Genomic DNA, 71060 nt, shown 5'->3' with positions numbered 1-71060 from the left:
GAGAGAAATAATTGCAGCGAGTGACCCAATCCTTTTTAGCACAAAGGACAAGCCGGTTTGTTTACTTATAATGACCAAACGTTCTTGAGGACACACGGGGATTTAGTCTAGTGCTTTCACTTCATGTAGCTGATTAATCTTCATTGTTTTGATAAGTGTTGTGTGGGTGAACCTATGCTAATGCACCGCCCTTCCTAGGACTAATACATACTTGTGATTATACCCCTTGCAAGCATCCGCAACTACAAGAAAGTAATTAAGATAAATCTAACCACAGCCTTAAACTAGGAGATCCTGTTATCCGTCCTGCATCGATATACCAACGGGGGTTTAGGTTTCTGTCAATCCGGCAACCCCGCAATTAGCAAAAGAGTACAAGATGTATTCCCCTAGGCCCATAAAGGTGAAGTATCATGTAGTCGACGTTCACATGACACCACTAGAAGAATAACACCACAACTTAAATATCATAACATTGAATATTACTCAACCATAATTCACTACTAACATTTAGACTTCACCCATGTCCTCAAGAACTAAACGAACTACTCACGAGACATCATATGGAACATGATCAGAGGTGATATGATGATGAATAACAATCTGAACATAAACCTTGGTTCAATGGTTTCACTCAATAGCATCAATGACAAGTAGAGATCAATACCGGAAGAGTTTCCCCTATCAAACAATCAAGATTCAACCCTAATTGTTACAGCGGTGACGAGGTGCAGCGGTGGAGATGGCGGTGATGACGATGGAGATGATGACGATGGTGATGGAGATGATGTCCAGCTCAATGGCGGTGACGATGGCGTCGATTTCCCCCTCCGGGAGGGAATTTCCCCGGCAGATTTCAGCCTGCCGGAGAGCTCTTTTCTCTCTGGTGTTTTCCGCCCCGCAGAGGCGGTTGTGACTCCTCGCGACTATCCTCCAGGTCTTAGGTTTTCGGGATGAAGATGTACGCGAAGAAGAGGGGGCCAGAGGGGGCTGTGGGCCCCCTCCTCACAGGGCGGCGCGGCCAGGCCTTGGGCCGCGCCAGCCTATGAGGTGGGCCCACGGCGGCCCTCCTCGGCTCCTCCTTCTGGCTCCCTTCGTCTTCTGGAAAAATAGGATTTTTCAGATAATTTCTGGCAATTGTTGATCCTCCGAAATATTGCCTTCTGACGACGCTTTTTCCAGCAGAATCCTGGCTCCGGTGCGCGATCCTCCAATAATCATGAAACATGCAAAATAGATGAAATAACATAAGTATCATCTCCAAATATGAAATATATCAATGAATAACAGCAAATTATGATATAAAATAGTGATGCAAAATGGACGTATCAGCTTTACACATTGCTAAGGCAATGGAGGAAACTCCGCGTGCTGAAGACTCCTGCCAGTCCCTGATCAAATCCGGCACCACCCGCATAAGCTTCGTCATCCGGTCGATGAGTGTGGTACGGGCTCTTTTCAACGACAAAGATTCGACAATGCCACGACAAGCCTCAAAGAGGTCATCGATGGAATCCTCGCTTCTTCATATGCTTTAGTCCTGGTGAGGGGAGATTCCTCGGGCCACTCGAATCCGAGACACGCTGTTTCATATGAACAAATCGCATAGTCAGTTTTCCGAGAAAGGGCAGGATGGATACAGTGAAGGAGTCGGAAAATGTGAAGTCCTTACAGAAGATCATCTTGTCAATGTTAGCAGCCTCCGCCTCATAAGCTTTTGCCTTTGACACCAGGGTTTTGATCCTCTGGTTGCTCCTTTTTAGCTTCTCGGAAAGTTCCGATACGGCCTTGGCATGCTTCTCCTCGCGTTCCTTATTCTCTTTGGTATCCTTCTCGGAAGATTATTTGAGGAAATTTTTGAGGGAGGCATGCTCGGTCTTCAGAACCTCGAGCTCGGCGGAAATATCATCAATGGATGGGCGCTTGGCAAGTTGCTCTGTAAGGCGGAAAGCAAAAGCAAAGTAACTATACAAAAATACTTGTTCAAATGAAAAATGTGTTGAGGAGCTTGAGGTAAGTCGGAATCCTTACCCTCGTGGTTTTTCAAACGAGTCTTCGGGATGGAAATTGCCTTCTGGCTCTCCGCATCCCTCTTGTGCAGTGCCTCAATCTCCACCTTCTGCTCCAGCACTAGCACACGCAGATCTTCATGCAGCTTGGGAGTGTTCTGTGAACCAAACAAAAAAGGTTGGCCGGAAATTTCAAATCGAGGGGGCTGGACATGAAGTTCAAAATTCTTGTGCTGGGAAAATTTTAAGTTTCCGCTAAGATATATCGAAGTTGATACAGTTAAAGCATCAGTTCACGCATATTACTCGGAAAAGTCTAAACCAATGCTTGGGGGCTGGTATTACCTGGCGCACATGCTTGTGCTTGGCGAAGAAGACGCGGAGGTTACCTTCAAGATCAGCGAGATCTTGCTGCTCCGTCTCCGGGTTCCCCCACACTTCGTTCATCAGATTTGTCATTTCCACGTGACGTTGTGATAGGGGAATCCTTTTGAGAACTGGAAAATGATGCGAGTGCGTCTGGGGAGTACCAGTCGCACCGCTCAGCAGCAACTTATTTTCGGCATCATTAGCCGGAGCTTCAGCCGAGGTGACATCAGGTTCTTCTAGCGGAGGTTGGGACGAGGAGGCGCCCTTGCCGGATACCACCGCTGGCTCCTCAGGGAGATCATCAACGTTGATGACACCCTTTGGATCTGGAACGGTGGAGGCAGTGGCTTTGGGCGGAACCTCCACCTCCGGGGTAATTGGCATCGCGGCAGGGGAAGGCTTGGCTTTGTTCTTCGGCTTCTTGGGGGGCTTGCTTCCGGAACTTTGTCTGCGCATCATGAGAAAGCATAACACTTCGCGTATGCAAATTTAAGCAGCAAAGGTTCATTAAGCCGGAAAGCAAGCACATACGCAGATGGAGCAAAAACTGTGCGATGTATGGTTGTGAATTTTTGCTGGTGTCAATAAGCTTGAGGCGTTGCTTCTCCTTCTCAACTTTACGGGTATCCGCGTCGCTTGGCACTTCGCGGGCATGCTTCAGGGCTGGGCTAGAGGGCACGGCTCTCTTACGCTTGGCGGGAGCCGGAGCCTAAGGAGCTTCCGCCTCTGACGCGGCCTCCGGATCAGTGGTTCCGGAATGAGGAACTCGGGTTAAAGTTCCGAGGTCCTTCTCCTGGAGGGCTTCGAGCTGAGCAGGCAAAGGTAAAAGCCCTTAGACAAAATAGTACAAGCAAATGAGGAATCGACTGGTGAGTAAAAATACTTATTGTGGTCCCGGATCCGTTGGTGTGGATGTCGATGTTGCACACGTGAACACGAAGATCATGCGGAACTTTGAGTAGCACCTGAATCCGCTTATCCAAGGCATCGGCGGAAAGATTGTCCTTCGAAGCGCGCATAATATTGTCACGCCCTGTATACTGGTACATCAAGCGGTCCCAATGTTGCAATGGTTGGATCTGTTTGGTAAACCATGACATGGTCAGGTCTTTCCCCGACAGGCCTTCTTCCGTTAGTTTGCAGATCCTCCAGACCGCCCTTGTCAGTTGAGGTGACTCGGAAAGATGAGGACATTAGGTCCAGGCGGGGGTCTCGCTGGCGGGGCCATCTTTGAATTCCGGTAGCATCTTTGGGCTAGCCGGATCGGAGATGTCCTTCAAGTAGAAGAAGCCTCCGGACTAGTATCGGACAGATTCATGGCGGTCTGTATGCGGGTAAACGCGGCCGGGGCGGAGTTTGAAGGTGATACTCCCACAATTAGCCAGCGAGGAGGTATGCGTGACTGTTTCTTTTTTGACGGAGAAATAATATTGGAATAAGGGAAAATCTGGGGTAACCCGGAGATGGCCCTCACAGAGGGTGACATGGTTGCTGATGGCAAGGATGATGTTGGGCGAGATGTTGTGGGGCTGTACCTTGTACGCCGTGAGGATTTCAGTGAAGAAATCACTTGGCGGAAGAGAAAACCCTTGCTCGATCAATGCCTTTGTCACCACCCATTCTCCGGCTTCGGGCGCAGGAGACAGGGCACCCGGAATCGTTCGCCAGGATCCGGGTTTTAAGAAACCTTCGGCCTCGAGGTTGTGGAGTTCATTTTCTGTAGTGGTGTAAGGCCACCATTTTCCTTTGACCTCGCCTTCGCGAGATCGGGCCTTCGATTTCTTGGCGGTGGCTTCCTCCACCTTCTTCTCCATTTGTTTGGCTCCGACCAAATCTTCTAGGTTGGCCGATGTCCCTTCTAAGTTCTTGCCGGAATCCTTGGAAGGATCCAGCTGAACGAGGATAAAGGGTGGATGGGCGGAGGAAATAAGGGTTGCCGCTATGGGCTCCGACTGCGAGGGAGGCGGAGTCGAGGAAGACATCTGAAAAGCTACGGAGGAACTAAAGCTTAGCCGGAGTCACTCAGTACACCCTAGTCATCCCTACCAACCTCGGTGAAAAAGCTCGAGACCGAAGGACTTACCAGAATGGATTCCGCGGTGGTCGGAGACGCCGGCGGTGAGGTTTCCGCAGCGGTGGCTCATCGGACTTAAGAACTCGATAAACTTGATGAACTCAGTGCGGCGGTGCTGGACTCCGGTGAACTTCCAGCAGACTCCGGTGCGGCGGAGGACGGGAGCTCCGAGGTGGCGCTGAGAGGAGAGGTGAAAAGGGGGAGAATGGGTGATTAGGGGGTGAGAGGTGAGATATTTATAGGCAGGAGATGAGATTCGTGCTCCGCATCCTGTGGTCGGAACGCAAGCGTCGTGCCGTTGGATTGCTGACATGTGTCTGAAACCCTAACAGTAAAAATGGCTAAGGATAATTTACCGCTCAAATTACCCGAAAATGGCACCAAGATTGGCGGAACCGTTCAAACAGCTTAAGGTTTCGGGAGGGAATTCGGAATCAAGTGACCATTATCTCTGCATGGGAGTAACCCGGAGATTCACTGTAATGTGAAGTCGATGGATGAAGTCCCGCGGGATGAGGGTTTTTCCGGCAAACAAGTTGGAAAGGAAAAAAAACTCATGAAGATTGGAGTTCTTCAAAATTCCCCGTGTTACCTAAATGATTATCAGAGATTAGGATGATTCCAAGCAAGGCGGAAACAAGAGGTGAATCTCGGAGAACTCTGGGGCTACTGTTGTGGGTATACTTCATAGGTGTACCATCAACAGTGCCTGGATCCGGCAAGTCCGGGTGGCCCATAGACGGTGATGGTGGCGTATGGCCCATCGGGCGGCCCAGTTGCTGAAGATCAAGAAGGATGAAGTCTGGCCCAGGAACAGGAAGCCGGTCCACCGACCAACTCAAGTAGTCGGATCGGGCCTGGCCCATCAGGGATAGCTGGATCCAATACGACATATAAGGAAGGGTGTATCCTTGACGTGCACGACAATGTAATATTCCGTAGTTAGGCCGGCATCTTGTATTTCGGCTAGGACTCTCCGTGTAAATCCTAGATCTGTGCGCCTTTATAAGCCGGATCCTGGGTGACCTAGAGGCACAACCACAACTCATGGTAACAACGTGAAAGCGCCCAGATAATTTCACACAAGCAGCAGTAGGCCCTATCATCGTGCAGGTGTTCTGAAGCTGGGTAAATCGCGTACCACCGTCCCGAGGACTCTTCACCCAATGACCCCTACTTCTTCTCCCCCTCGTGAGGATCCCTCCTCCGAGGTACCGTCGAATAGGCAACGACACCGTGGAAGATAAATGGTATCGATGAATTTAACCTAAAAATGCCCTGTGCCCTAGTATTTATGAAGACACATGTCAGCACGGGAAGTGAATCATCGCCTCAATAATTCCACCTCTACAAAAATCGAGGAGTCACTACGAGGCGTGCTTCGTTTTCTATGCATCTTATATGGTCAAATCAGCCTATTAATTGCGTCTGACGATCAGTATTCTGACAAAGTACCACCATCATCACATCCTACCAATGGCGTAGAGAAGCACTCGAGTGCACCATGATGTCATCCCTGATGTCACTTTGCAATCCCCTCCAACCTGTCGTATCAACCAAGAAAAGCTCAAATAGGGAAACCCCTAACTTGTATTTGATTCGAACAACGGGGTACCTAAGACCTAGCCTCCTTTATAAAGGCCAAGAGGGGCCTCCAAGCGACGAGGCCTAAGACAGAACACACGCCGTACGAAACACCAAACCCTAGCCTCGCTAGATCGACCTCACCATAGTCAATCTCGATGAATTCTTGTAATCTCATCATCAATACAAGCAACAAGCAACATGTAGGGTTTCTCTTTCGGAGGCCTAAAGCTGGGTAAAACTCGCTTTGCCCCCAATATCTTGTGCTTGTACACCGTCAAAACTACCACTATGCTTTTTCCCCAAAACCCAAGTCCATCTCATATGGGCATTGCCGCGGTTACCCCACGCCACGGCTCGGATCGTCTAATTTTAGCATGCCTGAAATGGACCATCATGTATACCATGTGATGGGATTTACGTTGGACGGGCCGACTAGTAAAATGGTAAAAGGTCGTCTGATGTGGGCATTACCCTTCGGGTAACCAACATTAGACTACCTCCTCCAGCCCAACTAGGGGCCCATGAAGATTGCCTAATATTTGAGGTGGACCTGCATGTTGGTTCTAGAGAAGGAGACTTATTCGAAGAAGGTTTCTTGACGAACATGGCAAGAAGGTGCTGAACAAGGAAGGACTAGAGTAGATCTATTTGTAACCTAGTCGAATCTGGACAGAACTCTCGAGACCTGGCCTGCTATATAAGGGCCAGGAGAGGGTCTGCTGGAACACAACTTAACACGTTGAACCACCGCAATACCAGATCTAGATCTTAGAACCCTTCCCTCTCGGTGAGTTCACCACCATAGCCTATCGGCTACCCCATTGTAACCTGATATACTTTCGATAATCAAGATCAGACAAGCAGGAAGTAAGGGTTTTACCTTATCGAGGACCCGGAACCTGGGTAAATCTCTCTCCCCGTTTGTTTGGTTACCAATGTCTCATGCTAGCCTGCAGGATTCTGTCAACCCTAAGCCCCTCATGGTGGGCATTGCCGGGGAGTACACCCCCGACAATTGGTGCCGTCTGTGGGAACCCTGTCGACACAAGACATGGCATCGGCTGCTCTAGTCACATCGGCTGCGTTCTTGATAACTTCACCAACGCCATCATCTCCAACACCTTCGGGATCAAGGGACCCAGTCCGCTGCGGGTCCTTCGAGTTTACACCGTGGAACAACACGTCGCGTCCAATTCCTTCGGAATTACGCGGCGACGCGGACGCAACGTTCAGCGGTGTTCACTTCGTCATCGATTCCGGAGGTTTCCTTCGACTTCCGAGCACAGGCGCAACAGGCGCGAAAAGGACTCCAATCTCAGCAGTCGCCACCGCATCACTGGATGTGGGGGATTCACCGCACTTGATCAACAACAACGACGCGAGTGTCAGGAGAAATACCAGTGTCGTCGGGAGTAGGCAGGAATGCCGGAAGAGGAGAAGGGATCTTCATTACGAGGCGATTGACCAAGCCGCAAGCCGACCTTATCAACATGGTGAAGGATGCCACCGCGCATAACTAGTCAGAAGTCGACATGATCGCCTCTCTCGAGCGCCTTACCTACCAGTAGCAGAGCAACTTGTTGCCCCGTGTTACTTGCACGCTTATATCTACCCGAAGGATAATATCGAGAAGTCATCGCATCTGCTTAAAGATTGTCGGCAGTTCCTCGATATTCAGAAGTTATGTGAGGAGTTAAGATCTAATGCGGAAGCAATGGCACGTCCGTATGTACCAGCTCACGATATCTATGTACCTACCGAAGTTTATCCAGTCTCTGACGATATCTACGTACCTGCCGATGTTTACCCTGTCACTCGAGGGCATGTGAATATGATTCATAAAGCTAGTTTTTCAAAAAGATAAGCCAAGAAGTTCTGGCGGGAGATAAAACTCGCATAAGTAGCCATGGCAACTGTGCCCGAATATATCGATTGGTTAGATCAAAGCATCCAACTTAGCAGAGCAGATCATCCGGCCACCGTGCCAAGGCCTGGTCACGCTGCCTTAGTACTCGAAGCATAGATCAGAGGATACAACATGAGCAAAGTGTTTATGGATGGAGGAAGTGGTAAAAACTATTGTTTGCAAGCACAATGAAGGCCATAGATTTAACTGCCGATATGTTGCAGGAGTCCGACACTGGTTTCCACGGCATCATCCCTACCGACCCGCATATCCTATTGGCAAAATATCATTGGACGTTTTCTTCGGTACACCTAGTAACTTCAGAAATGAAAGAATCGAGTTCGAGGTGGTAGATTGGGAATCGCAGTACCACGTTATCCTTGGCCGACCGACATTTGCCAAGTTTATGGCAATCCCTCATTACGCGTACTTGAAGCTCTATATGCCAGGCAACAACGGAACCACAATAACCGTTAATGGAAGTTTTTCGCGTTCTGATAACTGTGACAAGGATTTTCAGAAGATCGCCTCCAAATTCGGAGTCAGGGAAAAGCTCAATGCACTGGACGTACTCACCAATCATACACAACCACCTGTCGATAATCGGAACACAAAGTCCGACGAGTTTGATGCCACCAAAGAAGCAAAGAAGCATCAGATGCATCCCTCTGACCCGAAAAAAACGATCAATGCATCGACAGATCTTGCTGTCGCATAGGAAGGCACGCTCATCGAGTTCCTCCGTGAGCGCTGGAAAATATTTGAATGGGAACCATCCGACATGCCTGAGCACGCCATCAATGCTGACCCCAAGGCCAAGCCTGTACAGCAGACACTACGTCATTTTTCGAAACTGAAAAGAAAAGTCATTGGAGTAGAATTTAATCGGTTCCGCAAAGCCGGGTTTATTCGAGAGCTCAAGGAGGCCAGGTGGGTAGCTAACCCAGTCATGGTGTCGAAGAAAGATACGACAGCTCTTCGCATGTGCATCGACTTCACGAGTCTTAACAAACATTGCCCGAAGGATCATTTCCCTTTTCCTAGAATTGATCAGATAGTCGATTCCACGGCAGGCTATGATTGCCTCTCTTTTCTAGATGCTTATTCAGGATATAATAAAATCAAGCTCAAGGAAGAAGATCAGGATTTACAGCGTTCATCACACCACATGGTGTTTACTGTTAGGACGTCATGACTTTCGGATTAAAAAACGCAGGTGCAACCTATGAACGGTGTATGCAAGCCTGCCTCGGGGAGAAGATTTGCCGGAATATCAAGGTGTATATCGAGGACATCGTCGTCAAAACTCAAAACGCCGCCACACTAACCGATGAATTGTGCGAAACTTTCAACAACCTCGACCATTACAAGATCAAGTTGAACCCGAAGAAAAAAAAATTCGGAGTACCAGGAGGTCAGGTACTCGGGTACTTTATCTCAGCTAGAGTAATAGAGGCGAATCCTTTGAAGGTAAAAGTTGTCCTCGATATGGAATCGCCAAGGAATCTGCAGCAAGTGCAGCAGCTAGCAGGACGTGTAGCCGTTTAGCAGTTCTTAGCAGGTTCATTGCAAAGTTAGTAGAAAAGGCTTTGCCCTTCTATCAGTTAATGAAGAAATCAGAGAAGTTCGAATGGACTGCAGAAGCACATGAAGCTTTCGATAATCTAAAGAAAGTTCTCTCGACTTCTCCGGTTCTTGTTACTCCATGTGATAGGGAGCCGATGCTACTTTATATCGCCGCAACCAGCCAAGTTGTTAGCACTGTGCTCATAGTTGAGAGAGCGGAAGCAGGAAAAGTTCATGGTGTGCAACGCCCCGTTTACTACCTCAGTGAAGTACTTACACCAGCAAAGCATTGGTATCCGCACCACCAGAAGTTGGCATATGCTGTATGGAGGACATCACGGAAATTACGACACTACTTCGCTGAACATCCGATAGTCATTGTCACTGAAGCTCCATTGAAGAGTATACTTACCAATCCAGATGCCACAGGACGAGTATCTCAATGGGCCATCGAGCTAGCGCCATATGACATTTCCTATGTAAATCGAACAGCCATCAAATCTCAGATCCTCCCAGACTTCTTTGTTGACTGGATTCGATCACAAATGGCGGCACCTGATATGTCGGGCTATTGGACTATGTACTTCGACGGTTCAAAACGGAACACAGGTGCAGGTGCAGGAGTAGTGCTAGTTTCTCCAGAAGGTGACAAGATGACATACTTCCTGAGGATGAACTTCACGTTACCAACAAACAATGAAGCAGAATACGAGGCATTGTTGCATGGCATGTGTATGGCCAAGGCATGTGGCGCTACACGCTTGGATATTTACGGAGACTCAAACCTCGTGGTTCAGTAGTCTATGAATTTTTGTGATGCTATCAGCGATAACATGATTGCTTATCGGCAGATGTATCAGTCGATGGAAGCCAAGTTTGAAGGATGCAAGCTAAAACATATTGGCAGAGCCAGCAACGAAGAAGCAGATGCCTTGGCAAACATTGGTTCCACGTGCTCCGCAATTCCAGATGGAGTTTTCTCTGAAGTAATCAATCATCGGTCTATCAAGGTCAAAACATCGTCACCTCCGGAAGAATCGATCATTGATTCGGATGTTGCGCTTCAGGGCGCTGCCGAAAACATTACTGCTCGACTCGAACAGCAATTCCTCCTCCTTGAGCCGTTATGGACCAAGTATCTACTAGCATATTTAGTTCAGCAGGAATTACCGGATGATCCACCCAAAGCCAGACGCATCGTGCGTTGCTCCAATGCATTCAATGTAGTATCTGGTGAACTTTATAAACGAAGTATTTCTGACATCTTCCAACGGTGCATCGCCATCGACGATGGAAAGGCTCTGTTGCAAGAAATATATGAAGGTACGTGTGGACATCATGCGAGCAGCCGAGCACTTATGGCTAAAGCTTTCAGAGCTGGGTTTTATTGGCCGACCGCAGCAACCGATGCAAGAGACTTAGTCCGCAAGTGTGATCCTTGCCAGCGCTTCATGCCAAAACCATAGGCACCTGTTAAGGATCTTATGACAATACCTTTGGCATGGCCCTTTGCCCAGCGGGGACTCAATCAGGTTGGACTGTTGGAGATATGCCCAAGAGGCAATAATAAAATGGTTATTATAATATATCTTTATATTTATGATAATGTTTACATACCATGCTATAATTGTATTAATAGAAACATTGATACATGTGTGTTATGTGAACAACAAGGAGTCCCTAGTAAGCCTCTTGTATAACTAGCTTGTTGATTAATAGATGATCATGGTTTCGTGATCATGAACATTGGATGTTATTAATAACAAGGTTATGTCATTATATGAATGATGTAATGGACACACCCAATTAAGCGTAGCATAAGATCACGTCATTAAGTTATTTTCTATAAGCTTTCGATACATAGTTACCTAGTCCTTATGACCATGAGATCATATAAATCACTTATACCGGAAAGGTACTTTGATTACATCAAACTCCATTGCGTAAATGGGTGGTTATAAAGGTGGGATTAAGTATCCGGAAAGTATGAGTTGAGGCATATGGATCAACAGTGGGATTTGTCCATCCCAATGACGGATAGATATACTCTGGGCCCTCTCGGTGGAATGTCGTCTAATGTCTTGCAAGCATATGAATAAGTTCATAAGAGACCACATACCACGGTACGAGTAAAGAGTACTTGTCAGGAGACGAGGTTGAACAACGTATAGAGTGATACTGATGATCAAACCTCGGACAAGTAAAATATCGCGTGACAAAGGGAATTGGTATAGTATGTGAATGGTTCATTCGATCACAAAGTCATCGTTGAATATGTGGGAGCCATTATGGATCTCCAGATCCCGCTATTGGTTATTGGTCGGAGAGAGTACTCAACCATGTCCACATAGTTCGCGAACCGTAGGGTGACACACTTAAGGTTTGATGTTGAAATGGTAGAACTTGAATATGGAATGGAGTTCGAAGTATTGTTCGAAGTCCCGGATGAGATCCCGGACATCACGAGGAGTTCCAGAATGGTCCGGAGAATAAGATTCATATATAGGAAGTCATATTCCAAGTTTGGAAATGATCCGGTGCATTTATGGAAGGTTCTAGAAGGTTCTAGAAAAGTCCAGAAGAAATCACTAAGGAAGGAGGAGTCCCGGAGGGACTCCACCTCCCCATGGCCGGCCAACCCTAGAGGGTGGATTCCAAGGTGGACTCCACCAAGGGGGCCGGCCACCCCTCCCACATGGAAGGGGGAATCCCACTTGTGGTGGGAGTCCCACCTTGGGTAGGTTTCCCTACTACATGGAAGGTTCTTGTGTTGGGGTCTTATTCGAAGACTTGTAGTCCAACACTTGGGGATCCACCTATATAATGAGGGGCATAGGGGAGGGGGTCGGCCACCACAAGCCCTCAAGGAGGCCGCACCCCATAGTGGCCGGCCACCCCTGTCCCAAACCCTAGCCGCCCCCCTCTCCTCCACCTCTCCCGCATAGCTTAGCGAAGCTTCGCCGGAGTTCTCCATCGTCACCGCCACCACGCCGTCGTGCTGCCGGATTCAAGGAGGAGCTACTACTTCCGCTGCCCGCTGGAACGGGGAGAAGGACGTCGTCTTCATCAACACCGAACGTGTGACCGAGTACGGAGGTGCTGCCCGATTGTGGTACCGTGATCAAGATCTTCTACGCGCTTTTGCAAGCGGCAAGTGAACGTATACCGCAGCAACAAGAGCCTACTCTTGTAGACTTTGGAAATCTTCAAGGGTGAGACTCGATCATCCCCTTGTTGCTCCCGTCTTCTAGGTTGCATCTTGGCTTGGATTGCGTTCTCGCGGTAGGAAAATTTTTGTTTTCTATGCAACGAATCCCTACAGTGGTATCAGAGCCGTGTCTATGCATAGATGGTTGCACGAGTAGAACACAATGGTTTTGTGGGCGTTGATGCTCTTGTTGTCTTTAGTTTGAGTACTTTGCATCTTTGTGGCATAGTGGGATGAAGCGGCTCGGACTAACTTTACATGACCGCGTTCATGAGACTTGTTCCTCGTTCGACATGCAACTTGTATTGCATAAGAGGCTTTGCAGGTGTCTGTCTCTCCTACTATAGTGAAGATTGAATTTACTCTTCTATTGACAACACTAGTATCACCGTTGTGGTTCATGTTCGTAGGTAGATTAGATCTCTCTCGAAAACCCTAAACCACATAAAATATGCAAACCAAATTAGAGACGTCTAACTTGTTTTTGCAGGGTTTGGTGATGTGATATGGCCATAATGTGATGATGAATATGTATGATATGATCATTATTGTATTGTGGCAACCGGCAGGAGCCTTATGGTTGTCTTTAAATTTCATGTTGAGTAGTATTTCAAAGTAGTTGTAATAGTTGCTACATGAGGTGAACAACCATGAAGACGGCGCCATGGACCTTGACGCTACGCCGACGATGATGGAGATCATGCCCGAAGATGATGGAGATCATGTCCGTGCTTTGGAGATGAAGATCAAAGGCGCAAAGACAAAAGGGCCATATCATATCACATATGAATTGCATGTGATGTTAATCCTTTATGCATCTTATTTTGCTTAGAACGCGACGGTAGCATTATAAGATGATCCCTCACATTAATATCAAGATAATAAAGTGTTCTCCCCTCGTATGCACCGTTGCCAAAGTTCATCGTTTCAAAGCATCTCGTGATGATCGGATGTGATAGATTCAACGTTCATATACAACGGGTGTAAGCCATGTTGCACACGCGGAATACTTGGGTTTGCTTGACGAGCCTAGCATGTACAGACATGGCCTCGGGACAACGGAAACCGAAAGGTTAAACACGAGTCATATGGATGATATGATCAACATGTTGATGTTCACCATTGAAGCTACATCATCTCACGTGATGATCGGTTTTGGTGTAGTGGATGTGGATCGTATACCACTTAACAACTATGAGGGATGTTTTATTAAGTGGGAGTTCATTAGTAATTAGATTAAAACATGAACTAATTATCATGAACATAGTCTGAGTAGTATTTTGAATTAATTTTGTAGTATTGGCATCCGTTTTCTACCATGCGCTAGTCTTGTAATTGAGATAGAAATACTGTTAAAATCTGACAAGAAACTTTACGGATTGGTACCGTATTGTTAAAGAATCAAGAAATGATTAAGTCCTATTGCAAACTTTTAGTAAACCTCACATTGTTGATTCAAAGAACTATGGTTTCAATTAGTACCTAAACTTATCTTGTCTCCGTGAAACTTGAAGTTCAAATCTGATTGAAAAGTAAGGAGCTGAAAATTTAGTTTTCAGAAATAATCAAGGTATGAGATATATGTGATATCTAAAGACCTTATTGCAAGATGATAGAATATAATTTGGTGAGACTACATAAACTCATAAGTTTTATGGGAATGTACGAAGGTTGAAGACGCAAGGCGTCCCAATCCTCCAACTATTGGGGCACTAACAATATTCGCATATCCATGAAGTGATTGTCCTTAGTATGCACCGTTGCTAAGACTCGTTGTTTCGAAGCATCACGTGATGATTGGGTGTTATAGATTCTACGTGTGCTTACAACGGGTGCAAGCCAGATTTGCACATGCGAATACTAAGGTTAAACTTTATGAGCCTAGCATGTACAGACATGGTCTCAGAAAGTCATCATGAATTGATGGATAAAATTATGAGTGAAATTGTTCATCATATTACAAAGTTACTAATAGTGAAATCTAGAACACTTGTCATATGATGATCAACTTCAAAGTAAGAACCTCAAGGTTATTGGTATTTGACCAACAAACTTTGAAGTTATTAAAGATGAAGTGTTTTTCTGAATAACGAGGAAAGCTAAAAGAGAAACTACAAAAGATCATTGGCAGAAAGAAAGAAAAGACTAGAAAGTCTAGCTCAGGTGTATATAAATGATATACATGTTATGGTTGTATTCCTAGTTAGGTCACACTATGAAATTCTTGGGTATTAGTACTATATTGGTTGGTATGAAGTGTCATACAAAACAACGCAATACAAGATTACAATGGCCTAAGTGACTGACAAGGAATATGATAGGAATACACGTCTGGAACAAAAATAAAGTGTTATTATGTTCATCGTTGGCATTCTATCTAGCCCTTAGAATTTATAATAAAGAACTTAATAATTGTTATTTTGCTCTTGTCAAATAAAAACAATGAGTTGTTCAAATTATGACATTACTCCATGTACGATGGATAAGTTATTATAAATCTTAATGGTGAAACACACATACATAACACTGACGCTAAAATGCCATAAGGCAAATGATTTGAATTCCACTTATTTGTGGAAACCGCCATTTAGGTCATGTTGGAAAGGAACGTATGAAGAAACTCCATGCAAATGGATTATTGGAGTCATTTGATTTTTGAATCATTTGGCGCTTGCAAATCTCTTCTAAAAGAATGACTTAAGTACCGTTCATAGGCCAAGATTTGAACGGGCAACTAACTTAGTAGAAACATACATAATGATGTATATGGTTCACTGGGCATAGTTGTGTGCGGGACATTCATCTACTTCATGAAAACTTCCAACAATGAATTGAGTATATATATGTGGATATATTCGATAAGGAAGAAGTTTGAAACATTTGAATAGATTCAAATAAATTTCAGCATGAAGTGGAAATCATCGTAATAGAAAAGTCAAATATCTATGATTGGATCATGGTGGAAATATTTGAATTACGAGTTTTAGCGAACATCTAAGAGAGTTATGAAATTGTTCTACAACTCACGTTTCTTGGAGTATCATAGTAATGATGGAGTATCCGAGAGATGTATCCAAACCTTGTTGGATCAATGATGAGATAAAATATTGATGCCATTATATTTTTGTGGATTATGCTTTAGTGACTACCGCTTTTACATTAAATAGAGCATCATCATGATCCGTTGAAATGACACCATACAAGTTATGGCATGGGTATAAACCCTAATAGTCCTTTCTTTAAATTTTGGTCTAAGAGTTTACAACCAAAAACGGATAAATATCTTTGTTGGTTATCCTAAAGAATTGATTGGGAATTCTTTCCACTATGGATACAAAGACAAAAGTGTTTGTCGATGTTTCTTATTTATTTCCAAGAAATTGTTTTCTAGCGAAGTATTTGAGTGGGAGGACAATAGAACTTGATAAGGTTTATGAACCTAAGCATAATGATCAGAGTAGCGCAGCATCGGAAATTGACTCCTGAAGCGGCCACGACGATCATGGCTTACATGACTACAAAGTGTTTTATCCATGGAGATCGAAGTACTTATTGAACCTTGTAGGTATGGTTTACTTTGTGATCAAATAAATGATTTGTGGACAAAGGATTGATTTTGAACAATGATAAACCAACTACAAACAAAGAAGTTATGATGGGCCCTGACTCCGTTAAAATGGCTATACGCCATGAAATCCAAGATAGATGAATACTTATTGAAAGTAAATGGATCTATAAAATTGATGAAGCTTGACTTGTCGAAAAGTTGTTTACGACAAAGTTCAAAGAATTGACTACGATAAGATTAGATCTTCCGTCGCAATGATTATAGTCTATGTGGATTATTCTAGTAATCGCTACATATTTCTCTTATGAGATATGCTAGTAGGATGGTAAAATACATTACTTAACAGAAGTGTGTATTAAAAGGTGTATACAAGATACAACCAATTGTTTTTGCTAGTCCGTGGAATACTAAATAGGTATACAAACTTCAATTGGATGAAGTGAGTATCATGGAGTTGGAATCTTCACCAGATGAAATAGTCAAAGAGTTTTTGATTTCATCAGAAACGATGAAGAGACTTGCATTTGCAAAGTGGGAGCGCTGAGACATATTTATAATACTTTATGTAGATGACATATAGTTGGTTATAAATGATGTAATTATATACTTGATTAAAAAGTTTCATTGAGAAATTAACTTCAATGAAAGGATATGGACTGAAACAAATTTAGTGTCAAGATCTATGAAGATAGTTTGAAACACATAATAATTTTAAGTCAAAGTACATAGAATGGATATTGAAGTAGTTCAATATAGAAATATTAAAGAAAATGTTCTTGTCATGTGAAGTTTTAACAAGACTTGAGTGTATCTGACACTCAATGAGTAAAAACACATGAGTGATTATAGATCACAAATAATATGTACACAATCAGATGTCATGTGCTCTTAAAAATGTTATGAGCATGTACCAGAATGATTCATGTGATGATCATTGAAAAACAGTAAGAATATTCTTGAGTACTTAAGAAGAACCAAGGATATATATATATATATAGTTTTGTATGGACAATGACAAACAAATCGCTGTAAGGTGTTGCACCGATATTTGTTTTGTCACATATGAAAATAAAATTTCAATCTCAAATTAGACTAAGTGTTGTTTAAAAGGTAGCACAATGAGCTAGAAGTTGTCTATGCTAGATTTAGAAGAGTTCTAAATATTGTGACGGATTCTACAAAGAAGGCAGAGTATGTCATTGTTTTGACAATGACAAAGGATGTTAAAGTCAAGAGGTTCTTTGAGAACTTGGTGTAGTTCCGACGGAGTCAGAACTTTGAAGCTATATTGTGTGTGACAATATTAGTGACATATTTCAGACCGCGGAATTAAGGTTCCACCAGAAGACCAAACATATTTAATACCGACTCATTTGGAAATGAGTGATGCGTTGAGACGCAAATGAATTACAAAATACATACGTTTCTGAGCGTGTCAGATCCGTTGACTAAAACCTCTCCCGTGAGCAAAACAAGATAAAGCACCAGAAGGCCAAGGTGTTATATCTTTACAAATGTAAACTAGATTATTGACTCTAGTGCAAGTGGGAGACTGTTGGAGATATGCCCAAGAGGCAATAATAAAATGGTTATTATAATATATCTTTATGTTTATGATAATGTTTACATACCATGCTATAATTGTATTAACAGAAACATTGATACATGTGTGTTATGTGAACAACAAGGAGTCCCTAGTAAGCCTCTTGTATAACTAGCTTGTTGATTAATAGATGATCATGGTTTCGTGATCATGAACATTGGATGTTATTAATAACAAGGTTATGTCATTATATGAATGATGTAATGGACACACCCAATTAAGCGTAGCATAAGATCACGTCATTAAGTTATTTGCTATAAGCTTTCGATACATAGTTACCTAGTCCTTATGACCATGAGATCATATAAATCACTTATACCGGAAAGGTACTTTGATTACATCAAACGCCACTGCGTAAATGGGTGGTTATAAAGGTGGGATTAAGTATCCGGAAAGTATGAGTTGAGGCATATGGATCAACAGTGGGATTTGTCCATCCCGATGACGGATAGATATACTCTGAGCCCTCTCGGTGGAATGTCGTCTAATATCTTGCAAGCATATGAATAAGTTCATAAGAGACCACATACCAAGGTACGAGTAAAGAGTACTTGTCAGGAGACGAGGTTGAACAAGGTATAGAGTGATACCGATGATCAAACCTCGGACAAGTAAAATATCGCGTGACAAAGGGAATTGGTATAGTATGTGAATGGTTCATTCGATCACAAAGTCATCGTTGAATATGTGGGAGCCATTATGGATCTCTAGATCTCGCTATTGGTTATTGGTCGGAGAGAGTACTCAACCATGTCCACATAGTTCGCGAACCGTAGGGTGACACACTTAAGGTTTGATGTTGAAATGGTAGAACTTGAATATGGAATGGAGTTCGAAGTATTGTTCGAAGTCCCGGATGAGATCCCGGACATCACGAGGAGTTCCGGAATGGTCCGGAGAATAAGATTCATATATAGGAAGTCATATTCCAAGTTTGGAAATGATCCAGTGCATTTATGGAAGGTTCTAGAAGTTTCTAGAAAAGTCCGGAAGAAATCACTAAGGAAGGAGGAGTCCCGGAGGGACTCCACCTCCCCATGGCCGGCCAACCCTAGAGGGTGGAGTCCAAGGTGGACTCCACCAAGGGGGCCGGCCACCCCTCCCACATGGAAGGGGGGAATCCCACTTGTGGTGGGAGTTCCACCTTGGGTAGGTTTCCCTACTACATGGAAGGTTCTTGTGTTGGGGTCTTATTCGAAGACTTGTAGTCCAACACTTGGGGATCCACCTATATAATGAGGGGCATAGGGTAGGGGGCCGGCCACCACAAGCCCTCAAGGAGGCCGCACCCCATAGTGGCCGGCCACCCCTCTCCCAAACCCTAGCCGCCCCCCTCTCCTCCACCTCTCCCGCATAGCTTAGCGAAGCTCCGCCGGAGTTCTCCATCGTCACCGCCACCACGCCGTCGTGCTACCGGATTCAAGGAGGAGCTACTACTTCCGCTGCCCGCTGGAACGGGGAGAAGTACGTCGTGTTCATCAACACCGAACGTGTGACCGAGTACGGAGGTGCTGCCCGATTGTGGCACCGTGATCAAGATCTTCTACGCGCTTTTGCAAGCGGCAAGTGAACGTCTACCGCAGCAACAAGAGCCTACTCTTGTAGGCTTTGGAAATCTTCAAGGGTGAGACTCGATCATCCCCTCGTTGCTCCCGTCTTCTAGATTGCATCTTGGCTTGGATTGCGTTCTCGCGGTAGGAAAATTTTTGTTTTCTATGCAACGAATCCCTACATGGACCAATGCCGAAGTCATCACAAGGAGGCCATACTTATCTATTGGTGGCAGTGGACAAATTTACTAAATGGATTGAGGCTATACGAGTAACCAATCAAACAACTACAATGACACTCAAATTCTTTAAGGGGGTCACCTGCCGCTTCGGTGTACCACACAACATCATCACAGATAATGGAAGCAACTTCGCTTCCAGGGAATTTTATGAATTCTGTGAAGACAATGGCATCAAGTTCAACTTTGCTTCGGTTTTACACCCCCAAACCAATGGGCAGGTAGAGAGAATCAATGGTTTAATCTGTGATGGGATTAAGAAACGTCTCACAAGTGCAGCCGCAGCATGGGTCGAAGAACTACCGTCAGTAATTTGGAGCCTGAGGACTACGCCCTATAGGTCCACGCAGTACACTCCTTTCTTCCTCGTACATGGAGCCGAAGCCGTTCTACCTGCCGACGTTCGCTTTGAAGCACCGTGTGTCGTTGCATATAATGAGAAAGCCTCTGTCAGGGCGCTACAAGATGTTGTGGACCTTGTTGGTGAAGCTCGAGATCTCGCTCTAGCAAGAACAGTAGTTTATCAGCAGGCGATACGAAACTATCACACCCGACGGGCGCGCACTCGAAGCTTGACGTAGGCGATCTAGTACTACGCGTAAGGCAGAAGGGATATCTGAAGCTTTAATCTCCATGGGAAGGACCATACATTACTACTGAAGTCATTCCAGGAGGAGCCTATCGCATCAAGAATACTTCAACAGGACAAGTAGAAGTTAACCCATGGAACGTTGCACAATTGCGACGTTTTTATGTTTAAAGCCTCGACTGCTTACTTTTTCTTCTTCAATTTACAATAGGGCTTCATAGCCAAGTGTTGGAATAATGTATACCCCAGTTGCATATCATGAATAAAATCTTCTAGTTTAGTCTAAATATTTATTGTTACCTGGACAAAGTGTTCGGGAGATCTTCAGAATTATCGGCTACTATTACTCCCATCGGGAGCTCTGGTTATCAACACGTCAGGATCTACTCGGCAATACTCAGGGAAGACAAGGCTTATTACAATTTTCGTTGAAGAACCTCAGGGAATATGCGAGTGCTAAGTTCGATGAAAAACAACTATCGATTACTATTACTCCCATCGGGAGCTCTGGTTATCAACAAAGCACAGCCATCCGACAATACTCGGGGGCTGCAAGATACATTACGGTTCTTTGTCAAAAGCCTCAGGGAACATGCGAGTGCTGCAATTGACAAGAATCTTCATATAAAACTATTTCCATCAAACCTCATGGAACATGCGAGTGTTGCGATCGGTGGAAACAATACATCAAATGAAAGGCTCACGCCTGTGCACCGCGTTACAGAGCCGAAAAACCGCATGGTTCCCTCGTTTACTCGGGGATGTCGCCATTACAAACTTGCGTACGACTTAACAAATATATTTGCGATTACTACCGTCGAATGAGCTAACTGATCTGATCCCTCAGTTTCCTTCGATAAATAAAAAAAAACTTCGACTGGACTTACGGTCCATCGACTTGACATGATGTTATAAAAGAACATCGACATATCGCCACCAAGGCTGGCCGCGTGGGCCCAGATAGGCTGGCTCTAGTTTCTGCAAGTCCTCTAGATAACCTCCACTTTCTGCAATGCCTGGATCAAAAGATTGAAGCCCTCTTGGAGTTGTTTTAACCGCTCAGACATGACTTCCGCCCCGAACACACACCCATAATACAAATGTTTGGGAACTCCGCTGGCTCTAAGACGAAACAGCTCTGAACCTGCAACAACACAAAGCATCATATTCAATTAATGTGCTCAAGATAATAAGAAGGCTAATGTGGGACAGGCAGCGGTGATATGCTTACCCACACAGCGGCACCTTCTCAGGTCTCTTTCCTTTTGATACGCCTTGGTTGACAGAAAGCCATCGACACACAAGGAGACATGCTCCATAATCTGGTCTAGTATTATCACCTCACTAGGGGACGGTGCGCCAAGTGCATCTGATGTTCCAATGTCCTTCAGGACTTGGAAGATGGTTGCGAGAATCTTCACATTGTCTGTGTCACTATCTCCACACTTCACTCCATTGCCGCTCGACTCGGCGCCACTGTGGCAGTTCACAGGAGTCGCACCACATTGACGAGAAGTACTGCAATCTGAGTTCGGAGCTTCATGATCTTGCAGTCCGGCCATCATCTCTCCTGTGTTTCTAAATGCACCTGGTGGAAAAATAAGCATTGGCGGTCATTAACTAGTCTTGCAAAAAAATTTTTTTTGAAATGGTAGCATGGCCCCGGCCTCTGCCTCAATCGAGTCTTGCAATTAATTAACTGATTAATAACTATATTCAGTAAATATCTCGTCCAAGGTCACTCCCAAGCTGCAAAGTAGATCGGCCAATCTGGACAGGAAGGCATGCAAACTGCTTGTATAAAGTGTCTCATCAAGCGCTACTTATCCGTGGTGTTAAGCTAGAATGAACTTACTGGAATCTAAAAGCAGCAACACTAGAAGAGCCTGAGGTGCAAATTCATAGTAATGCTGCTGCCTTCGCAACATATCAGTCAACTCTGCACATGCACCTTCCACGCTAGAAGAGATTCCTTGAATAAGTGAAGCAGCATAGTGCGCAAGTAAAACAGAACGATGAACGTCATTTGCAGAATTTCTTGCTCTATTGAACTTCACTTGCTTCAACCATTCAAGCATAATATTATCGTCCACAGGAAATAAGTTCACAGGGTGACAGTAAGGTTCCAGTTTGTCCATAATGTGTAGCATCAAGACCAAGCAGGATCTCCTCAGCTGCGTCATATATTCTACCAATCTCCCATCAAAAAAGCCAGCTGTAAATATCAGTGGACCCATTGGGTAAAAATCATCGTCGCCATCGTCCATCAATATATCTGATAAAACACATTGCAGTTAGACAATATACTTTCTTCATGTAAAATACTGAATCAATTGTAACAATGTTTATTTGTGATGTCATCCAAAATGTATGAGAAACCCAGTTTGTAACACAATATATAACTCATTTAGAAAAAGCGAGATATAAGTTTGAAAATCAGTAAAGCATGGATAAAATGTACTCTCTCTGTCCAGATATAGTCGAACGCAGAGTAAAGCTAGCTAATTAAACATGTATGCATGTGCGCGCGTCGATTAAAAAAGAACGGAGGTAGTACCAGACAGCAATCCAATTTTAAAGTACCTGTTATTCCTCGCTTCCTTTTTTTTTGCGCAGATAAAGCCGATTTCATTAACCAAGCATCTTACAGATAAACCCAGAAACAAAGAAAAAATACAAATAAGTCCTTCTGAGCTCTGATGTCCTCCTGCTCGCACGGCACGCTCCGCCGGCGAATCCCGCGGCCACTCCTCCGACAAACGTTGGACTGGGAAGAGCCCTCAGGCAGCAAGGAAGTCGACGGTCCTCGGCGCTATGCCTCCATCCCGCACGATGAGCAACACCAACTTGGTCAACGCCATCACCTTCATCCAGATCTTCGAACTCCGGCGCCGCCATCACGAACGCCAGCAAGAGGGAAGATGCGTCGAAGCTCCGAAGAGCCGCAAGCACACCGTGGACGGAAGACCTGCCCCGAGCCTCCAGCAGAGGACCCAGAACAGAGAAGATGATCTCCATCCTCGCTTCCGAGTAGTAGCACCAACTGGTTTGCATACAGAGGAGTCACACACCTCATATTCTGCAAGAATACCACTTTAAAATGGGTAGAAAGTTCTCAGCAGCGTAATGGTTCAGGACAAGTTATTAGCACTCACCTTTCTTTACACGTAAATGGCTAGATGTCATATAATCCAGTAAAGTATTAATTGATTTCTTCTCATTGCTCTCAGGAGACAGACCTACCAGGCCTGAACATTTAAGATCATGCAGAACCAAAATCAACTTGCTGTAGTAGAACGCGTTGGTCCTTTCAACACTCCAATCTGGTTCTAGCAGAGATTTGAAATCCATCCTCACATGCATAGCAATAGCAGGTGCTAAAACTGAAACTGCAAGGAAAGAGTTTGCACAGAGGACTTGAGAACAATAGTAATAGGAACTACAATATAAAAGATACATGCCACTTGCACTGATGTCAGTGAGAGAAAATAAGAGGCATTCTATAAACTTCTTGGATCGGCCAAAATAGGGATTTAGGTACAGCGAATATCCCCAAGCAAAGTAATATTCAGACTGAACGAATATTATCATTACAGGAAAGAGGGAAAGATGTTTTTGTTAAGTAAAAGCCAGACAGTCAGAAAGCTGTGCAAGAGGAGGGGATAGAGTAAAATTCAACAATACTATATAAGTATGATGGCAAGTGTCGTAATGATGCCATAACAATTTGAACTGTACCGAGAGACCATCCCATCCGTTAACAAGTCAAGCATTACTATCCCTAACATGCAAACTGAAGAATAGTTGGCACCGGGTAAAACACGAACGTCACTTACCATTGTTCTGACTTAACTCCCGAAACTGCAGGTTTGCCTTTCTAAGGGAACCTGTCAACTCTATAAGCTCCTCGACAGCTGATATTGTTTGCGAGCATGACAAACTATGATAACCTGATGGATCCTTTGAATATTCCCAGTGGACATCTGTGAAGGAACAACGCCAAAATCCACAAAACATGTCAAAACAAAAGAAACAGAAACACCATCACAATACATCCTCAATAAGTTCACATGGCTTGCAACATTCAACAGTTAAAGATTGCATTGGATTACCTTCTGATCTCCCCTTCGCTTCATGGTATGCAATTACACATCTGATATGTCCCTTAAGTTCTCTATAGTACACAATTTCACTTTCAGGTGGTGGATTATAATGGCGCCGGCGTGACATGCAGAGCAGGAGTGTCAAGATTTTCTTTAGGAGGCATTCTCGATTGACAAGAGGCACTAGAGAATTGCATTCATCTAAGCCAATGTCGACTTCTATAGCCTTTTCACCGCTCCCTAATTTGGAGGTACACAAATAAATGTTAGGTACAAACGTGGTAGCATGTTTTCACAAGTGCAGTGTAATTTTGATGAGAAAATACATATTTAGCACATACCATCAGTGTGAGATGATACGATTGCATCAATCAGGTGGTCAAATACATTATGGAATAACCTTCCTTCAACTCCTGATACCAAACTGTTAGGGGACAACTTCATTCGATGTGCTATTGACATGATGTATGCATAGCGACTGTCCTTCCCATACTTGACCCGACGGCCTCTCCTCCCTGGCTTCTTCTGGCCATGCACCATTTTGCACCCTGCAAATTTATTTTATTCAGGCGGATTCCCCCTGGGCTGCTTGGCGCTGGACTGAGATTGGCGACGGATCCATCGTCGCTGGCCCGGCAACCTCCTCGGGTGGGCATTGGGCGGCGCTACGCAGGCTCATGCCCCTCTACCGCTGCCTCACTCGGGTAGAGATCGGGGACGGTGGCCGCACCTCCTTCTGGCACGATGACTGGCTTCCTGGTGGGCCGCTGTCGATCTCCGCTGCGGCGCTCTACTCGCATACTACTTCGCCCGAGGCGACAGTCGCTCAGGCTCTGGCTGGTGGGATTGACAGTATCCTGGCTCCGCGCCTCTCGCGGGTTGGAGCAAGGGAGCTGGACTCACTCCGGGCCGCTCTCGACGAGGTGGCGCTGGGCGATGGGGCTGATCGGCGCTCTCTCACCCGCTGCTCCGGGCCCCGGAACAAGCTGGTCACCGGCGCTCTCTACAGACTATGCAACTTTGGCGGGGTTAGCTCCGCCAACGCGGGGTTTATCTGGAGATGCCACGCGCCATCTCGAGTCAGGTTCTTCGGATGGCTGCTCACCTTGTCGCGTGTCCAGACTCGCGACACGCTTCTTCGGAAGACCATTGTGGACGCGGCCGGGGCTGGCTGCCCCCTGTGTGACGCCACCCTCGAGACCGCCAGCCACATGACACTCCACTGTCCTGTTGCTGCCCGCTTCTGGTCGACGATTGGCGTCGAGGTGCAGCGAGATTTCCACGTCAGGGACCTCCACCTCCTTCCCATGCCGTCGTCGATCTCCATGGAAACGGCGCCGGCCTTTGCCTTGCTCTGCTGCTGGCAACTTTGGAAGCAGCGGAACGCGGCGGTGTTCAGGGGCGAGGCGCCCTCCCTTCCCCTGCTCCTAAAGCTGTGCCGGGATGATGCGACCATGTGGCGTGGACGGTTTCCGGATTCACAGCGCCCTCATATCGATGCCTGGCATGTTTGCCTAGGCGGTACCTGATTTTGTTAGGCTACCCTCTTCCCCTTATGTAACTCCACCTCTCTACCCCTCTATCTCTCTGCTGTAAACCATCTGGGGTTTGCCCCTTTTTTTCAAATATATTCAGGTGGGGAACCTCTCCCCCCCGGTGACCATTCGAAAAAAAAAAATTTGATGTTGCCGCAGTGAGGAAAGAGAACCACGGAGTCATCTGCATCCCGACAATTCATCTGATAAATGAGCTAATATGCCTGCCATATTAGTACTGTGCTTGAATGACTACATCATGCGACCCAAGTTCAGCTAATAGATCTACCAACAACACACTCGTATGAATATACAGAATCATCCATTGAATAGGTACTTGCAACAGATAGGTTGATACTTACAATAGGGCTAGGGACTACTGGCAATAGCAAGCTTATATATATAGTGATAACTTTGATTGGGAACATCAGAAATATACATTGTTGGCATCCAGATATCCAACAAATATCGTGGTGGATGGAAACGTTGGTCAGGCAGATCTATATGCAAAGTCAAGGCAGAGAAGTAATGTACAAGGAGTGGGCTGCAGGTTAGGGAAGAGTGTGTTCACTCACCGTGCAAGTTAGGCTTCCTATGGTCATCATCGATCTCCAACTTTACCTTTACACCAGAGAGTGCATGCCGAACTGTACGCGATGCCACAAAATGTTCAGACATGGTAGCAGTATAGAATCATTTCATTGAACTAGGGACTACTGGCAATAGCAAATAGCAAGCTTATGGTAATGCATGTAAAATACATTTTCTTCTAGAGGAAAGGAAGGTTATAGATTATAACACTCGTCCATACCCTGCCGAACCAGATACCACACATTTCATGAAAGAAAAATTACAAATCAAGGGAATTACATATGTTTAGTACTCCCTCCGTCCCATAGAAGATGTCTTAGATTTGTCTAAATTTGGATGTATCTGCATACTAAGACATCCAAATTTAGACAAATTTAAGACATCCTTTTATGAGACGGAGGGAGTATTTTAAAATAACAAGAGCTCTATATGCAGAGTCAAGGCAGAGAAAGTAATGTATGAGGATAGGGAAGAGTGAGTTTACTCAATCACTCACCGTCCAAGTTAGGTTTTCTATTGTCATCATCGATCTCCAACTTTACCTTCGCATCAGAGAGTGCATGCCGAACTGTACGCGATGCCAAAAAAATAATGTTCAGACATGCCAAAAATAATTACGACTAGGTTGCAAACGAAGAGTGCACACAAGGTATGGACTCACGTCCAGAAACATCGGCAGGCTTTAGCTGGCCGTGATGTTAATCCTCCTCCTTCTTCACATTAAGCAGGGAGGCAGCGCGGATCTGTTGCGATTTGCGTTGACGCCGCACCATCCTATGAATCATACAAGGCTATCAGATACCCGTGTAGTTAACAGAATCTGCCAGAAAAATCGTAGCTTAGCAATTGTGATGGTGAGTGCCGAAAAGGGCTTCTTTTTTCTCACATGATGCTCAGGTAAGAGAACCTATGAAACCCAATGCATGTTCCAGCGAATCCGTCGAGTAAGGATGGGTGGTAAGACGGGACGAAAGCAGGCGAAGTGTGGGATTTACCGGCCCTAAGGCAACTGTATGTAAACTAGCAATTAGAAGGGTATCCTCGCAGAGAGACAGAGGGAGAAGCGGAGGGTAGTCTGGTGTTCCACATCTGGGAGGAAGACAAACCCACCTGGTTTCCCCAATTCGATTGAATCCCTTGGCGAGCACTTCCACTTTGAGACCGCCGGGGGACGATCGGGGTCACTGGAAACTCGCTTGTATATTGGGTCCAGCCCCCTCCTCGAGCCAAAGGACCGAACTTGAAACAAGTACGGAGTACAAACCCCTAAGTATTGGATTTAGGACGCCAAATCTCCCAAATTTAGATTGGGACACATATTTATGTACATGTAGTTCAAAACTTAAATTAGCCCGATAAATAGATACTAATACATTTCATTCATGGAAAGTACCATATGTTTTTTTTTACGTTGCAACGAGAATCTTTTCGCTAGAAATTCAAAACTTTATCAAAATATCTTGGTAAGTAGTAGAATTAAAAAAAGGATGTGCATTAACAAATGCCCTAATCAGCCTCTGAAGTCACCGACGGGATTATAAAATTAAATACACTCTCATTTTTTTTTTGAAATGCACATAAACTACAATGCTTACCGATACAACTTATAGATAAACCAGATATGAAGAAGATCTCAGTCGTTACATTATCAAATGTTTAAGTGATATATGTTGAGCACAAGGACAAAGACATCAAAGCATCAAGCTAATCAAGCCATGAAGGAGTGGGTGTGGAGTAAGAGAGCATGATGCAAATCTTGATTGTTCCATAGTCATATTTGTATGTATGATTCAGTGTGAGAGGTTAGAGGATCATAGTTTTCTAGCGGAGCAAGGATAGCGGCGTAGCAGATCATGTTGTCATCAAAGGAGGTAATGGTCACAACTATTGTATCAAATATATTGTTTGCTGCAAACACACAAATCATTGTGATGTTGTGAGAAAAATTGCATGATCGGTTAATGCGTCATCGTTCGTTACGAGAGGGAACCTTAACCAAAGTGAGGATCCTTCCAAATTTAAGAAAACGACATTCTAAAAATGGAACGGGTAGCTTTTAAAATTTTTAGAAAGGAGAAAGAAAATATCTTGCGGGGAGGATATAAGAAAGCAAGAATATGATGGGATTGTTCGTGGTAACTTGAGATTTATTTTATTCGGTAGTGATTCACCCCCACTAGTGGAAAAAGGGGCAACCGTTTTAGACATTAATACCGGTTGAGTTACGAACCGGTATTAAAGGTAACATTTGTACCGGTTCGAGCGCTCTGACGGGCGAGGAGCATCAGTACCGGTTCGTTTACGAGCTTTCGTACCGGTTCATGTTAGGAACCGGTACGAAAGGTCTTCAACCCGCACTTCAGACCCGTGTGGGGCCAGGCTACCCCCTCAAATCGCCCAGACCCTTCCCGAGCCCCCTGGCTCTCATTTTTCTCTTCTTCCTCACACTCTAAATTTTTCTCCACCTCTCACACTCCAATAATCTTCATTTTTCTCCACCATTTTAACAAGATTAACGGCACCCATCTATCTAAGGGTTAGCAATATCATCCTTCCTTCCGGCGTTCCTAATTTAGCTCATTTCTTTGGTAGTTTTAACTCGTACTATTTTTCTAGTGCTAGCAAGTTGTTCGATGAAATGCCTAAGTTAGGGATTTTATTTTTTTTATATGCAATTTGAGCTGAAATTATGGTATATTTTGTAGGTTTTAATTAGTATCATCCCCTTCCTCACCGCTGCTGATCGCCAACAATAGTCCCCTAGCCGGCACCATACAACCTCGGTGAGCCTCTTCTTTTTTATAAAAAAACTTAGTTTTATGTGATGAACTTGAATATTAATTAAGTTGTTCACTCATATATCCATGATGTTGTGTAATTAATGATTTTTGATATACATATAAAATGCAGATGAGTCGACAATGGATGTACGGTGACCGGTGCCATCCCGACTTCATTAATGGCATGCATTATTTTCTCAACGTGGCTGAGGCAAATAGGCAGTCGAATGGTTTCATCTATTGTCCATGTAGTTCCTGTAAGAATACGATGGATTACTCTACCTCCAAGACCATTCACGTCCACCTGCTGCAGAACAGTTTCATGCCCAGCTATAATTGTTGGACCAAGCACGGAGAAAGAGGGGTTATATTGGAAGACAACGAAGAAGAAGAGGATAGTGACAACTATCCTATGTTCACTGAAGACGGTGATAGTAGAATGGGGGAAGACGAAGCTGAAGAAGAGCCCATTTTTGATGAGCCGATTTTTGATGACCCCGATGACGATTTGGGTCGGGCCATTCTTGATGCGAAGATAAGCTGCGGAAGTGAAAAGGAGAGATTGAAGTTGGAGAAAATGTTAGAGGATCACAAGACACTGTTGTACCCAAATTGCAAAGATGGCCAGAAAAAGCTGGGTACCACGCTGGAATTGCTGCAATGGAAGGCAGAGAATGGTACTTCTGACAAGGGGTTTGAAAAGTTGCTGAAAATAATAAAGAAGATGCTTCCAGGAGAGAACGTATTGCCCTCTAGTACGTACGAAGCAAAGAAGGTTGTCTGCCCTCTAGGATTAGAGGTGCAGAAGATACATGCATGCATCAATGACTGCATCCTCTACCGCGGGGAGTACGAGAATTTGAATGCATGCCCGGTATGTAGTGCATTGAGGTATAAGATCAGGCGAGATGACCCTGGCGATGTTGAGGGCGAGTCCAACCCCAGGAAGAGGGTTCCAGCGAAGGTGATGTGGTATGCTCCTATAATACCACGGTTGAAATGTTTGTTCCAAAACAAAGAGCATGCCAAGTTGTTGCGATGGCACAAAGATGACCGTAAGAAAGATGTGATGCTGAGGCACCCCGCTGACGGGTCGCAGTGGAGAAAAATCGACAGAGAGTTCAAGTCATTTTCAGATGACGCAAGGAACTTAAGATTTGGTCTAAGTACAGATGGCTTTAATCCTTTCGGTGAGCAGAGCTCCAGTCATAGCACCTGGCCAGTGACTCTATGTATCTATAACCTTCCTCCTTGGTTGTGCATGAAGCGGAAGTTCATTATGATGCCAGTGCTCATCCAGGGCCCGAGGCAACCCGGCAACGATATTGATGTGTACCTGAGGCCATTGGTTGAAGAACTCTTACAGTTGTGGCGTGACGAAGGTGTACCTGTGTGGGATGAGCACGAACAAAAGGAATTTAACCTACGGGCGTTGTTGTTTGTAACCATCAATGATTGGCCTGCTCTTAGTAACATTTCAGGGCAGACAAACAAGGGATACAATGCATGCACACACTGTTTAGATGAGACTGACACTATATATTTGGGAAACAAGAATGTGTACCTGGGGCATCGTCGATTTCTTCCAAAACAACATCACGTAAGAAAGAGAGGAAAGCATTTCGGAGGTGAGGCAGATAACCGAACGAAGCCTACCCGCCCTACTGGGGAAGTTATATATGATATGGTCAAGGATTTAAAAGTGATCTTTGGAAAGGGTCCTGGCGGACAATCTGTTCCGCATGATGTTGATGGACACGTACCCATGTGGAAGAAGAAGTCGATATTTTGGGAGCTACCCTACTGGAAATTCTTAGAGGTTCACTCTACAATCGACGTGATGCACGTGACGAAAAATCTTTGCGTGAACCTGCTAAACTTCTTGGGCGTGTATGGGAAGACAAAAGATACACCGGATGCACGACAGGACCAGCAAAATATCCACGAAGGAAACAACCTGAATCCAGAGAAGTATCAAGGTCCTGCCAGCTACGCTCTTACGAAAGAGGAGAAGGAGATCTTTTTTGAAGTCCTGAGTAGCATCAAGGTCCCGTCTGGCTTCTCGTCGAATATAAAGGGAATAATAAACATGTCAGAGAAAAAGTTTCAAAACCTAAAGTCTCATGACTGCCACGTGATTATGACACAATTACTTCCGGTTGCATTGAGGGGGCTTCTGCCGGAAAATGTTCGAGTACCCATTGTGAAGCTATGTGTGTTCCTCAATGCAATTTCTCAGAAGGTGATCAATCCACTTACTCTACAAAATTTACAGAAGGATGTGGTCCAATGTCTAGTCAGCTTCGAGTTGGTGTTCCCACCATCCTTCTTCAATATTATGACACATCTCCTAGTTCACCTGGTCGAAGAGATTGGCGTTCTCGGTCATGTATTTCTACACAACATGTTCCCCTTTGAGAGATTCATGGGAGTCTTAAAGAAGTACGTTCATAACCGTGCTAGGCCAGAAGGAAGCATCTCCAAGGGCTATGGAACAGAGGAGGTCATTGAGTTTTGTGTTGACTTTATTCCTGACCTTAAGCCGATCGGTGTTCCTGAATCACGCTATGAGGGGAGACTGCGTGGAAAAGGCACGCTAGGAAAGAAAGCAACGTGTATGGACGGACATTCTTTCACTCAAGCACACTACACAGTTCTACATAATTCCATCTTGGTGGCTCCGTACAAAGAGGAACACAAGGATATCTTACGCTCTAAATACCCGGAGCAACGTGAAGATTGGATTGATGGAGAACACATGAAGACTTTCGGCGGTTGGTTGCAAACACGTCTCATGAATGTCACCGATGACGAGCAGCTATACTTGTTGGCCAAGCAACCATCTTCTACTATATTGAATTTTCAAGGGTACGAGATTAATGGGAACACATTTTACACTTTCGCCCAAGACAAAAAGAGCACCAACCAAAACAGTGGTGTCCGCTTTGATGCAGAAGATGGCAATGGGAACAAGGTCACATATTATGGGTACATAGAGGAGATATGGGAACTTGACTATGAACCTAATTTCAAGGTCCCTTTGTTCCGGTGCAAATGGTTCAACCTGAAAGACGGGGTACAGGTAGACCCGCAGTACGGAATGACTACAGTGGATTTCAAGAATCTAGGGTACGACACCGAACCATTCGTCCTAGCCAGTGAAGTGGCTCAGGTTTTTTATGTGAAGGACATGTCTAGCAAACCGAAAAAAAGAAAAGAAAGGCAAGATGACACATCATACAATGAGCCAAAGCGGCACATAGTTCTTTCAGGAAAAAGAAACATCGTGGGAGTAGAGGACAAGACAGACATGTCAGAAGATTATAATAAGTTTGATGATATTCCACCCTTCTAGGTAAAAAATGACCCAAGCATCATCTTAAACAATGAAGATTGTCCATGGTTGCGTCGCAGTCAGAAGAAAGGTAAACAGACGAAGAAAACTCAGAAGACTAGCTAGATAGGGATCGTAACTTGTGTATCTCAATATGGGAGTAGAGGACAAGACAGAGAAGTCTTTAGCTAAGCTCCTTCATTATCTGCAAATTATAATCTTTTGTGCGCTATGTTATGCAGATCGAAGATGCTCGAATGCAAAAGGGATGAAATCACGGACATTGGGTTCATTGACCCGGACACAATGCATGTCAGGACCATAGAAGAACCCCTCTATAACAGGGATACACCGGAGACTTTGCTAAGGTTTTTGAAGCGACAACGTAACAAAAAGATAATACTTTGGCCTTACAACTTCCAGTGAGTGTTACTCTCTTATAACACATTCTATTTTGCTCACCATATGTTAAAATATTAACTGATGACTTATATATATGACACTACATATTTAAACTTGCGTAGGTTTCACTTTATTCTTATCGTCATTAAAATGTACGAAGGAGAAGTTGAAGTCTTTGACTCACTAACCAAAGAGCTTATACTATACAAGTCTTGTTTTCTTATGCTCAAAAGGTAATTCAAATTCTTATCGGTTTTTTTGTGAATTTCCTGATATCAACTGATTGATAACTCTTTTGTGCATTTTCTTTTGTCGGGTAGCGTATGGGAAACTTTCATCAAGGAAGATCAGTCCTTTCAATGGGCACCGAAGCTGATATGGCGTGCGAACAAAGAAAGTAGTAGTTACCTAGGTCCACACACCTTTATCATACTTGATTATTGTTTGACTGAATTATATTCTTGTACAGAAATGTGCGAAACAACCACAGGGGACTGATCTATGTGGATACTACGTTTGCGAGTACATCCACAGAATTGTCAGCGAGAGAGCGAATAATGAAAGAAATAAAGAGGTACGAAAACAATATTCACAAATTTATTTTGTTACCATAAGTTGTGCTGAGTTTCATGTATTCATTTGTATCTTATTCTTTTACATTTGAGAAGAAAGCGGGAGAAGATCTCAATCGAGGAGCGCTTCAAAGCAATTGGCGAGGAATTGTCGGGATTTTTCCTTCGGGAAGTCATACCACCATCCGGAGAGTTCCACTATGCATAAAGATCTTCTCCCGCTCCTCGATTGCTTTGTGTATATATAGTTCGACTTGGAGTGTACCACTATGGTACATGTAATAGATAGTATGCCTCGGAGAGTACCACTACGCATGAAGATCGATCTTCATGCATGTACTACTTTATTCTGGTGCATCGACTTGATATGCATCGAAGAGTACTACTTATGCAATTACATGTGTGTTATATTATATGCACCAACTTGATATGCATCACCTTGATCTTCATATGTACTATGTAAACCCAAACGCGTTTCTGGTGCATCGACGTGATACGAAACGCTCCGATACCCCTAAACCCCTCCTAAAACCCTAAACCCTGAATTCTCTGCCGCGGCAGAGATTTCTGCATTTTCTCTACCGCGGCAGGCAACCTTTGATACCGGTTTGTAATACAAACCGGTACCAAAGCTCCCTCGCCGTGCGCTCTCCTGGACGCCCACGTGGAGGCGCCATTAATACCGGTTCGTAAGGAACCGGTACCAAATGTAGGGAGCCTTTTGTACCGGATCTTTTATACCGGTTGAGAAACCGGTGCAAATGGCCCTTACGAACCGGTATAGATGAGCGTTTTTCTACTAGTGCCCTGTGTGAAGGGGTGACGTGTACTAGTGAAGTGCAATCAGGATCATATCAAGTGCGTGTTTGAACACATTTGGTTCAGTATCCCACAATACTTATTGTGTAGAAATTGAGATTAGATGATAAAAAGAGCAAGTGCCGTTGAGATCAGCAAATAATTCATTAATACTAGGAAGTGTAGCGCGACGCACGCCGCGCCTGTGGTGTCGATCATGTAGAATGTTTAGTCAATATTTAGTTCTTATGAGCTATCTTTTTGTAGTTTATGGTGGCCGTTTGGCCTACACGTGCATATGATTAATTTTGCAAAATCAACTTGTGTGGCGGATTTTTTTTCGTATTTGTTGTTGTCTAATAGTTACCATTGAAGGATTAGTCGTCATTGCAAAATTACTATCAAATAATTACTATAGAGAAATTACTACTGAAGCTAAAGATTTGTGACGAATAATTACTGGTGTGCTGATGAAGGATTAATGTGGAATAACTGTCAGCAGTGGTAGATCTATGTCGAAAAATTAATGTGGAAGAAGTTGGCAAATGAGTGTCAATGTTACAACCGTAATATTATGTCGGGAAAATATTTGGAATAACTACTATCAAAGAAGAGAAAAATAACAATGTGAGGAAACTAGTGGTAGCAAACTACGCATGGAAGTTATCTCGAAAACTTATGACCAAAGAATAGGAAGAATACTATTGGCGAATTACAGTTACCGTTGACGAACTACTTTAGGGTAACAACCGTGAAAAATTTGTGGTCAGAAAAGTGTGTGGAAAAACCACTGTCGAATAATTGGAAAAAAAGAAACTTCGAAAAAAAGTCGGGGCTAGAGGGTAAGTACCGCCGGGCCGATATGTTAAAGGTTGGCGCGGTCACTCACTGGAAGAAAATAATTATGTCACAGATTGAAAAAAATAATTATAATAAAATGAAGAATTATGTTATTTAACATCAAAAGAAATATGAGGCAAGTGCCACAAAAAATAATATAGTTGTATTGTTCATGGTACAATTACTGTAGCCGTTGGTACTGTTCATCGCGTTTACTGTTCATATGGAACACTGAACAGTGATTTGGAGGGCTCACAGGCCAGCAAAGACGTTCAAGTTCATATGCAACACTGAACTGAACAGTGAATTGGACGGCTCACAGGACAGCAAAGAGGCTCATGGTATTGTTTTTTCCAGGTAGTATGCATGTAGCAATTTTCATACGATACTATTCATGTGCATCAACAGTAACCAAGTGAATGAGGTTGAAGCAAAAGTGGTCAGCTTTTATATATAGTAGTATATACTATGGAAGCTTCGTTATATCACAACATCTCCCGTAGCTCAGTTGGTTAGAGCGTTGGTCTTATGAGCCGAAGGTCGCGGGTTCGAGCCCCGCCGGGAGAATTATCTGTTTTGCAAAAAAAAAATTGATTCTACCCGCCGCACACAATGTTTGCTGATCACAAGTGAAAAGGTATGCTGCGTTTATCTGTTTTGCAAAAAAAAATTTGATTCTACCCGCCGCACACAATGTTTGCTGATCACAAGTGAAAAGGTATGCTGCGTTTTTGTTCTACATACACGGGATAAACGTGTACGTGTTCCGTCATCCACTGAAGAATTGAAGAGTCCGCTTGTGCTTCACAAAACGACAACATGAGCTTGTTTTTATAGTACTGTACAAGAATTCCCGAGTCGTCGCGTCACCCTAAAATCTATTTCGCTCCATTGCCCCATACTATGCTAGTATCATGTTGTTCTGCTCCTTTGGTCGGCACATTAGGGCATGAGCAATGATGACATACACAACTAGCTGCACAAAAAGACGCCGCACATTGCCACGACCAACAAAAACGTCACTGTTACTAGCATTCATCGTTGCGTACGACTATGGTGCCGAGCGAGTGCTCACGTCAATAGGAAGAGATACGATAGAAGAGTAGCTCCACTCCAAGGTGAGGTCGTCTACACCGTCACCTTCGTTGGCCATTGCGCGTAGGGGTGTAAATAGATACTACGTAGGATAATTTCAATGCTGAAATCTTTAGGTGTCCATATCTGATTTTAAATAATTTGGTGGATATATAGCTCTTTATTTTTAAAAATTCGAAAATTATATTTTAAGTTTCTAAAAATTCTGAAAAAAAAAATCTGGATGTAGCTAATGATGAAATCTACGAACATGCAAAATTTTAATGTGAAATTCTTCCTACTCTATGCTACACAAAAAATGACAAATGTGTGGATCTGAGAATAGTGAATAGTGCATATTTTAAAACTATAAACCTGTCAGATTTTGTTATCTTTATGTAGTTTACAATACAAAAAAATTCACATTGAGATTTTGCACGTTTATAGATTTCATCATTACCTACATCTAGGATTTTTTTTATATTTTTTAAAAACTTAAAACTATGATCTTTGAATTTTTGAAAATTAAGGGCTACATGTAGCTCGGCCTCCGTTTGCAGTTTTCAGAGGATATAGATTAACCAAAATATAATTAGAATAATTTGAAGGTTTTAAACCGGATAATCAGATTTTGAGTCAAATGCCAAGGCAAGTTTACAAGGTTAGTAGTTACTGAGTCACCTAATTTATTTGGTAAACATGTTTAGCTCTAAATTCTATCAATTCTTGAGTTTTAGCATAAATTATGTCTTTTTTTGTTAATTGAAAATTTAAATTCCTCGCAATATTTACAAAAAATTATAACTATCTACCGATGAGAGTATATATCCGGCTATGTTTATTTCCGGTCCGACTCCGCTCCATTTTCGATTCGAATCCGCAGTTCGATATATCCGCATTTAAATCCGAAACTAGTCAATATCCGCTCCAATCCGAATCCGACAAAAATATATGGTAAAAGATATGGTATGAGCAAAATCCGATCCGATCCGTTTGCACCCCTAATTGCGCTTGGTACTCCCAAATGCCAAAGCTTCACAACGAAGTAGGGAATTCGTGAAACGTCACTACCTCATCAGGGTCGATTCTTTCAATTTTTTGTTAAAATTTTCTTTTACTTTTTTTCGAAATTCTGTCGATCTATTAATAATCATCAACAGTACAAACAGCTCATAGCGACGAGTACAAACACTAGTGCAAGCCGAAGCCGCGCCGCCATTGTCGCCCCTCCATAAGCAAAAATAGATTATTTTTTTGTCACAGTAGAGATTGTTGTAGTAGACAAACGATAACAACCATGGTAAGACAAACAATGCCAGTAACAATGACATCTTTGTCCGTCATGCTAAGACGCACCAGAAAAGCAACCATCGTCAATGATAACAACCTGATCTGAAACCAAACATGAAAATCAATCGAATCTCAGTAGTCCCGTCTAGCAGACGACTCAATGTTTTGTCCCACAATGCTAGACGCATCACCAAAATGAGGATAGAGTAAAAAGAATTTTATTCTAACTTCAGGATTTAGCAAAGAAACGAAACCTTTCCACCAATGAGGGCCCTGGTCCGCCATAGATGTATTTTGCTTGCCTCCTCTCGTTGAACCGGGATAATCATGTACCTGCCGATTCAATGCACAACCATACTCTTGAAGTATCCATACATTTGTCGTGCTGCCTACACATCACGACCAGTGACATAAATGTGTATTGGTATGAGGCAAATTATACAATGGAACAGTAGTTCTGGAACCAACATGTGCACAAATCAAGGAAAATAAAACCTGGACACGTAAGCCGCTTAAGCGCCACCGAAATAAGCAACCACTCTCCCTGTCATGCGGGCCCCAGACACCCCAGTTAGTTAAGCTCCTCCTTCCTCCTGCACTCTCTCTTCTTCTGCGATCTAAAAAAATTCCACTCCGACCCCAAGGCCGAGCCACCCACCGCCCCCTCGCAGCCATGGACATGCGGGCCCTCAACTTGAAGGCCGGCGGGCCCTTCCTCGCGCCCAGGCGCAACCCGCCGCCGACGTGGGCTCCCCTCCCCGCCGGGGAGGCCGGCTCGCTGGCTGTCGGGTCGACGAGGGGGCCGCGGTGGCCCAGGTTGGCGGCGAGCGCGTCGGGGAAGAAGAGCCACAGCAGTCCCGACGCCGACGAGCCCAGGAACAAGGCCTCTTCTTCCGGTAAATTATTCTCTCTTGATAAGATGAGAGCTTCCATGCTCTTCGGGTTGTAGTCGTGGGAACAGAGGGATCTCGGCGCGCGGGGGAGGTGGTCAAACCCCCCTTTGTAGTAGATTCGATGCGTATCGGGCTGATAGGACCAGGGGAGGGGATTCTGGTATCCTCTTTCCGGTGATCGCTACGGTCTGGGTCACGAAATGATCGAATTAGGAAACATGACATGATCCTCGCATCAATCAGAGTTTGCTGTTAGTAATAATGGTAAATTTAGTTGCAATTGGTGGTAGATAAGCTAGTGGAGGAAAAAAATTGAACATTAGAATGGACTCCTCAGGCTTGAGGGTCTATTCCCCTTTTTCGATATCAAAATGTTTTTGTGATTGAAAACTTGTAATGGTGGAAATAAGAAAATTTGTAACGGTTGACTGCACCGACTCTGATGTACAAAATGTCAACTTCTAGCTCTAGTTGATGCGTGGCTTTTTCCCTCAGCCGCAGTTCTTTGTTCCGGTGTGAATAGTGGAGCCATCATATTAAGATATGTTTGATGTCTCTTTACTACCATGCTTAGTGGAAATGCCTAAGCAGGATTGATAAAGACTCTGTAGAATTGATGTCTTTCTTAATGCAGGAAAAGGCGATGCATCTTCTCCCATTGGAGATGACAATGCAATGAGCCAAACCCATGGCGAACCGAAATCCAATGACACCATGTATGTACCCAGCAACTTGTCGTATTGGCGGGATGTGAGGGCAAGCTTTGTGATTCCGAAGTCGGTAAGACCAATACTTTTCATCTAATTTATTGCAGCTGTGGCTGTCCATTATCTTGTAAATGAAGACAATATTTGGAAACTAGGTGGTCTGCTTCGTAAATTCCACTCATGCTGGGTACTAAGCACGGTCCTTTTAAGTGATTATTATTTAGCGTAGCGGGCTAACTAGGATAACATTGACCAAATACACTTTAAAACCGAAATGAATTAGCTGGACATATTATTACTCTGTAAGTCATATTATTTAGGTGCCATCATATCAGAGACAATGAAATTACGTAGGCTCACCTGGCCTGTTGTTAACACAATATCATACTTAACAAGAGCTAAGCGCTCCATGAGGACTTGGAAACTTAATAAGAGCTAACTGTATCGAATTGTCCATAGGACACATTTTGTTCTCAGTATTCTAGAGTCATTTTTTTCATCCTAGTTGAAACTTTTCTTCTATTTAGTAGTTCCCCAATTAGGATATCGTTGACTAAATACACTTTAAAACCGAAATGAATTAGCTGGAAATATTGTTACTCTGCAGTTATATTATTTAGGTGCCATCATATCAGAGACAATGAAATTGCGTAGGCTCACCTGGCCTGTATGTTAACACAACATCATACTTAACAAAGCTAAGAAGAGCTTGATGAGGACTTGGAAACTTAATAAGAGCTAACTGTATCGGATTGTCCATAGGACACATTTTGTTCTCAGTATTCTAGAGTCATTTTTTTCATCCTAGTTGAAACTTTTCTTGTATTTAGTAGTTCCCTAATTAGGATATCGTTGACTAAATACACTTTAAAACCGAAATGAATTAGCTGGAAATATTGTTACTCTGCAGTTATATTATTTAGGTGCCATCATATCAGAGACAGTGAAATTGCGTAGGCTCACCTGGCCTGTATGTTAACACAACATCATACTTAACAAAGCTAAGAAGAGCTTCATGAGAACTTGGAAACTTAAGCAGAGCTAAGTGTATTGAACTATTCATAGCACACATTTTGTTCTAAGTATTCTAGAGTCATTTTTTTCATCCTAGTTGATGTTTTTCTTGTATTTTCTTTTTTTCCCTGTAGACGAACATTCATCATATCAGAGAGAATGCTATTGTGTAGGTTCACTCGGCCTGTATGATCACCCAACATCATACTTAAGAAATGCCGAAAGGAGTTTCATGAGAACTTAGAAACTTGCAGAAATAAGTGAATTGTGCTGTCCATAGCACGCATTTTGTTCTAACTAAGTAACTATTCTAGTCTCTAGAGTTAACTTTTTATCCTAGTTAACACTATTCTTGTCTCTCTTTTTTCTTTTTGGAGGGGCATTGAGATTAGATTTTGAACTATGACATATGTGTGTAATTTGCCTTGACACTGGATTTCATAAAGGTTCTCGCTATGGTCTTTAACTCAATTCCAGTTAAACTTCCTGCCGGTAGAATAATGGAGTTATCTTCACTTTTAACCATCACACTGCTTGAGCATTTCCATTATGTAGTGATAAGATATTCAGTGAGCTATTCTTAATACAAAAGCATTGCCTTATTTACTATTTTGCTTGTCCTGAAAATTTTATGTTTTGTCCTGTCAGTACACTTGATCTTTTTTTTCCTAATTTACTCTCCATAATGTTTTCAAATTAGGAGCAAGCAGTCGACGTAAATACTCTACCACAGACATCATTCGATGGCCCAGTACACTGTCTTCCTCGGAAATGGGCCCATTCCATCTCTGCCCCAGAATCTGGCTGTGTGTTGGTTGCCACGGAAGAGCTTGATGGGAACGGTACCTTCGAGAGAACTGTCATCCTCCTCCTGAAACTAGGTTCAAGAGACGCCTACGATGGCCCATTCGGCGTCATCCTGAATCGCCCACTCTACACAAAGATGAAACACGTGAATCCATCCTTCCGCGACCAGGCGACACCTTTCAGCGACTGCTCCCTGTTCTTCGGAGGCCCTGTTGATATGAGTGTATTCTTGATGCGGACCAACGAGGGCAGGCCCATCAAGGGGTTCGAAGAGGTGGCGCCGGGCGTATGCTTCGGGTTCAGGACCGACCTGCAGAAGGCTGGCCACCTGATGAAGAACGGTGCAGTTAACCCTGAGGACCTGAAGTTCTACGTCGGGTACTCCGCTTGGGATCACGACCAGCTGCTGAGCGAGATCGACGCGGGGTACTGGGTCGTTACCTCCTGCAGCTCAGGCCTGATAACGGACGCGCTGACGGCCGACCCTTCTTGCCTGTGGAGCGAGGTACTGCAGCTGCTGGGAGGCCAGTACGCGGAGCTGAGCCAGAAACCGAAGGAAGATAGCGCGTGAAGCCTCGTACTTGCGGCATGGCACAGCGAACTGTTGTGTTCGATTTGTACATAATTCAGTAATCTCGTCCGGTCAGCGGTCACATCATGTGGGGAGGCTGTTTTTTCTTCTGTTTCTTGGATCAAATAATGTATTTACTGTTAGTCCTTGTACAACCTTTTTCCCTTTTTATGAGAAAAAAGAAACGACGCAGGACCCGAGAGTATAGCGGTGGTATGTGACTATGTGCAGTGATCAGTCAGCTTCTCCTGGAGTTTTTATCTGTATTTACTGTTAGTCCTTGTACAACCTTTTTCCCTTTTTATGAGAAAAAAGAAACGACGCAGGACCCGAGAGTATAGCGGTGGTATGTGACTATGTTGCTCGTCATGACATGTTGGCCTTTTCTGCTCCTATCCGTATCTTGTTTTTCTTTTCTTTGTTAGAGCCTATCTGTATCTAAATCATTTTCAAGATCTTGCATTTGGCATCTGTTATGTGAGAAATGCATACAGGCACAAGTAGTGGCCAACAGTCTGTCGCGTCTGATTACCCAAACGCGTCAGGCACAAAGCTAGGGATGGGGAGAGATTGTGACACGATCAGAACCCACATCCGCGAACGAACGCGTCTTTTGTGTGCGTGCTAATATCCGCGTCCAAAGCTTCTGCTCATTTTGGTGCCCTTTTTCCTCTTTACCTGCCGACCTCTGAATATCCACTGTGCTCTGCTCCCATTTGGTGTTAAAATGCTGACATTTACTGATAGCAAGCGCGAAGAATTTACGGTGCCAGCTTCTGTTATTGGACTTTATTTCCTTCTAGGCGATGTTCTGAAGAACTCGTCAAATGCAGTAGAGGAAATGTGCAACAGGGTAGCGCGAGTAACGACCAAGGACTGGGCAGGGTAGAAATGCACAAGCACAACGCAGTGTCAGTGACCTGAGTGGCGACAGTTCAACTGTTCACAGTTAATTCTGCGACGTCGTCGCGATGGAAGTTACTGCGTCATGCCGTCTCCCTGTCTCTAGAAGACAGACTACAGAGTCCGCCCAGGTTACCTGACGTAGGCCCAGTTTTTTTGGTAGCTTCTCCGAGAAACTGCCCTCCCCCAGCTTCCTGAGGAAGCCGATGACAAAATTTTGTGAGGCTTCCAAATTAGTTTAGCCTTAGCTATTCTAGAAGCCTCGAAAATTTTTAGAACCGGCTTCCCAGGAAGCTGGGGGGGCAGCTTCTCCAAAAAGCCGCCAAAAGAACTGGACCGTAGTCAGGATTGCTAGGAAAAGAGTACTCGTTTAGATGATCGATTCCAGCCGTCAGATCTGAATGTGTTGTTTTTTCTTTCACAAACACGGCCTGTATTTGGTATTGGTCGAGAACTCGTGGCCGAATTTGGGGACTGCACTAGCACACGTACGTATGCCGATTTCATCTCGTCAACATGCACTCGGAACCTGCACCAAGGTCAAATGCATGTTCTGGAGATTGTTTTTGGGTTTTCTACGAAAATGAGTCAGAGCCCTCGGACTCTGCATTGATTTTGATGCACAGGGTAATCTTATTGCCAAGTTTTTAAGTGATTACATGACCAGAAAAGGTGATTTAGAGACGGTGCAACTACTGTTTAATAAAAGGTATAACTTGAGTAGATTTGTAGCTCGCAAGCTCATGTGATCCAATTATTTATTTTCAACTCCAAGATCATGTTTTTAGGTATTAAAATTGTAAAAAATCAGGATAAACTCAATAATGTTTCTAACAAACATGCAGAATCCTATTTGAAAATACTTCATATTCTCAGATACACACAAAAAATAAAAAAAAATAAAGATATGGATCTAAGTATAGTAAAAATGCATATTTTTAGAACTCAAATTTTCTTATTTTTGTGTAGCCTAGAATTCAAAGAGTTTAGCGTTACGATTATTCTAACATCACATCTTTGTTGGTAGAAAACTATACCTAGGAAAAACCTAACCTATTTATGACGTCCGACTTACCTGTGATGATAAATTGGAAGGGATTTTCTACATAACCCTTTACTTAGATATAGGCAGTTCCCACGAGGCGTACGAGAAATAACCTTCCCGTGACACGAATCATGAACAAGAGCATACTTGTAGGATATATCATTGTCTACACACAGATTTTTTTCAGATGTTTTGAAACATGTAAATATCATTTTTCATATTTTTTTTCTAAAATAAAGAGATCACCGGACCTGGGGAGGCAATGAGAGTTTTTGCTATAACTTGATATATTTTCACTAAATTGAAACTGTATTTTATGAAGCCATTGAGACTTGATAAATCTTAAGTCAACCGTGAATTTTTCCATCAAAAAATAGTGAAATGAGACTTAACAAAACGGTTTTGCTAAATCTTCAGCCGTTGAATCGTGCCAAGATTCGTGCATCATCTTATCCTTATCTCCCATCTCTTCTTCTTGGCAATGACTCTACGACGGGGGAGGAGGCGGAGGAACGTTCGCCGAGCCGAAGCCGATGACAGCAAGGATGAAACTTATGGTTAGGAGTGAGGGAGGAAACGGAGCTTAGAGGGATGGCCGAGGCGGCGGTGAACTGGCGGTGGTGGCGCTTCGATAGGGTAGGGTGGCGAAGCGTCGCGGCAGCGGGCTGGCCGTAGGCGGGATGGTTGGCGATTAGGCTGGTGGTGAGGGCGGAGGCATTGCCAAAGAGGAGCAAAAAGCTGATGACGTAGACTGAGCCTAGGCACACCCTTAGAGGTCGTTTGGTATCCATCATTTGAGCCTGAAATCCTGGAATTCATTTTAAAATTCCATAGGTGGGCTGTTTGGTTGCCACAGAATTGAGCCATCATTTCATTTAGGAAATCCAGCAAAATGATGCCATGTGTAATCACAATTCCGAACTGAAACCTGTCATTCACAATTCCTGTGGCAACCAAACAAATTCAATATTGAATTCTACTGTCATTTACAATTCCTGTGGCAACCAAACAAGTGTCCATTTCTGGAATTACAATGTAATTCATTTCAAAATGCTACAAATAAAATGAAAATCTGGCTTCCAAACGACTTCTTAACAAAATTGTTTCCGTCTCTTCTAGTTCCTGGAGTAGAATGTTCGGTTGGTCCGTTCGGGGGCCCGGAACCTTGGGCGAACGGTCGAGGAAGAGGTGCTGGAGCGCGTCATCTGTTCCATCCTCGGTCGACAGGCGAAAAGTGTCGCTGGTGAAGTGGCGATTCATCGGTCTCGGTCCGAGGCTGGCCACCTTAGCTAGTATTGCCTGGTCAACAAACCCGGCACCATCGCCCAAACCTCGCCTAAACCTCTAGTTATCGCGATAGATTCGTTTCAAGTCCCCATCAAAACTGTTTCATCTTGATGGAGCTGCACTAGTGTCAAATGTCAACACTTGATTTCAAGTGGCGAATTTCAATCGTACTACTTCTTCCGTTCCTCGAAAAATGCATGAGTTTTCAAAATTTAGATGTAAGTAGGTGTTATTTATTGTCTAGAAACATCTAAATTTTAAAAAAACTAAGACATTCTTCGTGGTACGGAGGGAATATGCCACACTCTGGGCCAATCGCAGCACGGATCAGGTTGTTCGACGACGTAATCTTTATTCATTGCATAGCTAATTCGACTGTACTGGTCTTAAAAAATTTGAGTATGTATGCTTTTACATCAAAATCTCCATGTCATCGACGCTAATGTCCCCGTGAACGAGCTGCTCCCTGCCGCCACTGCTGCCGCCACTATACCCGCCGCCCATATGCGTGTACGCGTACGCGTTCGCGCCACCCTGCGCGGCGCCGGCGCCGGCGCGCAGCTCCGCGTACTGCCTCGGCCCGGTGGCGGCGGCCTCGGCCGCGCTGTCCCGCGCCGCCACGAGCTGCGCGTCGGCGGCCATGCCGGCGTCGGACGCCACGCTCTGCACGGACCGCGGCGACAGGGGCGCGACGGAGCCGGTGCCGTACGCGGCGGCCGCGCGCTCCGGGAAGTTGAGCGCCGACGCGCCACTGTCTGCGAGGAGGCCGCCGCGGAGGAAGTAGACGGCGGTGTCGTGCGCCACCGCGGCGCCCTCGGGCGTGGCGTAGGAGCCGAGCCACAGGCGCTCCCTCGTCCCGGGCACCCGGATCTCCGACACCCACTTCCCCCACCGCCGCCGCCGCACGCCCTTGTACCGGCACCGCTCCTCCTCCGCCTCCGCCCGGCTCATCGCCGCGATGATCGATCAAGCTGACCTCCGGGACGCCGAGCTAATCTTCAGTTGACTCTCTGGCTGGCTGCTAGCTGCTGCACCGGTCGAGCTTGCATGAGTTCGTACGTACTGCGCTCTATATAGGTGCGAGAGGTCAACCCACAAACGAGTTGACCATGCATGCATGAAGGATCGAATCGGCTTGGAGTTTGACCTTGCTATCGAGCTGTGACCTGTGAGTGGATAGGTGCAGTAAGACAGCCTACAGCCGTGTGGTGTTCGATATTTGTGGTCGGTACGAGAGCAACGGCGGCGGGGTCAAAATCTTCAAAGGGTCAAAGCGTTTTTTATGGTCGCACGTCTCGTATGAACACGCTATGATGGTAGGCTCCCCAGGTCGCCATCACATTTTATGGGGAAGCCCCTCTCTCTCTGTATGCATCGTGTCTAGAAGGCTGCGACCTTGGAAACTCTACTACAACATTAGAATTGTTGGGGCTGACTTTCCTGCAAACAAGTCGTAAAATAATAATTATTGTATTATGTAACTATATGACATAGCTGACTATGCTGTTTACTTGACCAATCTAATTATCTAAGCATATGTGCTTCTCCATGTAACGAGCAAAAAGATGTTTGTCAAAGGAAAACATAGAGAGAAAATTAACTTTCTATTTATAAACCAAGTAAGTAAAAATGTTTAGGGCATGTTTGATTCAAAGGATTTCTAAACAAATTTTGTAGGATTCTTAGCCACAGTAATTTTTCCAATAGAAACCATTTCATTCAAATGACTAAACTCTCAAAAAAAATGGATTGCTTTCTTAAACTGCAATTCCATAGGATTTTTAGCAAGATATTAGACCACTTAGAAATTTTTCTATGTGTCTATGATAACTATGATATGTACTCAAACTCTATAGAAATTCTCCGTGATTTTCCTGCGTTGCAACCAAACAACTGCTGCAACCAAAATATAAATATTTCTCAAAAGAAAACACAAACATAAATTTAGTTGTCTAGTTATGAACCAAGTTTTCGCGTACTTCTATATTGTATAGTTTTGCTCCAACATCTTTCTAAAGCAGACAAACTTGGTTCCTTACCCTCCGAACCCGTACTCTTACTTATGTGACGTGATCTATCATATATTCGTCCATGCTGGCAAAAATGAATTAATTACATCAATGTATATATAATTTAAGAAACAAATACCTAAGAAGAGGAGAAACAAGGAACATGCATGGCACCATGAGGAGCAGGAGCTCGAGCTCACTAGTGTTATAGGGAGGAAATAACAGACGAGGAGGATGAAAACAAAACAAGGAGGGGAGGAAGCGGAAATTCAATTCGGCTCCTGGGTGCGTATGCTCCCTCTACTAAAAATATATATTTCAAAACGTCGAAAAATTTGGACAAAAAATTCTACATGTACATCTTCATAATATACGTGCGTTCGTCAAGTTCCACGAAAAACCAATATTTTGTGTGGTCTATATAAAAAAGAGAAAGTTTATCTTGTGAAAAGCATTATTTTTAGCACTGAATTTTGTCTTTTTTACACACGTCACATGATAAGTCGATTTTTTATGAAACGACTCTGTGAGCATGTAACACGTGAAGATGTACGTGCGAACTTTTAGTTTCAATTTTTTCTAAAATTTAAAATGTATGTAAGATGCATTTCAAAATATAGAGAGCATATGAACCCATGTTCCAAAACACCGCTCCCGGGGAGGAAGAAACTAGCAAACCATGTCAAAACCCATGCCATGTATGTTGGTAACAAAACCAAAGTTAGAAGTGAACTTAGAGAAAAAGTCAGAGAAAGGTAATCTCTTGATTCATATTATTTTTATTTACAAAGACATTTTCTTGCCATCTTTCAAAGTTTTGTACATACATTATTACTCTCTTCATTCTATAATTCATGTCGTGGTTTTAGTTCAAATTTAAACCCAAATTGCATAGACATTTTTCTTTGCCATCATTCATGGTTTTGTATGAACATGGTATAGCACTCTTTTGTTCCATATTTATTGTTGTTATTTTAGATATGATTATAATTAAAATCATGGTTAGAATTGTGGAACGGATTGATTGCAAACTAGAAAACTGTTTCCTCGTAAACGAACAGTATTCTTGCGCTTTCTTGGTCCACTTAGAACATGAGTGGCATATCGGTCCCCTTGTGGCGTTGGGTCTGGTCGGCTTCGCCAGCGACGGGACATAAAAGAGTGAGAGGCTAGCACACGCACTACGTATATACCTAACTAAAAGTAAATCTCGTTCCATTTTGGCGAGGCAAGCATGTCCTGCATGTGTCAAACATGCCACCCAGAACAGAGCTCGCGGTTTCACTCAGAAAGAAAAGGGATCACTTGTGTTTCACCAAATTAAAGCATGGGAGGTCAAGTCAATTCTGTCCCGCTCAGCCGATGACGGAGCCCGACGTATCTACTGTCAGCTGACCAAGTATTAGTAGTAGTAATAAGTGGCTAACACTACCAAGGTGCAGATTTGCTTCGATGTTAATAAGAGCATGTGCTCAATTATCCCTTCGTTTCGAGACAGCCCTGCGCACCGAAAACTGAAACGTCGACGTCTGACTCGGACACGATCGCGAGGCTCGCCACTCCGGACCACGTTTACTCTCCTTTTTCTCTTGCGACGTGAGCTGTGACGTTTGAAGTGAAGTGTACACACGGATTCAGTGACCAGTGAGCTTTGACCTTTGAATCGGTCATGGCTCCTTTTCTTTCCCCAATTCCCCTGCTGGACTACCGTGAGCACCTGGCTGGCTGGAAATACTAGAAGGGCAATCTTGCAAGATCATTCCAGCAGCTCCTATTAGACGAGCCTGCTGAAATGCCGCCCTGTACTCCGCGCCCATCTCTTCTGCCAGGGCCGGCTCTGTCTCCTCGCCTTGCCAGTAACCACCATTGAACACGGTGCCGGTGCCGCTGGCAAAGGCGAATGACGATGGCAGAAGAGACCCGCGACTTCAGGTCACGAGGCTCGCGAGGAGCTCGAGGTGCACCATGCCCAGGCAGCCGTTGCCGTTGAAGAGGGCCAACCTCAGGTAGCAATCGCTGCCCGACGTGTTGCCCTTGTACCCGAAACCCACACATTTGCCCAGCCCCAGGAACGACGCCGTCCAGCATCCCCTGCCAGGAGAGACCGGCCGGCTCGAACCCGATAGGCCAGAAGCAGGTCGGCAGCGGCGTGTAAATGATGCGCACCATGTTACAGGCGCACAGCCCGTGTGTACGCTGCCCATAATTTTTGCCTAAAATGCTTCAGCTCTCAGTTTTCCACCATTTGTAACACCAGTTTCTACATTTACATATTTATTCAGTAGCATATGACAAGATAATTACATGTTTTGGTTTGTTACAGTATAGCTGCAGCCCACTCTCAAGTTACATACACGATACATGGAACGAATGAATGAACAAATGCTTGCACTACCACGCCAATGATCTCAGCTCGCCCCATGGCTACGGTTCTTTTTTCAGATCTCCGTATTCTACAAAACTGAAATACATGTACTACTACGATGCAATTTACCTGTATCGTCTTCATGTGAGGCATAAGCCGCCGAAGTGGCGGCACTGCAGCACCTTTGGGTTTCTGTACCTCAATCCTGCACCCCTCTTATGGAAGTCTCGACGCGGAAGGTCGATGATAGGATTCTGAAGAGCCCATCAGGGTTATCTGCATGAACCTGAAAGGAGAGATGTGGGTGCAGAATTAAATTTATTGGTAAACCAATATATCTATACTATACTGTATGGCATGCAACATCCCATTTAGCAGAGTTATTATACATGGCATGGCTTATGACTATGAGCATATCCTTAATATAAGGGCATTTGTGATTGTAGTAAAAAGAAAAGGGAATGGTTGCCACAGTATCTAGGCAGCATGCATACCCAATGTCCAGCATCTTCAAGCAGATGCATTTCCACCCCTCCAGCCTCATCTGCAGCCAGCTCCTCCGCCGTATGAATTCTCTGGAGGTCTTCAAGAGCCCATCTATGCAAACTTCTTTCGGCCTTAAGGAAATTAATGTGAACCCCCCGTGGCACATCATCTACAATCCCCCTGCATGGTGCATTTAATTAGCTGTCCAACACAGTTCGCAAATTTTAGATTGTTGCAACAGGCATTGCCGATGGCTTACCATAAGTTAGTATCTTCATATGACTTGTACATCTCGGAGATGCCATTTAGGTCGAATATCCACGAGAAGCTTGAAGAAGATCGTAGTCCTACTGGACTGCTTCGTCTGAGATTTGTTGCCACCCACTGAACAAAGAATGAACAACAAACTGAAATATCTTGTTTCACTGGACAAAGTGAAATGAAGTAATTCCAGACCACTAAAATCAAGTAAAAACTTTGCAACAGCATCTCAATAAAAGGGTTGTATTCAAGCATACCCGTGCAACATCCAGAGAAAACTTTGCCTTAACGAGAGCATCAACAACTTCCTGCTTTGAATTAACCTGTATTTTCAATGGCAGAAAAGAAACAATGAATGATAGAACTAGGGCCACTTTTCTTGACTACTCAGTAATACAAGCGTAGATAATTCAAAAAGACCAACCTGCCTAGGCATTCTTCTGAGGAACTCAATAAGTTCAGCAGGGTGATCTTCGCCATCCAACCCAGAACGAACTTTACCAGGAGTAGCGTCAAGTACCCATACCTTCAAGGAACAGAATACAGCAAAGAAATTCAACACACGTGATTAAAAATGATAGCTAGCATTCTATTATTGCCACACTGATATAACTCTGACGAATTAGGTGGGCTTACCCTAACAGGACGGGGAAGTGGTTTTGCAGCTTGTTCTACCATACTCAAAGCCACTGCAAGCACAATTGGATAACTGGAAACTTATGGATTGTCTACAATAGCAACCATAACACACATAGGAGGTGCATGGCATGTCAAATAAGAGAAAGGAAAGGAAACAGAAAAACCTTTTCCACCAAAGCTGTGACCAACCAACACACGAGGGGATAGCCTGAGTTGCCCAATCTGTTGTATTCAGACGGATTAGCATTAGGTAATACAGATTATAAAGAAAAGCCAAGTGAATTGAAAATCGAAAATTAGTTTACTTCGACTGGGAAATAAGAAACAGCACTAAATATGATTTCAAAATTTTAAACCAGGTGTAGTGCTTGCTAGGCAATAGATTCAGGCACTTCATGGTAATTAGTACAAATCAGTAGATGTAATCTGCATTATATACTATATGATTCAGTTCTGATGTTAATATGTCTCTTAAAGCTTCACTTTTCACAAGCATGCCCATAAGTAAGCTAGTTAAAATATGGACTGTGGCATCAAAGAGGTATGCGCACATGATATGCTGCCTAATTCGCAATACATATAGCTATATGTAAAGCACACATATGCACGTATATTATTCGGGTACTCTTTCACCTTTATGATGTCCTTTTAAAAAAGCTATACATTTTATTTAGATTGATATTGGATGTAACAAACACATTTAGCGTAGATATTAGAAGATAAAATAGAGATTAGCAGCGAGCAGAAAATACAAACCAGCTTTAGAACATCAAAAGCAGTTGAGGCAACAGTGTGTGGTCCTCTTTTCTTAATTGACGCTGAATCACCATGGCAACGCAAATCAACCAAGAGAAACTGCATGCAGAGAAGTCAGCTTTAGTTTTCATTTGTGTCCTTGTAGTATTAAGCTCAGATCATTAGCAGAACTTTAGATGTATTGACCTGCCACATCGGAAATTCCTGAGCTAACCTCTTAGCAAAGGACCCTTCATGGAAAATATAATTAATTAAAACAATTTCATATCCTTGACTCAGACAGAACACTTTTTTAACATGTCAGAGCATTTCACTCATTTGCAAACGTTAATCGAAATCGCAAATCAGACAATTAGAGTGTTCATTTACCCCAGTTTTTCCCGCTCCCAAGGATGCCATGAAGGAGTACAGCTGTTGGTGGATCAGGTATTGATTTGTCCATAAATGAGTTCCATTGTACCTGAGGTAAAGTAAGTGATGATTAAACTTGCATTCCGCCAGGCCATTTCAAGTAATGAGCTGTTGCGCTACAGAATTTGACAACTAGAGATAAAATCATTGCTGTGAATGCAACACTTACAAGCTTCCCTTGAACCAGTTCATAGGCCTGTAGGGGCAATGTAGAAATAATTAGGTGGCATGGGGAAGAACAATTCATCGTATAATTTCATAGCTTCAAGCTTCCTTACCAGAACTCCAGCATGCTTATCAGCATCAGGCTGATAAGAAATCTTTGTGTCAGCAAAAGCCACTTGAGTACAACGGCAAGGAGGACACAGCAATGACCTTGAATTGAAATTGGTCGATACCAGCCGGCCACGACTATAAACAATTTCCTATAATACAAAGCATAATATCATAATTAAATTTCAGAATACTGGAGGTAGTAAGAAATTGGAAAGATGTCGAAGCACAAAACTGGAATTATATAACTGCAATTACAATTTAAGAACGTCTCTGACAATACAAGAAATGGATAGTCGAACATAGCGGCTACTGCACAAATTAACAAGTCATGCAGATTCCACATTGTGAATAGTAGTTGGTTACAAAATACAAATTTAGAATCCCAAATTACAGTCCACGCCCCTCTCCCTGTTTCATGACATATTATGTTTGTTTACTGCACATTCTGATAGAATAATCAGTGTAAGAACTGTGGCAAATGTACTATGTTGGCACCATCACAGTGGAAGCTGCAGTTGCCAAGCATCATTCCTCACACCTACACTACATAGGACATCCACTTAAAATTGCACAAAAAATTGTATCAGTGAGGATCATCAGTACATGAAGACTTGAGGATTTTTAAGTTTTCTCGGAGAAAAAAGTAAGGTCCATGAAAAATTCGACCGATAGGCCCAAGCAATTTTTACCATCTAGCTAGTACATCTGGGCTCAGGCAGACACGTGTTTGGAGACGAAGTGAAAAATCACAATCAATGTATGAACTAACTATTAGACACAGCGATGTCACACTGAAAGAAAATGTGCCATCTGAAACAGAAATTTGTGCAGTCGAGCTGCCCTGATTGCATCTACATTGTGTCCATCGCCACCCCAGCCGCTGTATCGGCACGCCCTAAAAATCTAACAAAAACCTTGCATCTAGCCAACGTGAGACGAAAGTACAAGTACCCGTGGCTCCACGGCGCACCAGCCACTAAAAATGTTGGACGTAGTGCAGAAATTGGACAATCGTCTGACCAGAAGAAAGAAATTTTGTAACTGCATTTAAAATTTTGGACCGCATACAACAGTACAAGAAATGGAAAGTCGAATCAGCAGTTTCTGCACAAATTTTTAAAGCCACGTAGGTTCCACATTGTGCATACTAATTGGCTTCAAATTTAGAGTCCCAGATTACAGTCCACGTCCTTTCTCTGTTTCATCGCATAGTACTTTTAGTTGCCCTGTTTCATCACCAACCGTTTTGATGGAACAGTCAGCGTGTGTGGCAAATGTACTATGTTGCCATGGTCACGACAGAAACTGCAGCCGCGGAGCATCATCAGTTCATTACGCACGCCTACACTAGATAGGCCGATAATCATTACGGACGCTAAAAACTGCACAAAAATCCTATCAGTGAGGGCTCATCGAAGCATCAACACACAAGGATTTCAATATTTGTACTGTAGGTGAAAAAAAATGAGGTCCATTAAAAGTTGAACCCGATTGACACAAGCAAATTTTGGGATGATATGTGTTTGGAGACGAAGTGAATAATCACAATCAACGCTGTGAACTAAATAGTAGACACCACTTGCAGCAGAGATGCATTCCTGCAGTCCCGCTGCCCTGATTGCATCTACATTGCGTCCGTCGCCACCCCCGCCGCAGTAACCGCACGCCCTCAAAATCGCACCAAAACCTCGCATCTAGCCCAAGCCCCAAGCTAGCCAGCGCGAGACGAGAGTACGAGGGCCCGTAGCTCCACGGCGAACAAGCCACTGAAACTACGAACTCACGAAGCAATCTATCTAAGGACGATTTCGATCACGGAAACCAGCTGGAGAGACCAGTACCTGTCGGGAGCGCGACACCGCAGCCCTGGCCCCGCGCCGCGGCGGCGCGAGGCCCACGGAGAGCGGCGCCCTCCTCGGCTCCGCTGCGAGGGCGCGCGGCGGCGGCGCCGCCATCGGATCACCGGCGAGTAGCTCGGGGTGGGCGCACCGAGAGGCAGGAGCGAATCGGTGTGCCCGCCGCGTCACTGGGAAAAGAATTAAATCGTGTTTGTTTATTTCGGTGGTGGGGAACGACGGAGAAGAAAGCTGCGGGCGGAGAACCCAAGGAGCCTGAGAGACGCTGCCGTGCGGGCCCAGCACACAATCTGTCTCCGCCTGGTGGGTCCAATCCTGAGTTTTTTTTTTTGAGAAACTGGGTCCAATCCTGAGTGGTCTTGCGTGGCTGCGCGACGTGTGGTCTGAGGAATGTGGGCCAGCAAGGCTGCCACGACAGCGTTGTCTTTGGTTGAATGGGCCGTGCTATCCTGGGCCGAGCACCTGTTACCGGCTCGGGGTTTTTGGCCTACTTGGTACGATCAGTCTATGCTACCAACGGTAGCTCATATATCGAGCTCAGCTCTTTGTTCATGCTAAGACTATGAGCGCCAAGATATAATGCATGGAACGTACTAGGAAGACGAGCTTGTCATGCTATCATAATAGTCCGCCAGCATCTTATCTTGCTTTAGTCTTTAGAATTAATTGTTCAGCTGACACAAATCACACGGTTCAGACGACCGATCAACTTTCTTGAGAGCTCCATCTGAACCTGATAGGTAGAGGACATGAGAGTGGGAAAAACTGAAAAGTGCAGGTGTAATGGCCGCTGATGCAGGTTATAGTAGGAAAGCGGCGAATCTCACGTGACGGGATGTCCGGTGCATGGTTTTGACCGTTTATCTAGTGCTTTAAGATTTGTGTGCATATGTTTTATTTTTTTGAGTTCAACGCAGAAAGAGTGATATGCACACAATGGTCCAGTTTATAAGAAAAACCAGATCAAAAAACCATGCATTGCCTAATTTATAAGGAAAATCGAGACGAGAAACCGCACAAACGAGGGCCCATGATCCACACAACCCGAGCGCAAGAAAACACACCTCCAGCTTCGGGGCCGCCGCCCCGACTTACAAGCCACAACGATCACATCCTCGCTGTCCACACAGATCTCCAAGTCGTCACCCAAGCACCATGCTTTCGGGGCCGCCGCCCCGATGTAATAGCCAGATCGACCATCGCATTGCCCTAAGTCGATCCAGCCAGCTTGACGAACTCGCTGCCTGCACAGCTCCAAGCCACCACCCAATCAATCGCAAGGACACGGTCAAGCCCCATATGACCGTCGTCGCAAAGAGGCCCGAGGTCGCCGCCTCAGCACACCACCGTCGTCCGGGGCCGCTGCCCCAGCTTCCACTTCCCTAGCCACAGAGACCTCTAGCCCAGCTGCCACGAACCAACCGCACCGCGAGGGCTAGAAGGCTCCAAGGCGACGCCTCCAACAAGGTCCATCGCATGCTCCCGATGGAGCTTAGATTTTCACCCGGAGCTTCTAGAACCCCTCGCGTCGGTCGGAATCGAGAGAGTCCACAACGACACCAACAAGAAGGAGAACAACGCCCGGAGGTGCCAATGCGCCGATGCACTATTGACAGAGAAGTGGATAGACCACAGGAATCATGAATGAACCGAGACAGATTAAACAGTTGCCACTAACTTGTGTCTCACAGAATTGAGGTAAGTAGATTTATTCTACAGAATTGAGTCGTATAAGTTTTCTTCTGCAATGCTGCCATGTTTGCTTGCCGAAGAAAAAGTTAGGTTAATCAAGAAAGAACTTTTTGTCATACCGGTATATACTTGCTGCACGTTCCTCCACATGCAATGCAAAAGACATTTAATCCTGCTGCTTTCCTGTATGTACTGATATTTTGGCGAGTATATGTGATCATGTGCAATGTCCGTGCACCACGTAAACCAATGGAGCTGTCATTTTAGCACTGTGCACACGAGATAAGGAACCTCCAGCTCATCTTTTTTAGTATCAACTATCTGGACGCCAGGACACTGTGCTTGTTCTATATATAGTCTCTTTCTATCTGAACTATCACTGCTACAGAAAGATAAGCTAACTGTCCAGTACGCACCCTTGTGCGGTTCTGCACAATCATAGGTCACACTGCTCTTGGGTGGTTGTGTATACACACATGGGAATAGCTTCACCGAGGGTCCATGCTGCTTAAGCCTACTTGTGAGTTGGGATTCAGAATCCAAGTTCTCTTCTTCAGCCTGAGATGCAGCCCCCTTAATCCTATCTTCACACACGTGTGGTCCAGATTTTTGTTTACTTCTGAGTGAAACTTGCTCTGAGTTCTTCAACTGGGTTTCCCTGAAATCCTGGATGCGTGTCATTTATTCTGTGGATATGACGAGCATTTTGCAATGATATGTATAGTTCTTCTTGCCTTAGTGTCTACAGCTAGCTGTTGCCCTCTTGTTCGTTTGTGGATTGTAGACCAGACCCCCCTCTAATCTCCCTTCCGGCTCTGCTTCCTGTCTATTAAGCTTCTCTGATCTCTGATCCAAGTTGAGCACTGTTTTGGCAATATTCTCTGTTCATACTCCCCAGTCTCGTCATCTGGACAGTATTTTAAAGGGCAAGGCAGGCACATGATCAAGTCTCGAGCATGAATTTTCCAAGGAAAGGATCTGGTATCTTTTGATCCTCCCATGTGTCAACAACGATCACACTCACCTAATTCATGTGACAGGACACTTATTTTTCAGAAAAAAATAGCATGCCTCTGGACTCACATCACATGTACTACTAGATAAATCGGATGGAGAGCCAATCGAAATATCGAATTGAAGTAGTACAAAAATAATAAAATGTAAACAACTGAAGCACCGGACCCCAGAGTCTTGACCGACGGAAAGGAATAGCACACCAACCTATATATCCCCATCCACGATCCATCCACGCCTCTGATCGGCAATGCTTGTTTTTCTGTCATCACATTATTCGACGGCGATGATCTTAGCGCTTAGCTCTCTCGTGGAACATCGCTAGCTAGGCGAGAACCCTGTCTGAAAGTGTTTTTCTTCCGTCCGTGCTCGTACCGGCTAGCGAAGTCTTACCAGCCGCCGTGCTTTGGTTAACCCCTGTATTGTGGATCTAGCTAGTGCACGCAGAATCCAAGCGAGTGACAGATCGATCATGCAGTTGGGCACTTTGACGACGAAGAGACGGGAAAGGCTAGGCGAAAAGGAGACGGGAGAGGAGAAAAGCTGGTACGTACCGCTCGGACGGACCGATCGAGTACACCGTAGGAGGAAGGACGGCCGAGCATTGATGCATGTCCTGGTCCTGGAGCCCTCAATCATAGGGCACTCGTGCAAAGGTAGTAGAGAGGACGGATGGCTCACATTTCGTTCGTGCCTCGCGAAGCCGATATTTCATATATAGATCATAAGCACGGTCGATCCGAACATGATCGACGCATACTACCTTCTCTTGGTGGAACATTGACAAAGCGTAATTTTTTTGGCTCTCATCACTGTTAGACAACTTCAAAATCATCGGGCTTGTAGGTAGGAAACCATTCCTTATTAAAGTAAGTTCGTAAACACGCAACTGAAAAGCGAGTTCACCGAACTCGTGTTTATGGATTGAAAAAGAGGTGGCGCAGAACAAAGCCTGTAACTAAAATTGTAAAACATAATGGTTTACGGACTCTATTCCGCGACAGCAGCTTCCGAAGCCGTAAACGTAGCTTTTTTCGCAGAATCGTATTTCAAACTACCAAATGCAAACAAGTGATGCATAGTTCATAGTTTACATTAAATCTCCACGACACAATCATAAAAATCGTGCACAGTTTATAGCAAAAAGTTGATGTATCTCCTCACCATCTCCTCTCACCACCTGCAACAAACGGAGATGGACCGTCGCCACCTTCATCGCCACCACCTCCATGCGTAGCCTGATGCACCACCACTTGCCCCTTCACGAGCTAGTCTTCGTCTGTCCATGATTGCCGTTGTGGCCTCCTTTCACCACTCCATTTATTGTTCATTCATGTTCCTTTGTGGACATCATCATGATCTCCCTCTCTTCGGCCAATAGCTGCTTTATTGCTTTGGGCTTCACATAGTCCTACATTTGAAAAACAAAGATGAAATCGTGTAGGTGTGGTCACCAAACCAAACACAACTTGAGCAAACACAAATTGAGCAAATTCACTCACATATTCATTGACAGTTGCGCCGCTAGAAGGATTCGCCTGTACTTGATCCATTGCCGTTGCCCAACGGCTACATGCCGGTTTGATCGCGTCCCAACGACCTTGGAGGGATCGGTACGTGTGATCGACAGGTTGGCGAACGCGAGGCATGAGTTTATGGAACATGTCCTCGATGCGTTGCCATTACCGCTACCCGGTTTGATCAGTGCCAGAGACTGCATCCATCTCCACGGCGGCCCAAGCTCGGCACAACGTTGCGTCTTCTGTTTCCATGTAATTGTTGGCCCTTCTTTTCTTCTTCTTCCTTTTCTTCTTTCCATTGACCTCGACCTCGACCACACCTTCTTTCGCGTCTTCATCTTCATCCCCTTCGTCTCCTTCTTCCATTTCATCGTCTTCACTGTCGTCTTCCTCCCCATCTCCGTCCACCAAAACATCGCGGAGCGAGTGGATGAACGACAATGTCAACCACATCCAACATCTCCATGAACAAGGCGTTGCCGTTCCTACCAATAATTGGGCTCAATTTTTGTCACAAATTAAATCGAATTGGACTTGAAATTTTCTTTTTACTATGTTGACCCGTCATCGAGCACGTGGTGGGCATCGTTAGCGTTGGCACCTGCCGGCGGTGACGGTGCCGAGAGAGGGGCCGAGCCTCCATGGCTACTCGTGGTTTTCGACTTCGTCCTCTTTGGCGACAAAGACTTCGATTTGGTGTGGGATGTCTTTGGCGCCGTCGTTGGCTTGGCTGCGGCGGCCCCTTTGGCCCGTCCGGGGACCGCCAGGACAACACCAGTGGATGCAGCACCTGCTTGCGGGACAACATGTGTTCCCGCGCGCCGCTGCTTGAGGACGCTGGTGGACGCGTCCAGGTTCACGACATCAGCGGGGGTGGTGGGGGTGGAGGGAGCTCCGGCGGACACGGGGGGGGGGGGGGGGGGGGCAGGGGCTGCGAGCTAGCTCCGGTGGCCGACGGGATCGATTCGAGACTCATGCCACCAAGATCGGGTGACGGCGGCGGTGGTGGCGGTTGGGAGGAGGTGAAATTTCCGTCCCGCACAAACTAGTGGTTGCGTTCGGGTCGCGTTCGGTTCGCTCGTTAAACCTCTACAAATACATATCGAGTTGGGTTTTCGGTCTCGGCCTGAAAACTTTTTTTCCGTTTTGGCTCGTTTACGGTGACTGATCTGCGCCGTTTTTCAAACCGAACCTGCAAACTAGCAGTTATTATTCGGTTTTCGGCTGTTTACGGGCTCTGTTAGAGATGCTCTTAAACATTACATGATAAGAGCTTACTGAATATAGCACCCACATTCATCGAACAATTGGCTTACTAAAATTTCATTATCTACAGAGATAACAACGATATTTACAGTTCCATCGGTCTTGTTGACGTTAAACAATGCTTCCTGATGTGACCCTACTCCTTATTGTGAAAACATTGGGGCTTGCCTTTCTTTGTCTTGCCAGATTTTGCCACCATGATTGTTGTTGACCATCAGCCCCTGTCCATCACAAGCACCGGTAGAAGCACCTTCCTCTGAGGTTTTCTTTTCTCGTTGATTATAAGATAACATCTTAGTTTGTACTTCGCTTGAAGTGATGCTTGACTTGTCGTGCGTTAGAGTTTCGGATGGCACCCGCCGGGTATGGAGGCGGATATGCCACCTCCATACCCGCCCCGACCACCTCTCCACGCTACCACCACCCGCCTACATACCTGTCGGTGGGTCTAAACTCCACCATACCTGTGACCTGGTGGACACCCGCGAGATTCTAGACCAGCTCGCCGTCATCGGCACAGCGAGAAAGAAGCCGAGGAGAGGATGGGGTCAGGGTCTGGCGTCTGTGCACGGGATGTGGTAGGATGGGAAATGGATTGGGGTGTGGGGTGGCCGGTGGGATGTCTTAGGGTTTCCATGTAGGCTCTACATGTCTGAGGCGGGTTCACGGGTTAATGGACATGTCCTCTCATAGGATTAGAAAACTATAGAATTTAAGATCCACAAGCGCACAGGAAAATAAAAGAAATTGTAAAAAGAGAATGGAGTGAAGGAACAACAAATTCTCCACATCACCTTGGCGGGAACCCTCTTCCTGGGTTTCTGGCCCTCAACATCGTCACCAGGGTCATCGCCTCTGATCTTATAACGCAAACCAGTGCATACCGGACATTCATTCAAATTCTCGTATTCACCGCGATAGAGGATGCAGTCGTTAATGCATGCATGTATCTTCAGAACCTCTAAACCTAGAGGGCAGACAACCTTCTTTGCTTCGTACGTACTGGCGGGCAACTCGTTATTCTTTGGAAACATATTCTTCATCATTTTCAGCAAATTTTCAAATCCCGAGTCAGATAGACCTTCCTGTGCCTTCCATTTCAGCAAATCCAGTGTGCAGCCCAGCTTTTTCAGACCATTATCGCATCTGGGGTACAACGACTTTTTGTGATCCTCTAACATGCGATCCAAATTCTCCCTCTCATTTTCAGTTTCGCAGCGTCTCCGTGCATCAGCAATGGTCTGATCAAGATCATCAACGGGCTCATCACGTGCCTCTTCTTCCCCTTCCCCTTCACCTTCCCCACCTTCAGCATCCTCCATGAAAGTATCACCGAAATGATCAAGATAGTTGTCATCGATGAAATCATCCCCTTCTTCATCTTCTTCCATTATAACCCCTCTTTCTCCATGCTTGGTCCAACAATTATAGCTTGGCATGAAACCGTGCCAAAGCAGGTGCAGGTGAACTTCTCTTGAGGAAGAGTAACCCTTCTGATTCTTACAGCCAACACATGGATAGGTAACAAAACCCCCCTGCTTGTTCGCATTAGCCACTACGAGGAAATCTTTCCAACCCGTAGTGAACTCGTCGGAGAGTCGGTTACCGTACATCCATTGCCGATTCATCTGCATTATTATTATATAAAGTATATAATTAACCATCATACATTTGTTAAACTAACTAGCTAGAAATAATAGAAATTAAACAATGAACTACACACATGCATATTTTATCAATGACACATGAAAGGTTCAAGTTGCTAACCGCGATCGAGGAAAAATAAATGAGAAAGCTCAAGTGTGGCTCGGACACTTCATATCATGTTTCTTTCAATCTCTCGGGCATTTCATCGAACACCTTGTGTGCATAAGAGGAACCAAAATCAAACCCACCACCCACTTGTGAAGATTGTGAAGAAAGTGGCACCAAATGACTAAGTGAGTGTGCTGAACGGGTATATATAGGGGAGGGGCTTTAGTCGCGGTTGGCCTGGCAAACCGCGACCGGTTGGCCTGGCAAACCCCCTCTCGTGCACCAGCTGGCCACCGAGCGCCCTGGGCCAGGCATTTGGTCGCGGTTTGTATATTTTGGGGACTAATGGGGACAGATGGAATGCCATTTTTCTACCAGTGTTGCGAATGAATCATCCTAGGAATCGGGCAAGGAAAAAAATCCTATGAATCTAAATCCTTTCAAAATCGTACTGTACATAATTTATTTGAATCAAACAACGACAAGGGCGACAAAGAGTCCAGCTGCATTGACTTGTGCTGAACGTTTGGAGTACGCCCTGAAACATGAGCTTGCTCCCTGTTTTACTCCTTGGGACATGCCCAGAATATTAACAGAGTCGTGGATCGTCAGGGGAAAATATTCCTCGGCAAGATCAGCAGCTCCTCATGCGTGCACGCACCGTATGCATGGATGCGTTGGCTGCAGAGGCTTGCATGCATGTGGGCTTCATGTGCGGTGCGGGTTCCTATCCTTGGATGTTTCTCCCACCCGCCTTGCCCATGCACGTCTCCCGATCGTCCCTGGGTAGGTCCAGCCCCGAGCCCCCAACACGTAGGTAGATGAAGAGAGGTGACCGAGACCGGCCACGCAAGTCGATCATGGCAGTGATGCTCACACGTCAGATCTGACCTTACCTTACCTGACCTGACCTGAGAAGGAAAAGCTACGATGGCTTTGCTCGATCGATCGATCGTCCGGAAGTACATGTCGCCTCACATGGCCTCGGTAGTGCCTATGGTAAATCCGGGAGAGTACATGTCAGATTGTCAGCGGAAGGAACATCCCCTGGGCTGTCAACAGGCCAATTAATCAGCAGCGATCTCGGAATATTCCACAGCAATGCAGGGCAGGCTACTGAACCCGACGACGGGCGGCGCCGGCCGGCGAGGCTGCTGCACGAGCCAACGGGCGACACGGCACGTTGTGACACAGTGGCAGGGGAGTTCCGCCGCAGCCGCGCACCATGTGACGCGTCGCCGTCGATCGTTTGCCAAAGCTCCTAATCTAATCCGAGCTAGCCGTCGTGCACGATGGCAATGTCATGGCACTGTACTTGCTGCTAAGCCAAAGCTACTCGATCGAGCTGTGGCCGATCTCGATTTGGCCACGTAGGCACGACGAGGAAAGCGACGAACGGCGCGCCGGTTCGGCGCGCGTCGGAACAAAACGCACGCATACGCTCGAAGGCTCGATCCTTCTCCTGCTAGGCAGAGTAACATGCATGGGCGACAGAGGAACGTGTACCATGTCTCGACGTGCATCGGTGCATTGCATTGCAATCATCCCGATATATCGAGGGAATCAAGATCCAAATCCATCTCGCGCGCGTTCTGATTGCTACTACTCACTTTGATTCATATAAAAAACCGACACTATTTGTCTAGATACATCCAACTTCAAAACAAGTTTATGATATCTTTTCAATGATCTCAATTTCGAAAAAGATTAGTGCAATCTAACCGTGGATGCTAAATACCATCATCCGGTGAATTTAGGACTGAATAATGCAACGATAGCTTATAAAAATGCAGGAAAAGAACATCATAATTATGGCTAGGGCTATAGAAACAAACACAATTCAAAATTTTCACAAAAAAACCACCAAGCGGCCCTCTAATTTTCGTAAAAAGGACTAACCGCTGACTTTAACTCGTTTGGCAGTTTTCCTGACCACACTGGCCCACAATCGGCTGACGTGGCAAGCACGTACACACACATTTAAACTTGCTTTATTTTTTGGGCTTTTATTGAAAAACGTCAAGGGACCCACCTGTCAAATATCTTAATGATTTATAGAATACGTTAAGGATTTATGGCGTCATGCATCAGTATGACGCCATTGCTAATGGTCGCCTGATTTATGGCGACATTGGTTCATAATGGTCACCGGAGCGACGTTCATGGCGACGCCCAGTGGTGGCGCACAACATGCGTGACTCGAAGACAAAGTGTGTCGAGGGGTGGAGAAAGGAGGGTCGCTTGAGCATCGGCGACTCACCTTGAGGCTGTGAGATGCGTCGGCGAGGCGGGAAGTGGCTTCAAGTGATGATGATGACCGATGTCGAAAAGGAGGGGTGATGACATGGGTAGGGAAGCTCGGCTTCAATTTCTTCGGCGTGAACATTGCATGCGACGCGGATCTCAATGCATCGTCAGCTAGGCTTGCGGCATCGGCTCATAAAAGATGGCCATAGGTCTAGGGTTTCAGGAAGAATGGGAAAACAGCCCACCCTATCCTAGCATGTTCCCTTGAGCCCCGTGCCCAGCGCTGCCGCCATCTCGTCCGGCCCCGTTTCGGCAAGTAGCACGGCCCTCCCTGACCGTTATTACTTGCGATGTCAGCATTGAAAGTGGGTTCATCCCTCCAGAAACACGAAGCAAGCTAAACCGAGTGATCAACTTTTTTTGCGAAAATTGAAGGGCTGTCTGATGTTTTTTTTTTTCGAAAAAAATAAATTATGGTGTTTTTTTTTTTTTTTTGCCTAGCCACAACTGTGGCGGTGTTTTGCAATTTTCTCCACTTTACAGTAGGGACCTTGACTTACCACCGTGGCATGGAAAACGCATGACATGGTTCACCGGAGATCTGAAGATAGTAGAAGGAGAAGGACAAAACAAGTACGGGATGGATATCGAGTGGCCCACGCCGTGGGAAATGGACAAATCCCGACATGGGCAGGGAGAAGAACGCTGCTAGCTGCGGCTAGATGATGATCTTCTTTTCTGAGGAAAAAGAAGAAATGGTGATGGGGATGGCCTCCCAAAAGTTTTCGGTTTGTCACAATCCCCGTCCCAACTGCGATCCAATAATTTGGAGCAACCCCTCTCGGTCTTATCCTCCACCAACCTACCTTGGCCTACGCTGCAGCCTGAACCTCTGCCCTGCGCCATGACGTTCAACGCAAACTAAATTTGTGCACATAATCTCCATTTCATATAGAGGGAGTACTATTTTATTTTCCGAAATAAAGTGTGAATATCAGGAGCACCGAGCCAATCTCCATGAGGGCGGTAGAAGAACAAAATTACCACCACGGACATCCCTGCACTTGGGCCCACGGTCAGAGACAGGCCCAGTAGGCATATATTAGCAGCATGCTTGCTTCAGTGAGTTCGCACTGTCACCCGACACCCGAGGCTTCGTCTCCGCAGTTACGCGACGAATCAATCACGGTAATTATCTCACCGCGCGCGCACAGCCCGCCTAATCAAAGCCGGAATTTAAGCGCCATTGCTGCACCCATAGACCATACCATACCATACCTGCGTGCGTCCTTCCTCTTCTCTTCTTCTCTTGTGGTCGCAGTGCCAGTGCTACAGTGCTAGCTCTGCGGCGTGCGGGCTTCTCGTGGCCTCGTCTGATCTGAGCTGACGGGCAGCGCGAAGGCCGAAGGGGATCCCACATCTGGTGCGGCGGTGCTGGGGGCGCTGCTTCGTGGCTCGAGCCGTCGGCAGTTAGGTAATGGAGAATTTCAGGCCCTTCTCCTCCTCGGTCTCTGTACTTTCTTGGGCGGGTTTGTGAGGGGGAAGCGAGGTTTCTTGGGTGCCGAATTCCTCAATGTCGCCGGGATGTTGCTGGATTCTCTGCTCACGGCCGTCTCGCTAGCTTATTATCTGCGGTTCGTCTGCATCGTTTTGGTTCGGCCAGCGGTGAGTGGTTTCCTCTAGTTCTGTTGCTTCCGCGGGAGGTGGTCTTTCATCCCCGGTGTTTGTGAGGAGAAGTTGAATTCTACGCTGAAACTTCTCAAGGGGAAGAGCAGCGACTGTTCGATTAAGCTTTTTTTGACAGAAAAATTCTCTTTTCTGTCCAGTCCGTGCATCTTTGCTGTTCTTCAAAAGTGCTAATTTTCTCAGTCCCCGTCTCTTTTCGGCACTTTCTTTTCTTTCTGTGGTAAAGTTGAAATTTGTAGTTTTCCTTCTTTTTCCACTCTAAACTGGTATAAGTTGAATTTGCACTTTCATCACAACTTTCGCAGAAATGATTTGTTTGGTATAGAAAGTATAACTTTCCTTTTTTTATTCACCGAACGGCAATTATATTCTTTAAGTTTCTTTTCCTGGACCAGAAATTGCGGCATCCTGCAGATGAAATTTTGGGTGGTACTTTTTCCGAATTTTGAAAATTGATGCCTCGGGTGGAACTCTCGGTATTTTAGGTGATTTTCATATTTTCTTCTCCATTTGACTAAACTCTGCAACTGCATCCTGTTATGCTTTGGACTGCAACTGGTTTGGGTGGTTGCCATGTGAGGCGAGCGAATATTAGCACAAGCTGGGTTGTTGAGAAGAAGGTTGGTCTCCCTTGCTCCATATGGTTTTGGGCCGAGGGATTCAACTGCAGCTTGGGTAGTGGGAATTTTCTGTGTGTGGAATCTTCACTCGAAAGGAAAGGAAAGGATTGGTGTTGGAACCGGCGCTAAAGGGGGATGCTTCAAGTAGAATTGACTCGACGAGTTAATTACTTAGCTTCCACTGATGGAGATTCTCCATTCCAGCAATGCGCTTATCTTGGATCGTGGCCACTCTTGGAAGGAACACTAAATGACTTTTTGTTCTTTGCCTCTTTGGTTGTAAGCTTAGCTCTGAGTTCTTACTTGGGTTTAGACAGTGCAAAATGTTTCTGAACACTTGTTCTTACCATCTTCTTCAGATGCCTTAATTTGCAGTCTTTTCCTTGTAGCAAACTTCCAGGTCTACCAATATTCCTGTTTTTTTTCTAACGTATTTCAGTTGTCGTATCATGCTTGGGTTATAATGCATCTAACTTTGCAGGATTTGCCAAAGAAATATACCCAACTGTGATGGACTAGCGCAAAATAAAAGATGGCGACTGAGGTCAATCAAACTTTTTTCGCATGGTCGCAGGGAGAAACAACTGAAATGGGTGTTTCTCAAGTAAGTTCTCTAAGTTGTTAAATAAGCATCTTAATTTTAATTTTATGCATACTATGCAAAATAAAATTTGTTTCAACAAGAAATCCTGTTGTTCTTATTCTGAAATATAGAATAGTATTCCATTTTTGTTCCTGGCAAGCGGCCCCACCACCTGGTAGATTCACCCGCTTCTCTATGTTGTTTTCCACTTTCCTCAGGGAGCGCCAGTATCCCAGAAACTTAATCATGGTTCCATATCGTTCGGAAGATTTGAATTGGAGTCACTATCTTGGGAGAAGTGGTCTGTATTTACAAACGACAGTCGTAGTGAAGAATTTGGTAAGTTCAATGGTTTAGTTGCTCAGAAGAAGGCATACTTTGAAGAGTACTACAAGAGGATTAGGGAGCTTAAGGCTTCACAGCAGCAAATTCAGCAAACTGAACTTACCCTGGAATACAGTGGTGATGGTAGTGATTCTAGCCAAACAGGAGAAGAAATGCAAGCTGAAGATCTTGAAACTCCAACAGCATCTGGAACAATTGTTTATGATGATTATGTGGAAGACGCTACACATGAGACAACCTCTGAACAGGGCATGCAATGCTATCATGACCATAAAGATGAAGACTTTCATATGGAATTTTCGCCATCCAATGTTACTTCAGCAGCGAGAATTTCACAGCAAACCAACAAAGATACTAGAGAAAATGCCAGTGGCGACAATTCAGATCCTGTAGATACTGAAAATGCAAGTTGTGGTCATGCCAGTCTTGGAGCAGCTTATGGAAATGCAAAGGCTCCTAAAAGAATTATTGACACAGACCCCAGACTTAGATATGCTTCAATGATAATACCAAAATCGGTCAAAACGATTCCAGGCAGTCCTCTGGACCGCACATCTGTTAGTAAGGTAATAACACAACCGAGTTTTGGTACAGTACTCTCAGAATCACTGCTGCTTTTATCTTGAAAAATACTTTGCTTCTGTTTTCTAATATAATTTTACTCGTCTTATAGAATGATGATATGATTCTTTATTGTGGGTGCTCTCTTTTTGATGTACAGTTCCATACTCAGTTTACTGTTTTTAGCTAGTTTTCTCAGGATAGTTTTTAGCTAGCTGTACCACATGTTTCGTGTTTATATGCCGGAGAGCATGACTGTTTTGGCGAAGTCATAACATATTATCCATGAAAATTTTCCAGAGGCCTGCTTCAGTGAAGCACAGTATGACTATGAACCAGAAAACTAAAACAGATAAGCTCCTTAGCACGAATGGGACTCCTCAGAAGGCTGCTGGCGTGGCACGGGCTCGCAAGCCTACGGCAAAAAAAGCTCCTGAGGTTACAGGTGTCAAAAGACCCTCTTCGGCTTCCGCGCGGATGCCATCTGTGGGAGAGCGACATCCGATCACCAGGGCAAGTGTTAAGAAGCCTGCTGATGTCTCCGCCCCACGACGCCCTTCCTCTGCCGAAAGATGCCCAGTCACCAGAGAGAGTGCACAGAAGCAAGCCACTGTCACCACGCCATGCCGACCTTCTACTTCTGAGAGACGCCCTGTCAGCAGAGAGAGTGCAGCAAAGCATGCTGACGTCGCAACTACACGCCGACCCTCTACAGGAGAAAGACGCCCTATTACCAGGGATAGTGTTCAGAAAATGGACCCAAGAACGTCTAGCAAGACAAGATCGTCTGTGGATTATCCAATGGTTACAGCAACCTCAGTGGTACGTTTAGGACCCTTCTATTATCATAACAGTAACTAAAGCACCATTAATCTGCTCAACTCTATGTTTTTTGTGGGAAGCATAGACTGCATAGTGGCATTAGTTCTCTTATAATTTACTTCTTCGTGCAGAGTATTGTGAAAAAGGCTGCCCCTTCAAGTGCTACTAAAAGTACCAAGCCGGAACCAAAAAGGTTACTCCTGTGAACATGTACACACATTCTTGGAATATTTGCCTTTGCGTTCTGTTTTAACTGTATTGGCTTTTCCCTGCTTCAACAAACAGCAACGTCAGAAGATCAAAGGGTTCTTCAACTTTAGACAGTAACTTAACTAGGCCAAGAAGAATGGCCTTGCAAGTTTCAAGGTGCTAATCTTAAGTAGTGTTACAATGTATAAAAAGTTTCTGAATTCTGACTGTTCTGACACTTCATACCTGACAATAACTTCTCATTTTGTAGCTCTGTCAACTTTCCACCATCGAAAATGTTGAGTTCAAGTGTTGGAGAACCAACATTTGCAAGGCTGAAAAAGAAAGAGGTAGTTGCACAAAAATCACTCTGCATCATACAATTACGTTATATGATTCAGCAACATGTTACTACGAGTAGTTTTCTCTAACACACGCTAAAGCACATGTCTTTGTACATTAGAAGAGGGTTACGGCGTCTAGTTATATGGGTAATTACATATAAAGTGGCCCCAAAAGGACTAGTTTCTTCCTCATAAATTCTAGTAGTCCAGTGTGAAACTTGATTCAATTTTTCAAAAAAAAATTGCTTCAATAAAAAAAAAACTAGTTCTGATGACTGAAACGGTTGTATTGAGTAGTCACAGGTACTCTGAACTTTGCTTAGTCTAGGTTTCCCCAAACGCTATGATTCAAAGGGGTTGTTATCATGTTGTCAGCTGACACATCCCACAAAGCCTCTGCAAATAAGTGTTACTTAGACGATGTTGTGAAATGCGAAGGCACTGGCATTAACATTCAAATGAAGTTGCTAACAATCATAATGACCCTTTGTGCAGGGCATTCAGGGGACAGTGCAATCTCGGGTATCTGCATCAAAGAAAGCAACTCCTTGGCAGCCCGGGAACACAAAGCCTAGGGCTACAAATGTACGACTTCTTGTACGACGTGTCGCTTTATACCTTGAGATTACATACTGACATTTTTACCCACTCTATTTCGCAGCCACCAACGCCGCCACCTCCACCACGTCGTCCGTCAAGAACAACGAGCAAACCAAACACCGGCGACTCACCAATTGGTGGAAGAAAGCCAAAGTAAGCTGGCCATCATGAACACTGAAAAGCTATCCTATGATGGCTCACTGGTGGCAGCACAAGCTACTCAAATACCACACTCTTGTACAGTCTCAACTTTAGCGATCTCACCCACCCATCCAAATGTCCAATGCAGGGCCTCGACACAACAATGGCATTGAAGCAAAGGGTGTGTTGATTCAAGCTAGTGCCCTGCAGAATCGATGTCTCTCAACCGTTACACGCATCTAAAGCATGGGCTTTGCGCGTTATGCAGATCTCGTCTATGATGGTTCTGTGGATCGATCGCTTCCATCGAGCACTTGGTCCTCTGAAACAGTCACAAGAGTATCTGTGTAGCTGCATGTCTCATGAGTCGTATCCACTAGTGCATATATGGCATCGTCGTCAATGCAAGGTACTTAGAACAGTGTATATACATCAAATAAGTGGAGCTCTAGATAACTGTAAGATTAGCCAAGGTGGAAAATGTGGACTGGTCCATGAAATCAAGAAATTTATATGGTATATATACATCCTTGGTTCACCCAAAGATTTATGCATGAACTGGATCGTAGGATGTGACGGTTCTCCCAGCGATCATGGTCTGAAAACAGCACGTACAGAAGACAGAGCTGGTGCTTTGTTCACATGATATGCTTGAATCTTGATCCACCGCGGAGCCAGGGAAGAAAGAGCTCCACTTGATCGTAGTAGCTTTCTGGGAGGAGGAGCAGAGACCGAGACGATCCAGATCGGTCGTACGAGGTTGGGGGATCGCGATCGAGTACGGGGAGGCGAGGATCCGATGGCAGAGGACTGGTACCCCTACCCGCGACAGCGCCGTCCCGTCTCGCCTGAGTCGTCAGAGTTGTACACCATCATTAGCCTCCGGCCACGGCGAGATCGATCCCATAACGGTGTGATTCCCGTCGTGCTCTGATGATTGATCCGTCGTGTTTCAACCTCGATTCCGATGTGCTGCCATACACGAACAGGAACAGCGTTGGCCGTCGGATCGGATCGGGCTATCTTTTCGCCCTGTGGAGTGGCCCAGTAGTAGTACTCTCTAGCTAGGGCCGCGAATGATCGGCAGAGCAAAATAGTACCACCGCGCGACATTGCCCTGCCTGGGACGACGGTGATGGAACGGGGGCTCTCGCGGCCTACCACCACCACTCACGGGCCGCTTGAACGGCGAACACGTACGGCCCGACCAAAGCGCGGCCGACTACCATTCGCTTTCCCTGCAAAGCTGGCACTGCTCGGGCGAGGGAGCAAAGCAGCAGCCACAGCCCGTGTGGGCCTGTGGAGTCAGTGAGCACGTATGTAAGTGAGATGATTGATCGGACCAATGCAGGTTGGATTGAGGACAAGCTCGAACAGTTTTTTTATCCTATGGATGCAGTGATCATACGTAATATCCCTTTGAGCACTAGGCAACAAGATGATTTCTGGGCTTGGCATTATGATCGTCGAGGAATTTTCACGGTGAGATCGGCCTATCGCATGCTAGTGGATACAAGAGATAGGAGGCATGGTTGGAAGGCACTGCCTCCGGATCTGACCGTCGTGAACAGCAACAACAATGGTCGTCCATTTGGAAGACACGAGTACCGTCAAAGATCAGAATGTTCTTGTGGAGGCTTGCAAAGCAATCACTTCCTACTGCTGATGTTCGTCACCACAGAAATATGAGTACTGATGATTTATGTCACGTGTGTGGAGCTCAAGACTCTTGGAGACACTCTCTTATTGAGTGCAACATGAACAGGAGCGTATGGGCTCTAATGGATGAAAGTATAGTGGAG

General features: G+C 44.9%; 5 protein-coding genes and 1 non-coding gene across 6 annotated transcripts; 3 read left to right on the top strand and 3 right to left on the bottom strand.

Annotated features, from left to right (window-relative positions):
- Positions 1-21202: 21202 nt before the first annotated feature.
- On the bottom strand, positions 21203-27059 carry LOC127345149 (uncharacterized). Its single transcript, XM_051371584.2, has 10 exons — positions 26994-27059; positions 26482-26553; positions 24713-24919; positions 24381-24611; positions 24105-24251; positions 23424-23657; positions 22852-23347; positions 22124-22543; positions 21500-21856; positions 21203-21412 (listed from the first exon to the last, which is right to left on the bottom strand). Exons 3-7 carry the CDS (start codon positions 24909-24911, stop codon positions 23166-23168), a joined length of 993 nt encoding a protein of 330 aa, XP_051227544.1. The 5' UTR covers positions 24912-24919; positions 26482-26553; positions 26994-27059; the 3' UTR covers positions 21203-21412; positions 21500-21856; positions 22124-22543; positions 22852-23165.
- An 8657-nt stretch (positions 27060-35716) lies between these two features.
- TRNAI-UAU (transfer RNA isoleucine (anticodon UAU)) lies at positions 35717-35790 on the top strand. Its single transcript has one exon. It is a non-coding gene; the product is annotated as a tRNA-Ile (tRNA).
- A 2401-nt stretch (positions 35791-38191) lies between these two features.
- On the top strand, positions 38192-41776 carry LOC127345150 (uncharacterized). Its single transcript, XM_051371585.2, has 3 exons — positions 38192-38483; positions 39115-39260; positions 40902-41776. The coding sequence occupies exons 1-3, from the start codon at positions 38261-38263 to the stop codon at positions 41577-41579; spliced, it is 1047 nt and encodes a 348-aa protein (XP_051227545.1). The 5' UTR covers positions 38192-38260; the 3' UTR covers positions 41580-41776.
- A 3368-nt stretch (positions 41777-45144) lies between these two features.
- On the bottom strand, positions 45145-46071 carry LOC127345151 (ethylene-responsive transcription factor ERF020-like). The gene has a single exon (XM_051371587.2). The coding sequence runs from the start codon at positions 45763-45765 to the stop codon at positions 45226-45228; it is 540 nt and encodes a 179-aa protein (XP_051227547.1). The 5' UTR covers positions 45766-46071; the 3' UTR covers positions 45145-45225.
- A 2996-nt stretch (positions 46072-49067) lies between these two features.
- On the bottom strand, positions 49068-54067 carry LOC127345153 (abhydrolase domain-containing protein C22H12.03). The gene is made up of 13 exons (XM_051371588.2): positions 53859-54067; positions 52020-52166; positions 51911-51937; positions 51700-51790; positions 51517-51560; positions 51331-51429; positions 50739-50796; positions 50572-50624; positions 50360-50461; positions 50193-50258; positions 49934-50058; positions 49683-49854; positions 49068-49474 (listed from the first exon to the last, which is right to left on the bottom strand). The coding sequence occupies exons 1-13, from the start codon at positions 53970-53972 to the stop codon at positions 49388-49390; spliced, it is 1185 nt and encodes a 394-aa protein (XP_051227548.1). The 5' UTR covers positions 53973-54067; the 3' UTR covers positions 49068-49387.
- Positions 54068-64492: 10425 nt separating this feature from the next.
- Positions 64493-69802, top strand: LOC127345154 (uncharacterized). Its single transcript, XM_051371589.2, has 10 exons — positions 64493-64841; positions 66155-66277; positions 66475-67167; positions 67463-67984; positions 68116-68177; positions 68270-68350; positions 68445-68523; positions 69013-69102; positions 69179-69270; positions 69407-69802. Exons 2-10 carry the CDS (start codon positions 66206-66208, stop codon positions 69429-69431), a joined length of 1716 nt encoding a protein of 571 aa, XP_051227549.1. The 5' UTR covers positions 64493-64841; positions 66155-66205; the 3' UTR covers positions 69432-69802.
- Positions 69803-71060: the final 1258 nt, after the last annotated feature.

Source organism: Lolium perenne, chromosome 3 (genome assembly GCF_019359855.2).
Source record: "Lolium perenne isolate Kyuss_39 chromosome 3, Kyuss_2.0, whole genome shotgun sequence".
Lineage (NCBI taxonomy): Eukaryota > Viridiplantae > Streptophyta > Magnoliopsida > Poales > Poaceae > Lolium > Lolium perenne.
This window is presented reverse-complemented; position numbering and strand designations above follow the sequence as displayed.

Excerpts from the sequence above, each read along its gene's own strand:
- LOC127345149 (XM_051371584.2), bottom strand. The coding sequence starts at position 24,911 with ATGGTGCATGGCCAGAAGAAGCCAGGGAGGAGAGGCCGTCGGGTCAAG. Across the intron at positions 24,252-24,380 it reads AGCGAAGGGGAGATCAGAAG|ATGTCCACTGGGAATATTCA; the intron begins GTAATCCAATGC and ends GTTCCTTCACAG. Across the intron at positions 23,348-23,423 it reads CCATTTACGTGTAAAGAAAG|AATATGAGGTGTGTGACTCC; the intron begins GTGAGTGCTAAT and ends GTATTCTTGCAG.
- LOC127345150 (XM_051371585.2), top strand. The coding sequence starts at position 38,261 with ATGGACATGCGGGCCCTCAACTTGAAGGCCGGCGGGCCCTTCCTCGCG. Across the intron at positions 38,484-39,114 it reads GAACAAGGCCTCTTCTTCCG|GAAAAGGCGATGCATCTTCT; the intron begins GTAAATTATTCT and ends TTCTTAATGCAG. Across the intron at positions 39,261-40,901 it reads GCTTTGTGATTCCGAAGTCG|GAGCAAGCAGTCGACGTAAA; the intron begins GTAAGACCAATA and ends TTTTCAAATTAG.
- LOC127345151 (XM_051371587.2), bottom strand. The coding sequence starts at position 45,765 with ATGAGCCGGGCGGAGGCGGAGGAGGAGCGGTGCCGGTACAAGGGCGTG.
- LOC127345153 (XM_051371588.2), bottom strand. The coding sequence starts at position 53,972 with ATGGCGGCGCCGCCGCCGCGCGCCCTCGCAGCGGAGCCGAGGAGGGCG. Across the intron at positions 51,791-51,910 it reads AACTGGTTCAAGGGAAGCTT|GTACAATGGAACTCATTTAT; the intron begins GTAAGTGTTGCA and ends ACTTTACCTCAG. Across the intron at positions 50,797-51,330 it reads CTTTTGATGTTCTAAAGCTG|ATTGGGCAACTCAGGCTATC; the intron begins GTTTGTATTTTC and ends TGAATACAACAG.
- LOC127345154 (XM_051371589.2), top strand. The coding sequence starts at position 66,206 with ATGGCGACTGAGGTCAATCAAACTTTTTTCGCATGGTCGCAGGGAGAA. Across the intron at positions 68,178-68,269 it reads ACCAAGCCGGAACCAAAAAG|CAACGTCAGAAGATCAAAGG; the intron begins GTTACTCCTGTG and ends TTCAACAAACAG. Across the intron at positions 68,351-68,444 it reads ATGGCCTTGCAAGTTTCAAG|CTCTGTCAACTTTCCACCAT; the intron begins GTGCTAATCTTA and ends CTCATTTTGTAG.